At 37.9% G+C, this 72,089-nt stretch overlaps 3 protein-coding genes and 1 pseudogene across 3 annotated transcripts; all 4 read left to right on the top strand.

Annotated features, from left to right (window-relative positions):
* Nucleotides 1-23,917: 23,917 nt before the first annotated feature.
* On the top strand, nt 23,918-24,844 carry LOC132533353 (olfactory receptor 4N2-like). Its single transcript, XM_060174146.1, has one exon. The coding sequence runs from the start codon at nt 23,918-23,920 to the stop codon at nt 24,842-24,844; it is 927 nt and encodes a 308-aa protein (XP_060030129.1).
* Nucleotides 24,845-36,738: 11,894 nt separating this feature from the next.
* On the top strand, nt 36,739-37,686 carry LOC103127965 (olfactory receptor 4K13-like; annotated as a pseudogene).
* A 4,571-nt stretch (nt 37,687-42,257) lies between these two features.
* On the top strand, nt 42,258-43,184 carry LOC103127963 (olfactory receptor 4N5). The gene has a single exon (XM_007538843.2). The coding sequence runs from the start codon at nt 42,258-42,260 to the stop codon at nt 43,182-43,184; it is 927 nt and encodes a 308-aa protein (XP_007538905.2).
* A 15,984-nt stretch (nt 43,185-59,168) lies between these two features.
* LOC103127966 (olfactory receptor 4K13-like) lies at nt 59,169-61,824 on the top strand. The gene is made up of 2 exons (XM_060174190.1): nt 59,169-59,185; nt 60,903-61,824. Exons 1-2 carry the CDS (start codon nt 59,169-59,171, stop codon nt 61,822-61,824), a joined length of 939 nt encoding a protein of 312 aa, XP_060030173.1.
* The last annotated feature ends 10,265 nt before the right edge of the window (nt 61,825-72,089 follow it).

Raw genomic sequence — 72,089 nt, 5'->3', positions numbered from 1 at the left:
AACCCCACTTGGTCATGATGGACAATCTTTTTGATATACTGCTGTATCCGGTTGGCTAGAATTTTGTTCAATATTTTTGCATCTATGTTCATCAGAGATATTGGTCTGTAGTTTTCTTTTTTGGTTGTGTCCCTGTCTGCTTTTGGTATCAGAGTGATGTTGGCTTCATAGAAGCTGGCAGGGAGTATTCCAGTGTCTTCAATCTTCTGGAAGACTTTTAAAAGTAGAGGTATTAGTTCTTCTTTGAAAGTTTTGTAGAATTCATTTGTAAAACCATCTGGTCCAGGACTTTTATTTTTGGGAAGATTTTTGATAACTGTTTCAATTTCATTAGCTGTGATGGGCCTGTTCATGTTATCCACTTCCTCTTTACTTAGTTTTGGAAGTTGGTAGGTATCTAGGAAATCGTCCATTTCTTCCAGGTTCTCTAGCTTGGTGGCATATAGTTGTTCATAGAAGCCTCGCATGATATGTTGAATTTCTGCAGTGTCTGTTGTGATATCTCCTCTTTCATTTACTATCCGATTTATTTGGGTCTTCTCCCTGTTTTGTTTTGTGAGTCTGGCTAAAGGTTTGTCGATTTTGTTTACTCTTTCGAAGAACCAACATTTACTTTCGTTGATCTTTTGTATGGTTTTCCTATTCTCAATGTTATTTATTTCTGCCCTAACTTTAGTGATTTCTGTCCTTCTGGTTGCTTTAGGATTCCTTTGTTGTTCTTCTTCTAGGTCTTTAAGATGTGCAATCAGGCTGTTTATTTGTGCCTTTTCTTGTTTCCTAATGTGTGCTTGTATATGAACTTCCCTCTTAGGACTGCTTTAGCTGTGTCCCAAATATTTTGATAGCTTGTGTCTTCATTTTCATTGAACTCTCAAAACATTTTGATTTCTTCCTTGATTTCCTCTTTGACCCAGAAGTTGTTAAGAAGTGTACTGTTGAGCTTCCACATTTTGGGACTGTTACTAATCTTTTGTTGATTGTTAAGTGTTAGTTTCATTCCACTGTGGTCTGAGAAGATGCTTGGGATGATTTCAGTGCTCTTGAATTCGCTGATGCTGTCTTTGTGGCCTAACATATGGTCTATCCTTGAGAATGACCCATGTGGATTTGAGTAAAATGTGTATTCCAGTTTCTTGGGATGAATGACTCTGAAAATGTCCAATAGTTATAGTTTATCTATCTCTTCATTTAGCTCCCTTATGTCTTTACTGATTTTCTTCCTGGATGATCTGTCAAGTTGAGAGAGTGGGGTGTTGAAGTCCCCTACTATGATTGTGTTACTGTTAATATATTGCTGTAGCTCTTTCAGTAGAAGTTTGATGTATTTAGATGGCTTCTCATTGGGTGCATAGATATTAATAATTGTTAAGTCCTCTTGATTGACTGATCCTCTGAGCATTAAGTAGTGTCCATTCCTATCTTTTTAAATCTTATCTATTTTAAAGTCTATCATGTCAGATATGAGAATAGCTGTTCCTGCCCTTTTTTGTGGGCCATTGGCTTGTATGATAGTTTTCCATCCTTTCACTTTAAGTCTGTGTTTGTCTTGTTGAGTTAGGTGAGTTTCCCGTAGACAACATATTGTTGGATTGTGTTTTCTGATCCATCTTCCTACTCTGTGTCTTTTAATAGGTGAATTCAGGCCATTGACATTTATTGATATCAAAGATTGAAGATATTTTAACGCCATTCTTGAAGAGTTTTAGAGTGTTTTGATATATGTCCTATTTGTGGTGGTCTGGTTGTTTATAGGAGACCTTTCAGAAGTTCTTTCAGGGCAGGCTTGGTGATGGTTGCTTCCTTCAACTGTTGCTTGTCTGAGAAGGTTTTGATGCTTCCATCTAGTCTGAATGACAGTCTAGCAGGATATAGTATTCTTGGCTGAAAGCCTTTCTCATTGAGCACTTGATAGATATCTTGCCATTCTCTTCTGGCCTGTAGTGTTTGTATGGAGAAGTCTGCTGCTAATCTTATGGGTTTTCCTTTGTAGGTGACTCTTTGTTTTTCTCTTGCAGCCTTGAGGATCCTTTCTTTATCCTTATTCCTTTCCATTCTAAGTATGACATGTCTTGGTGTCTTTAGGTCTGGGTTAATTCTGTTTGGGACCCTCTGGGCTTCTTGAATCTTTATGTCTTTGGTGTTGTCTAGACTAGAGAAATTTTCAGCTATTATGGCCTGGAGAATGCTTTCTTCCTCTCCTTCTCTTTCTTCCTCTGGTAAGCCAACAATGCGTATATTGTTTCTTTTGAAGTCATCCCATAGGACTCTGTTGTTGTTTTCAGCATCTCTTAATCTCTTTTTGAGATCTCTTACTTCTTTTTTAGTTGTCTCTAATTTATCCTCAATCTTGTTAATTCTGTCTTCAGCCTCATAGATTCTATTCTCTCTGCCCTCTACTGCTTTCTGGAGTTCATCTATTTTGTTGCCCTGCTCTGATACTGTTTTAGCTTGTTCATCTAGTTGCCTTCTTAGCTCAGCGATTTCAGCTTTCAGCTCTCTAATAACCATGAGATAATTAGAATTTTCTTCCATATTCTCATTTGTTGTTCCTGCATTTCTGATTACAATTTTTTTAAATTCTTTACTCACTCCTGTTATTATTTCCTTAGCTAATGTTTGGATGTTGAACTCGTTGTTTTGTGCTTCACCCTCTGGAGGACTTTTAGCTAGACTCTTGTCCTGGTTCGAGTCTCCAATATTTTTTCTTGTTGTTTTAACCATTTTATATATTATGTTATGAGTTCCCTTTATCAGTACTTTTCAAATTATTGATCACTATTGCCTGGATTGACTTGTGTCTAAGTAATTTAATTAAAGGGTTTACCATGGTGGAAGTTAACAGTTTTTTCAATCCCTGAATTGGAGCTCAGTGGTGTAAAAGCCTCTTTTTTTTTTCTTCCCTGTAGGCTATGGGAGCCTGAGGGCTTTTAAACTATCAATAGGCTTCTTAGCTTAATCACTGACTCCTGACCAAGAGATAAATCAGGGTGTGGCAGAGATAATCCAGTGGTTATGCAAAGAGACTTTCACAGCCCCTCAGCTATGCCACCGAGGCATAGGTCTTCTCCTGAGTTTCCCGGTTAGATCTCTGTCCCCTGGTGTCCCTCCCTGTTGCTGCTCCAGATTCTGAGGGTAGTAGCAATGGAGACTCAGAGTTGCACTTGGTGAGTCTCTGGGGAGTCCTTTCCTCCCTTCAGCTGTCCCCTTGTTGGTGGAGCAGACTGGAGGTGGTGTTTCCACTGATAAACTGTTAAACTGTTAGCAGTCACTTAATCTCTCCTTAGGCCCCTCTCTCCCCTCTGTCACCAGCCACGTGTGTTTGTACTCACGGGTGATTTACTGGGTTCCTGTGGTCATTCTAGTCCTGTCTTGTTTCGGTCCGGGTGGTCTCCTTTGGTATTCCTAGTTGATCGGGGAGAGGAGAGGAGCGGAGAGGAGAGGAGAGAAAGCGATCTGCTGCTTGTAGCTCCGCCTCTGGAAGTCGAAATATAATTTCTTTTTATTATTATTATTAGTTTGATTTGTTTTTTTAAAATTTATTTATTTATAAAATGGGAACACTGACAAGACCATAGGATAAGAGGGTTACAATTTCCACCACCAGAGCTCTGTATCCCATTCCCTCCGGTAATAGCTTTCTTATTCTTTAACCTCGTGGGAGTGTGGACCCAGGGTCATTATGGGGTGTACAAGATGGAAGGTCTGGCTTCTGTAATTGCTTCCCTGTTGAACATAGGCATTGACAGGTTGATCCATACTCCCAGCCTGTCTCTCTCTTTCCCTAGTGGGGCAAGGCTCTGAGCAAGCAGAGCTCCAGGACATATTGGTGTGGTCATATGCCCAGAGAAGTCAGGTTGGTATCATGGTAGCATCTGGAACCTGGTGGCTGAAAAAGAGTTAACATATAAAGCCATATAAATTGTTGATTAGTAATGAACCTAAAGGCTAGACTATTGCAGATGAACATTTGGGGTCTCCATTTTTGTAGGTCTATTTTATGTATATTCCAAAGGGTCCATGGCTTTATTAGTTTTTTTCCTGAGCCTGACATTTGATATGCAGGTGGACCCAAGTTATTATATGGCTGGAAAAAGGGCCAGAAAGCTGGATCAGGGAAGAGAGTAGCTCCCAAATGTGGGAAAAGTGAATTAATATTGTTGACTGTAAACCCCATTGATTTGATCTGGGGCCCATATTCAGCATATGTAACCTCTACATCCTTGTAGGTCCAAACTTGCATTCTGTGGTCATGAGTAGGAACATTCTGAGTTGCACCAGTTTCAGGACTCATCTTCTTCAGATAGATAGAGTATGTTATCCAACCCCCTCTTCGGAGGATGGAACATTCTCTACCATTGTTGATCCACATTGAGGGCAAGGTCATATGTGGGCCCCCAAAAGAGTCCATTATGTTGTTCCTGATGGAGTGTGTCATAATTTCTAAATGGATTGAGTTCTCTTTATCTTGAAATGTTAAAACAATAGATTTCTTCATAGGATTAAGCATCTATTTAATTAAAAATAAGAAATTTCAACTGATCTAGCTGAACTTTCTGCCAGAGTAGCTGAATATGATTGAGGGCATGATAATTGAGATATTAATAGCAATAGAGTATCAGGCTATAAAAGCTGAATTGAAAGTCAGAGACACTGAGAACAGAAACATTACTTCTGAGTTAATGAGCAGACTGGAGGGACTAGAAAGCAGAACTATAGAGGTGGAAAACAGCATCAGCAAAACAGAGGATGAAGTAGGAGACATGAAGAAAATAGTAAATGACCTAGAAAAGAGATCAAAAGATAATGAAATTAGTATCAATGATACCTGAGATGAGCTCAGAAGGAATAACATTCAAATAATAGGAATACCAACAGGAAATGTGGCATATACAGGAGAAGAACACAGTGAATGACAATAGCAGAAAACTTCTAACTAGGGGCATATAGATATCTGAGAATCATAAAGAATCTCACATAGAATTCATTCAGACCTATGCACACCAAGACACCAAATTTTTAAACTGGTAGAAACTAAAGACAAAGAAATGATCCTGAAAGTAGCAAGGGAAAGACAAAGGGTCAGGTACAGAGGAAAACCCATAAGACTATGTGAAGACTTCTTAGTAGAAACTACAAAGGCAAGAAGAAAATGGCAAGACATTTATGGAGTTTTAAATAAGAAAGGCTTTCAACCTAGAATTCTCTATCCTGCCAGACTCTTATTCAGAATGAATGGAGCCTTAAAGACCTTTTAAGACAAAGAACATCAGAAAGAAAATATTATTACTAAGCCTGTGCTACAAGTTCTTGATGCTGTCTTTGTGCCCAATATGTGGTTGGTGCATGAGAACTTTCCACATGGACTTGAGAAGAATGCCTACTCTACTTTCTTGGGGTCCAGAACTCTAAAGATGTCCTATAGTTTTAACATGTTCAATTCTTAATTTAATTCTCTTGTTTATTAATTTTATGTCTGGTTGATCTGTCCACTTGGGAGATTAGAGTGTTAAAATTTCCAAGTATCAATTCATTGTTATCAATGTAATTTCTCAATTTTCTCAATAACTTTCATATGGTGTATAAATGGTGATTATTATTTCTTTTTGGTTGACTGATCCCTTGAGCATTAAATAATATCCATTACCATCTTCTATCAATATTTAAAAAAAAGAGGAAAATGGTATATATAACTCCAATCATGCCATGTCAATTCTTGGAGATGACTTACACAATAAAGTATATAGTCTTTAGTGTGCAGGGCTCTAGGTTCTAGCTCTGGTACCATATAGATGCCTCATGGATGATGTAATGATGCATTAAGTAATATCCATTCCCATCTTTTATTAATATTAATGCTCAAGGGATCAAACAACCAAAAGGGAATAACAATAATCACTATCTATGCATCAACCACGTATTAGGCCACAAAGGCAGCATAAATAAAATTAAAAATATTGAAATTATTCTTAGCATCCTCTCTGACCACAGTAGAGTTAAACACTAAATAGAAAGCTAGAAAAAAAAAAACCCTAAATATGGAGACTTAACAGTGCTCTGCTTAATAAATACTGGGTCAAAGAGGAAATTAAAATGTTCCTATAAATAAATGAAAATTAAGATACGAGGTACTAGAATATTTGGGACACTGCAAAAGCAGTGATAAGAAGGAAACTTATAGCTATACATGTGCATGTTAGGAAACAAGAAAAAGCTCAAATTAACAATCTTACTGTATACCTTAAGGAATTGGAAAAAAGAAGAATGAAGGACATCCAGAGCCAGTAGGATTGAAATAATAATTAGTCCAGAAATAAAAGATATATATACATATATATGTAAATATATATATATATATAAATTTAAAGCAAAAACAATACACAAGATTAATGAATCTAAGAACTGGTTCTTTGAAAGTGTTAATAAAATTGATAAACCCTTAGACTGATAAAAAAACAAACAAATGAAAAAAAATGAAGACTCTCATTAGATGTTGGGGCTATGTGTAAGCTTGATAGAGCTTAGGGAGAACTACCCCCATCCTTGGATGGAGGTCTGAGAAGATACCCTCTTGGTGAGTCTCTCTCAACCGAGGTGAGCAAAGGGGGGAAACTCAGACTTAGTTCTTTCCTTCTTGACTCTCAGGCCCACAGAAACCCCAATACTTCTCCCCATTAACTGCAGGCCACATGGCCACCTACTTTAAGATTCATTCACTCAAAGTTCACACATTCTACCTCACCTTTTGATCACAAAGGAGGAGCACATCCTGTCACACACTCCTAACACTGGACAAGTGAGAAGCCCCCAAGACCTTATTTCCTGTAGCCCTTTTGATGTCTTTGAAGCCTTGTTCTTCCTTCTCTATATCACCCCTATTCTTCTCTCAAATGCCTTTGGATAATTAAATGCCTGCAACAGGAGACTAATTGTATTGATCTTTATGTATCAACTCTTGTCATACCAACCCCTAAAATAGGGGCATGCTGAACTTTAAGAAACCTGTGAATTCTGACATATGTGAAAACTGTTCTTCGTCTAGCCTTCTATATCAACCCAACCCTCCCCCCAATAAACAAGTGTGTTTGTACCAGAATCCTCCCCGAGTTTCTTTCTTTTCATGCAGTCTCTTGAACTGGTGATGGAAATTCGGTAGTTTACCTTTCTAGCTGAGAGACCACCCACGCAAGCTCCAAAAAATGAAGACTCTCATTACTCAAATAACAAATGAGAAAGATCACAAAGATACCACAGAAATCACAGAACTTACCAGAACATCAGATACCACAGAACATTACGCAAAGTTTTTATGAACAACTATATGCCACAAAGCTAGAGAACCTGTGAAAGACAGATAAGTTTCTTTAAGCAATCTCCAATACCTAGAAAACATGAATAGATCAATTATTACCAAAGAAATCGATGCATGCATCAAAAGCCTTCCCAACAACAAAAGTCCGTGCCCAGATGGCTTCACAAGTGAATTCTACAAAACCTTCAAGAAAGAGCTAACATCTTGAGTTTACAAGTTCTTCCAAAATAAAGAAGACATATGAACACTTCTTTCCACCTTCTATGAAGCCAACATCACCCAGATACCAAAAGCAGACAGAAATCCAACCAAAAAAGACAATAACAGTCCAACTCCCCTGATTAACATAGATGACGAGATCCTAAAATATCCTATCAGTCTAACTATAGCAGTCCATCAAAAAACATACACCATGACTGAGTGGGATTTATCCCCAAGATGTAAGGCTGTTTAAACATTCATAAGTAAATAAAGGTGATTCACTACATCAACAAAATAAAATCTAAAAACCATCTGATTATCTCAATAGATGCAAAGAAAGCTAACATCCCTTCATAATCAAAACATTAAAAAGAATGTAGATGGAAAATTCATCAAACTAGCAGAATCTATATATATAGCAGTTCAACAGCCGACATCACACTCAGTGGAGAGAAACTGAAAGCTTTCCCTCTAAAGTTAGGTACAAGGTAGGGTTGTCCACTGACTCCATTAATATTCAACAGTCTTGCAAGTCCTAGCTATAGAAATCTGAAAAGTGAAAGAGATTAAAGAGCTAAAGATTGTGATCTACTCAAATAAATCCCTCTCTCCATTGTTACCAGTTATCTCTATCAGGAACAACAAAATAGACCCCTTTGTGGGCTCCCCCATAGGACATTTCCCTCAACTTGAATCAACAATGGTAGAGAATGTTAATCCTCTGAAGGGAGGATGGGACAACATACTCTATGCTACACCTGAGGAAGATGGGTTGATATTGGGGTAGCTTGGAATGTTCCTACTCATGACCACAAAATGTGAGCTCAGATCTACAGGAATACAGAGGTCACATAGGCTCCTAAGCTGAATATGGGCCCCAGATCACATCAAATCAATGGGGTTTACAGTCAACAATATTTATACCCCTTTACCATATTAGGGAGCTACTGTCTTCACTGATCCAGCTTTCTGGTCTCTTTTCTAGCCATAACATCATCTCCTCAGACAATAACTTGGATCCACCTGCATATCAGATTTCAGGCTCAGGGGAAAAAAAAAGAAAAAAAAAAACTAGTATAGACACAGGTCCTTTGGAATATAACTAAAATATGCCTACTAGCTATCTACAAAATGGAGGACCACCCAACACTTCATCTGCACTATTCCAGCCTTTAGGTTCATGATTGGTCAACAATTTGTTTGGCTTTGTATGTTAACTCTCTTTTCAGCCAACAGGTTCTAGATGCTAGCATGATGCCAATCAGACTTCCCTGGACAGACAACCCTGTGGGACTATGTGAAAGCTTGGTAGAGCTTAGGGGAGCTCTCCCATCCTTGGATGGAGGTCTGGAAAGACACCCTACTTGTTAGCCTCTCTACTTATAGAGATGAGCCAAGAGGAAAAGTCTCCCAGACTCAATTTCTCCTTGTTAGTTTCTCAAGCTCACAGAATGCCTACTGCCTCTCATACTTAGTTCATTCTCTTGCTAGCAGACTAAGTGGTTGCTTGCTTCAAAGTTCATTCAAAGTTCACACATTCACTATAACTTCAACTTTTGATCATATAGGAGAACACACTCTATCATACACTCCTGCCAGTACCCGGCAGTGAGACCCCATATTCTATATACTTGTGCCCTTTAATATCTGTGATTTACACCAAGCTTTGTTTTCATTCTTCTCTACCTCACTTTACTGGTTTAACCCCTATGCTCTTCTCAAATACCTTTGGATAATTAACTTGCCTGCATCATAGAAACTAATTTCTTGACCTTTATGTATCTCATTAATTCTTGTCATACCAATCCCCTATCATTGGGCAAGCTGACCTTTAAGAAACCTGTAATTTCTGACACATGTGAAAAATTTTCTTTGTCTAACTCAGTATAAAAGCCTGTACCCATCTCCAAATAAACGGATGTTCATATTTCCTGATGTCTCTTTCTAATTTACACAGTCTAGAGCTGTTGAGGGAGGGTCAGAGGCTTACCCTCCCCCCCCACCGGTTGGAGCCACTCCACATGAGCACCAGCACAACTCCACCAATGTGTCCTGGAGCTCTGCTTCCCCAGAGACCTAGCCTAATAGGGAAAGAGAGAGTCAGGCTGGTTCGACCAGTCAATGCCCATGTTCAGTGAGGAAGCAATTACAGAAGCCAGACCTCCCACCTTCTGCACCCCATAATGACCTTGGGTCCATACTCCCAGAGGGTTAAAGAATAGGGAAGCTATCAGGGGAGAGGATGGGATACAGAGTTCTTGTGGTGGGAATTCTGTGGAGTTGTACCCCTCTTATCCTATGGTTTTGTCAATGTTTCCTTTTTATTAAAAAAAAAAAAAAAGATTGTGGTCTGGGACACAGTGAATAAAGGATTGAACTCTCAAGCATGAGATCCTGAGTTCCATCCCCAGCACCACATGTACCAGAGTGATGTCTTGTCCTTTCTCTTTCCCCCTATCTTTCAAATAAATAAATAAATCAATATTTTAAAAGAGCTAAAGATTGGAATAGAGGAAGACAAACTGTCACTTTGCAGATGATATGATAGTATACACAGAAAATCCAAAAGAATACAGTAGAAAACTCCTGGAAAATTATCAAACAATATAGTAATATTAATATGTTGAGTAGAAAGTCAACATATGAGGTGGGGCTATGCAGCTGCAGTAGCTGTGTTTCTCTCCTCTCCTCTCCTCTCCCGGGTCAACTAGGAATACCTAAGGATATCACCTGGGATTGCCACAAGGTAGAACTAGAATGACTTCAGGAACCCACTGAATCACTGGTAAGTGAAAACACGTCTGGCTCATGGACAACGAGGAGCCTCTGGAGAGATTGAGTGGCTGGTAAAAGTCTGGCAATTTACTAGTTGAGGCATCACCTCCAGTCTACTTTACCAACAAAAAGACTGCTGAAGGGATGAGAGGACTCCCCTAAGACTCACCAGATGCAACTGTGAGTCTCCATTGCTACTGCCCTCAGAGGCTGAAGTAGCAGGGGGGGAGACCCTGTACTGACACCAGGGGACAGAAAACTGACCAGGAAACTCAGGAGAAGATCTACACCTCGGTGGTCTAGCAGTGGGGCTGTATAGTGGGAGCCTTTCCACATTGTTCTCCTGATGAGAACATGGTGAATAATTGCCTCAGAACCAATGGACTATAAATGGGACTTCTTTAGAAATGCACGGGGCCCAGCAGTGCTGCCTGGCTTGACGGAGAAGCTGAATTGAGCCAGGAGATTTGGATCCTCGGGTGTGAGAGTCTTTTTGCATAACCACTGTACTATCTCTCCCCCACACTGCTTTATGTGGTCAGGAGTGAGAGATTAAGCTAAGAAGCCTACTTAAGTTTAAAAGCCCTCAGGCTCCTCCCATAGCCTACAGGGAAGAAAAAGAAAAAGTCTTTAACAGCCACAGTGCTCCAAACTCAAGGATTGAAATAACATTAAAACAACTGTTAATTTCCACAACTGTGAATGCTTTGAGTACTTACTTAGACACAAGTCAATCCAGGCAAGGGTGATAAGTAATTTGAAAAATACTGAGAGAAGGAGCTCATAATTTACTATATAGAATGGTTAAACCAACAAGAAGAAATATTGGAGAAATGAACCAAGACAAGAGTCCAGCAAAAAGCCCCCCAAAGGTTGAACCACAAAATAGTGAGGTCAACATCCAAACACTAGTTAAGGAAATAGTCACGGGAGTGAGTAAAGAGTTTGAAAAATTGTCATCAGAAATGCAGAAACAACATATGAGACTCTGGGAGAAAACACTAATTACCTCAGTGTTATTAGAAAACTGAAAGCTGAAATAGCTGAGCTAAGAACACAATTAGCTGAACAAGCTAAAACAGTATCAGAACAGAGTAACAAAATAGATGAACTCCAGAAAACAGTAGAGAAGAGAGAGTAGAATAAATGAGGCTGAAGACAAAATTAGCAAGATCGAGGATGAATTAGAGACAACTAAAAAAGAAGTAAGGGATCTCAAAAAGAGATTAAAAGATACTGAAAACAATAACAGAGACCTATGGGATGACTTCAAAAGAAATAATATGTACATTATTGGCTTACCAGAGGAAGAGAGGGATGGAAAGAAAACATTCTTCAGGACATAATAGCTGAGAACTTCTTTAGTCTAGACAACATCAAAGACATAAAGTTTCAAGGAGCCCAGAGGGTCCCACACAGAATTAACCCAGACTTAAAGACACCAAGACACATCATATTTAGAATGGAAAGGAATAAGGATAAAGAAAGGATCCTGAAGGCTGCAAGAGAAAAACAGTCACCTACAGAGGAAAATCCATAAGATTATCAGCAGACTTCTCCACACAAACACTACAGGCCAGAAGAGAATGGTAAGATATCTATCGAGTGCTCAATGAGAAAGGCTTTCAACCAACACTACTGTATGCTGCTAGATTGTCATTCAGAATAGATGGAGGCATAAAAACCTTCTCAGACAAGCACAATTGAAAGAATCAACTGTCACCAAGCCTGCCCTGAAAGAAGTTCTGAAAGGTCTCCTATAAACAGTCAGACCACCATAAATATGCCATATATAAGAACACTCTAAATGCTACAAATGTTTATCTGGAACCAGGAAATACCTAGAATTGCCAATACAATCTTGAGAAGAGTAACAACAATAATAACTACAACAATAAAATTAAGGGCAACAAAAGGGAATATAAATAAATATGTAAAAAAATTAATAAAAATCTTTAGAAGAAAGAACAGAACTGGAGGCATCACACTCCCAGATCTCAAATTGTATTTTAGGGCATTGTCATCAAAACTGCTTGGTACTAGAATATGAATAGACACACTGACAAGTGGAATAGAATTTAGATCCCAGAAGTAAGCCCCCACACCTATGGACATCTAATCTTTGATAAAGGTGCTCAGACCACTAAATAGGGGAAAGCAGAGTCTCTTTTCAACAAATGGTGTTGAAAAAAATCGGTTGAAAAACGCAGAAGAATGAACCACAATATTTCACCAAATAAAAAAGTAAATTCCAAGTGTATCAAGGACTTGGATGTTAGAACAGAAACTATCAGATAGAGGAAAATAGAGGAGTCCTGCCAAGAACTCTTTTCCGCATAATTTTTTAAAAAATTTCTTTACTGGGGAATTAATGTTTTACATTCGACAGTAAATACAATAGTTTGTACATGCATAACATTCCCCAGTTTCCCATATAACAATACAACCCCCACCAGGTCCTCTGTCATCCTTCTTGGACCTGTATTCTCTCAACCCACCCACCCATACATTTTAAAGGCCTCTTCAATGAAACAAATCCAATTACAAAGAAGACTAAGGCAAGTATAAACCTATGGGACTACATCAAAACTGCACAGTATCAAAAAACCACTACCCAAACTAAGAGACCCCTCACAGAATGGGAGAAGATCTTTACATGCCATACATTAGACAAGAGGCTAATAACCAAAAGATATAAAGAGCTTGACAAACTCAACAACAAGAAAACAAATGACCCCATCCAAAAATGCGGAGAGGACATGGACAGAATATTCACCATAGAAGAGATCCAAAAGGCTGAGAAACACATGAAAAAATGCTCCAAATCTTTGATTGTCAGAGAAATGCAAATAAACACAACAATGAATTACCACTTCACTCCTGTGAGAATGTCATACATCAGAAAAGGTAGCAGCAACAAATGCTGTAGAGGTTGTGGGGTCAAAGGAACCCTCCTGCACTGCTGGTGGGAATGTCAATTGGTCCAACCTCTGTGAAGAGCAGTCTGGAGAACTCTCCGAAGGCTAGAAATGGACCTGCCCTATGATCCTGCAATTCCTCTCCTGGGGATATATCCTAAGGAACCCAACACACCTACCCAAAAAGATTTGCATATACCTATGTTCACAGCAGCACAATTTGTAGTAGCCAAAACCTGGAAGCAACCCAGGTGTCCAACAAAAGATGAGTGGCTGAGCAAGTTGTGGTCTATACACACAATGGAATACTACTCAGCTATTAAAAGCGGTGACTTCACCGTTTTCAGCCGATCTTGGACGGAGCTTGAAAAATATCGTGTTGGGTGAAATAAGTCAGAAACAGAAGGATTAATATGGGCTGGTCTCACTCTCAGGCAGAAGTTGAAAAACAAGATCAGAAGAGAAAACACAAGTAGAACCTGAACTGGAGTTGGTGTATTGCACCAAAGTAAAAGACTCTGGGATGGGTGGCGGGGAGAGTAGAGGTCCAAAAAGAAAGACAGAGGACCTAGTGGGGGTTGTATTCTTATGTGGAAAACTGAGAAGTGTTATGCATGTACAAACTATCGTATTTACTGTCAAATGTAAAACATTAATCCCCCAATAAAGAAATTAAAAAAGTCAACTTATAAAACTCAGCATCATATATATATATTACTACTCATCTGAGGTGGTGTTTGTCATTAGCTGGTACATACTTTGGGAGAGATATGACATTATATCCTTGCAACAATGGTCTTTTTTTTTTTTTTTTTATTTAAGAAAGGATTAATTAACAAAACCATAGGGTAGGAGGGGTACAACTCCACACAATTCCCACCGCCCAATCTCCATATCCCACCCCCTCCCCCGATAGCTTTCCCATTCTCTAGCCCTCTGGGAGCATGGACCCAGGGTCATTGAGGGTTGCAGAAGGTAGAAGGTCTGGCTTCTGTAATTGCTTCCTCGCTGAACATGGGCATTGACTGGTCGGTCCATACTCCCAGTCTGCCTCTCTCTTTCCCTAGTAGGATGGGTCTCTGGGGAAGCTGAGCTCCAGGACACATTGGTGGTGTTTTCAATCCAGGGAAGTCTGGCTGGCATCCTGATGACACCTGGAACCTGGTGACTGAAAAGAGAGTTAACATACAAAGCCAAACAAATTGTTGAGCAATCATGGACCCAAAGCTTGGAAAAGTGGAGAGGAAGTATTAGGGAGGTACTCACTGCAAACTCTAGTATACTTCTGCTTTCTTACTTTGGTGCCATACTCCAAACTCAGTCAATTTCTGCTTTGCGTTTCTACTTCTTTTTTTTTTTTTTACATGCATAACATTCCCCAGATTCCCATTTAGCAATACAACCCCCACTATTTCATTCATCATTTTTCATGGACCTGTATTCTCCCCACCCACCCACCCACCCCAGAGTCTTTTACTTTGGTGTAATACTCCAATTCCAATTGTTGTTTCAGCAACAATGGTCTTATAAAACATCTCCTCAATAATTTTTAAAAAGTGATCTTTGAGTAAGGAATAAATCAGTGTAGATGCAGGATTATTTGTTAATATTTCAGAAATACTTAAGCCAGTTTCTAGTAGAATATATTTCCTAGACAACAGAATTTCTGAGTCTTACTGGTTTTGTCCTACATTAGACAGATATATTTAAATTAGAAAAAAATATTCTCGGGAGTTGGGAGGTAGCCTAGCAGGTTAAGTGCATGTGGCATGAAGTGCCACACCTGGCTCCCCACCTGCAGGGGGGTCACTTCACAGGCGGTGAAGCAGGTCTACAGGTGTCTATCTTTCTCCCTCTCTGTCTTCCCCTCCTTTCTCCATTTCTCTCTGTCCTATCTAACAACAACAATATCAATAACAATAATAATAACTACAACAACAATCAAAAGCAACAGGAGCAACAAAAGGGAAAATAAATAAATAAATATTAAAAAAAGAAAAAATATTCTCAAGAAAATGAATGTAGATCTTAAAGCACGAAGTAACCCCCCAAATGGCTCTCAAGTATTGCATAAAGACTTTAGGAGAATTATTGTAGCCATACAATAATTGGACTAAAAACAAAAGAGAGTATAGACTGAAGAATTCTAGTTGGTAAAAATTCTAATTGGTAAAAAGCTTGATTTGGCAGTACACAGAAGATAACCAAATAGTCAGTAAACATTTGAAAAACTTCACATTAATTTCAAATCAAGAATGCAAATCAAAACTACAATAAGATGCCACTACACACTAAGTAGACTCACTAAATTAATTTTATTTATTTATATTTTTATCACTACTGGGATTATTGCTGGGGCTCAGTGCCAGTGTGCCAGCATTTCAAATCCACTGCTCCCAGTGGCCATTTTTCATTTTCTCCTTCTTCTTTCTCCTTCTTCCTTCTTCCTTCTTCCTTCTTCTTCTTCTTCTTCTTCTTCTTCTTCTTCTTCTTCTTCTTCTTCTTCTTCTTCTTCTTCTTCTTCTTCTCCTTCTCCTTCTCCTTCTCCTTCTCCTTCTCCTTCTCCTTCTCCTTCTCCTTCTCCTTCTCCTTCTCCTCCTCCTCCTCCTCTCCTTCTCCTCCTCCTCCTTCTTCTCCTCCTCCTCCTTCTCCTTCTCCTTCTCCTCCTCCTTCTTCTCCTTCTCCTCCTCCTTCTCCTTCTCCTCCTTCTCCTCCTCCTCATCCTCCTCCTCCTTCTTCTTCCTCTTCTTCTTCTCCTTCTCCTCCTCCTCCTTCTCTTCCTCCTCCTCCTATTTTTTTATTAGTTAGGACAGAGAAAAATTGTGAAAGGCTAGGGAGATAAGGAGAGAAAGACACCTGCAGGTGGGGAGGGGAGTGGGGGTTAGAACTTGTGTCCTTGCTCTTGGTAATATGTGTACTTAAGTGGGTGGGCCACTGCCCGATCCCCCGGTAGCACTATGTAAACCAGAATAACCTCATTAAAACAAATATTTACTGATATTTTCCAAATGTTGATATATTTAATACATAACTTCCTATTGAATGTCAATGACTCTCTTTACCTATGTGATTTAAGTTATAAAATCTCCTTTTATTGGGATATGGAACTCTGGTGGTGGAAACTGTAATGGAATTGTACCTCCCTTATTCCACAATCTTGTTTATCATTATTCAATTATTAATAAAAAAGTCTCCTCCTCTGATTTACTTGTTTGTATGACAGAGAATCATTGTAGTTATGCAATGAAAATGCCAAATTCAAAATTCTAATGTGACTTAGTGGGCACTTAACGGGAATATATTTTAAATAATAATTCTTAAAATGTTCCTACCTTTTTCTAGTTTTAGTTGGCTTTCTAATAATTCCCACTGGGAAGCTCTATGCAGGTGAAAGGTCACTGTAAACCCTCAGAGCACATTATCTATTGCATCACAAATTAGTAGTGAAGATTCCTGAAGCCATGTTGTTCCACCATAAAAGCATATATTTAAGGGGGGAAAAAAACCTAGAATGGTTAGCTCATCTTCTTTTCATCAAGAGAAAGAAGATAGTAATTTGTCTAAGAGAATAACTGGAATCTTAGTGAGGTAAAAATTTTGGTCCTTCTTCACATTAAAAGAAATTGAGGGGAGTCGGGCGGGTTAAGCGCATGTGGCGCTAAGCTCAAGGACCAGCGGAAGAATCCCGATTCGAGCCCCTGGCTCCCCACTTGCAGGGGAGTCGCTTCACAGGCGGTGAAGCAGGTCTGCGGGTGTCTGTCTTTCTCTCCCCCTCTCTGTCTTCCCCTCCTCTCTCCATTTCTTTCTGTCCTAGCCAACAATGATGACATCAAGAACAACAATAATAACTACAACGATAAAACAACTAGGGCAACAAAAGGGAAAATAAATATAAAAAAGAAATTGAGAGGAGGAATTAATTTTTGAAAAGTATACTATTCATTTGGGATATCCACTGCCTTATACAGCATGATAATTGAATGATCTAGCAGATGTAGTGGAAGGGTGAGCTCTAAACTCAGTCACAGACCTACCTCTCAAGTAAGCTTCTGCTATGGTATATACTTTATCTACTTAAAAGGGGTCAATAGCTTTAATAGGTTATTACAAAGAAGTAAAAATGCTTTGGGAAATCCATCATCATTATTTAAATTTGGGTACCACAAAAATGACAGTTTTTTCCATTTTAAATCATAGATAACTGGGAGAAGAAATCAGAAATCACATCTCAGAAAGCATAGGCTGGGTACCAGAGAGAAACTACAATTTTTCCAATCCTCTTGCTTCTTTCATTCAACTGTCATGAAGTTTTTTTTCTCTCTTGCATGTTGTCCTATCATACACCAATATAAAGCTCATAGTTTGGGATCTCAAAATAATAAAGTCGGTTTGACAAACTGTTTGCATTAGTTAAGAAACAATTTATTCTTCCCTCAACGTCCTGTACAAGTCTTTACCTTGATTTAAGAAGCCAGCATCTCTGTTGGAATTAATTCTAGGTATGACAAAGATCTACTGATACAGTATCTGTTTATCATGTTTTACTAGCAATTGTTGAATCACTCAGAGTTTTCTATTTAAAATTAAAAAATATTTTTATTTATTTATTGGATAGAGGCAGTCAGAGATCGAGGGAGTAGGAAGTGATAGAGAAGGAGAAAAACAGAGACACCTGCAGCACTGCTTTGCCACTTGCAAAACTTTTTCTCTATGTGAGAGGACCAGGGGCTCAAACCTGGATCCTTGCTTATTGTAACATACACCCAATCAGATGTGCTACTAACCAGCCTCTTCTTTTGAATTCAATTTAAGTGGAAGTGAATTGATTGCTAATCTCATTTGCTACATCTACTATTTCTGTGGAATAAAAAAGCTAACATGCAGGTGGTCTAAAAGAAGATGGTGTCAGAGTTGGGAGTGGGACTAGAAAACTGGATCAGGGCAGAGAGTAGCTCCCAAATATGGGGAAAGTATATAAATTTTGTTAACAGTAAACCCCATTGATCTGACTTATGGTCCATATCTATTCATATATAGCACAGAAGCCTGTGTAACCTCTGCATCTATGTTGGTGTGAGCTCACATTCCATGGTCACAGCTAGGAACATTCAGGTCTCTTTTTTTACCTGCTGGTCTACAATACTTTTTTTTGTGTGTTTATACACACCTGAGTACATATTTGTTTTTTGTAAAATATTTTTATCTATTTATTATTGGATAGAGACAGAAAAATTGAGAGATAAAGAGACAGAGAGACACCTGCAACCCTGCTTCACCACTCGTGAAGCTTTCCCCTTGCAGGTGGGGACCAGGGGCTTGAACCAGGGTCCTTGTGCACTGCGATGTGTGCACTTTACCAGGTGCGCCACCACCTGGCCTCAAGTACATATTTCTATGTATCTATATGTGTTATAAATTCCTTTTCTCTTCTATTCTTTTCTTTTTCTTTTAAATATTTATTTATTCCCTTTTGTTGCCCTTGTTATTTTATTGTTGTAGTTATTATTATTATTGATGTCGTCCTTGTTGGATAGGACAGAAAGAAATGGAGAGAGGAGGGGAAGTCAGAGGGGGAGAGAAAGATAGACACCTGCAGACCTGATTCACAGCCTGTGAAGCAACTCCCCTGCAGGTGGGGAACCGGGGGATCCTTATGCCGGTCCTTGCGCTTTGTGCCACGTGCACTTAACTCGCCTCGCCGCACTACCACCTGACTCCCATAAATTCCTTTTCAATAACATTTGACTTCTGACTATATGTACTACTAAACTGAGTAAATAATCTGTTTTGTTATAGTTGTTCCCTAAAAGACCAGTGCTTGCCTAGATTCCTCATGAGTTCTCTTTATGCACTTCTTTTTTTAATAGAGGGCAAGAGACATAGACTGGGAGAGAGAGATAGAACAGACACCTGCAGCACTTTTATTGAAACTCCTCCCTTCAGGTAGGGACTGGGGGCTTGAATCCTTGGTTTTTATTAATGGTATCATGTGTATTATACTGGGTGAACTACACCTTCTCCATATTTATGAATTTTATGATTTTATTTTTTTTTTGGACTGGCAAAATATCTCTCTTGGACATGCATATATGACCTAGGTTTGAGCCCAGCAACCACTCCCCCAAATATTGAAGGAAACTTTGATGATGTGGTCTCTTCAGTTTCTATTTATGCCTCTCTTTCTCTGTGTTTATATAAAAAGTCTAAAAAATATTTGATATTTTCATTACTTATCTCTTGTCTCTTCTTCCTAAAATACTACTGAAAATTTCTGTCATATTTTTGTTTTGAATTTTCCCTGTACCACTTTTACCTACCAACCACATTCAATAGGACTTACATTTTTTATTGGGGTGTTGTTAATTGCAGGAGTCCAGCTCTGCAAGGGTTCGAAGGAGGGGAGGGAAATGAAAACACTCAGAGGCAAGGGAACTTGGAATCGTTCATGGAATAGCATGGAACGGAACACTGAACACATTTATTGGGGCATATCTATACAGAAATTTTGGGCAAACTTCCTCATGAATCTGGATCCTTTACCCAACTATATAATTATTTGTCTTATTGGTCTGAGACAGTTTATTTCTATAACCTAGTTTGGAAGAAGGTCAGGAGCAGCTAATGGCAGCCTTTACTGCATGTGACTTCAGAAAACCACGTTTTTCAGCATGTATTCACCACAGTGGTCTTCCTCTGAAAGCTGTTTTAGGAGGTTTTCCACCATTTCTCTCCTGACCTGGTCCCCTACAGTTAATGGCTTACACTTTATATACAGTTGTTAGTCTATGTGTAAAGGTTTTCAGTTTTCTGATCCAACATTCAAGTTCCAAGGATCCAATTAGAGTTTACTTTTGTGTTTGGTGAAATTTACTGTTTCAGATTTATTCTTCTGCATATTTCAGCCCACTTTTCCCAACACTATTTGTTGGTGGAGACTTTCTTTTCTCCGTTTAGTAGTTTGGGACCCTTTGACAGAAATTAGACATCCATAGGTGTGGGGACCTACTTCTGGGCTCTCAGTTGTATTCCACTGTCAGGTCAGTGTGTCTATTTTTGTTCTAGCACCACACACTTTTGTTTACAATGGGTTTGTAATATAGTATGAGATTATCGTGGCAATTCTAGTTTTTTTTTTCTGGTTCTAGATAAAAATTTGTAGTTTTTGTTCTATTCTGTTTAAAAATTTGGTGGGACCTTGATGGGGATTACATTAAAATTTGTATGTGACTCTGGGTAGAATATTCATTCTGATGCTGTTAATTCTTCCAATTCACAAACATGGGGTATTTTCTCACTTCTTTGTGTCTTTCTCTTTTTCCTTGAATAGTGACTCATAATTTTTCAGTGTACAAGTCTTCTACTTCTTTTGTTAGATTTATTCTTAGATATTTTATTGTTTTTGCTACTATAGTGAATGGGACCAGTTTCTGAATTTCTTCTTCTTCTGATTTAGTGTTTGCATAAAGGAATGCCATTGACTTTTGTATGTTAATTTTTTTGGTAAGATTTAAAAAAAAATTTATTTTCCCTTTTGTTGCCCTTGTTGCTTGTTGTTATAGTTATTAATGTCGTCATTGTTAGAGAGGACAGAGAGAAATGGAGAGAGGAGGGGAAGACAGAGAGGGGAAGAGGAAGATAGACACCCAGAGACCTGCTTCACTGCCTGTGAAGCGACTCTCCTGCAGGTGGGGAGCCGGGGGCTCGTTGTATGTTAATTTTGGAGCTTGACACCTTACTATATTGCCTGGTAATTTCCAGGAGCTTTATGTTGGATTCTTTAGGGTTTTCTAGGTATACTATCATATCATCTGCAAATGGTGACAGTTTTGAGTTCTCTTCCAATTGGTATCACTTTAATTCCTCCATGTTTTTGAGTTTAGCCTTAGTATTTAACACAGTGTCTGAAAGACTCTGTTTCGAGTAAGCTATTTGAGCATTCCTCAAATATAACTGAGTTATCAGGCTATAGTATGAAGTTAGCGAAAGATCCTGGACATTTAATCTTAACTTTTGTTATGGAAGAGGACACCAGTAAGCTAACTGATAAAATGCAGTCATATGCTGAGTTTAAACCTGTTATCTTTAGATTCAGTTGTCACATCCTGTGTTTTGAGTAGTAGTTTTAATCATTTTGTGCTCTGCTTCCCACTGAAACCTATCATGGTGTATCTGAAGTTCCTGATGTTTTTTAAACCTTGTTAAAAAAGGACCATGGTCGCTTCACAAGTGGTGAAGCAGGTCTGCATCTTTCTCTCCCCCTCTCTGTCTTTCTGTCCTCTCTTAATTTCTCTGTCCTATCCAACAACAACAGCAAATGACAACAGTAATAATAATGATAAACAACAAGGGCAACAAAAGGGAGAAAAAAAAAAAAAAGGACCATGGCTTCAAAGAAAGGGCTTTTTGCCCAGATCACACTTTCTCCTACAGTGGTGCAGGCTGGAAAAGTCACCTCTAAGGTCTCAGCTTGATGCAGAACTCTTGTCTCTGAGTAATATTTTGGGTATCCTGCATCTCTGGCCCTGACAACAAGACATTTATGTAATTATAGCAATATAGAATTAGAAACTCTCACTAATATAGGTATTCTAAAAAGCATAATTCATGATGCTATATTGAGAGTACCCCAACATATATTATGCATCCCAATAGATTATTGTGTGCATCCCCTGTGATGATCACAATCCACTTTGGAGACTACTTATATAGACTAAGTCTAAATTCTGGCTGTTTGAAACATAAATGTAATTTAGTTTAGAGTATATTAGAGCCCCAAAAGGGAAAATACACAAGTTACACAAGTTACTATGATGAACTATTTGAGTACTTAAATAAAATAGCAACATTAAGTAGATACACATTAATAAATTACTAATCAGTTTATTTTAAAAAGTTTATAATTTATTTACTCATATATTTATTTATGATAAAGAGATCCATATACTTTGGTATATGTAATTTTAAAGACAGAACTTGGGACCTTGTATTTGTGAATATAGTGCTCTAGCCACTGCACATCATATGACCTTCTCCTAATCAGTTTAAACTGAGGAATAGATATCCTTATTTCTATCACTTACTTCTTGTTTCTACCACTTACTAAGGAGAATGAAGAAAACTCATTGAAAATTTCAGAATCTTAACTGCAATCATTTTCCTTTTCTCTTCTAGCCAATAAATACATTATAAGGTATTTTCTATATGGTGACTTTCAGCTGCTTGACTTAATTTATTAGAGATAGTAAATTATTTTGTATACTATAAGTTTCATATTACATAAAATTTGTGGGGATAAAATTATTTGGATAGTGTCCTGAGATTTAAGGAAAAAGTAAATTATGGGTATGTAATAAATGAGAGTGAATTAGTAATAATTAGATTTTAAAGACAAGGTGTCAGTCAGAGGAAGGATTGGGATCCAAATTAGGTGGGAGCTAAAAGAACAGCTCCATAGGTTGGGTGAAGTTTAGCTTCTTGATTGAGAGTCTCATGATCATTTTAGGGAAAGTGTGCAGAAACACACTGAAACAGAACAATGTCATAGGAATTCACAAAGCACACATACTGAAAACAGGCATATAGTAACTCTCTATTAATTAGGTATTCCTCAGGGGCACATGGAAAGAAGGGCTTTCAAAGCACTTTGTTCTGTGAGAATGCTCATTAACAAATTTAAACATTAGAGATAGTATAGCGTCACCAACACTTAGAGATTTGTAAACCAAAGTTACCCAAAAGAACAAATAAATTCTTTCTTTTTTCAAAATGCTCCCAGTCTTTGGTTGTCAGAGGAATGTAAATAAAGACAACAATGAGATACCATTTCACTCCTGTGAGAATGTCATACATTAGAAAAGGTAGTAGCAACAAATGCTGGAGAGGTTGTGGGATCAAAGGAACCCTCCTGCACTGCTGGTGGGAATGTAAACTGGTCCAGCCTCTGTGAAGACAGTCTGGAGAACTCTCAGAAGGCTAGAAATGGACCTACCCTATGATCCTGCAATTCCTCTCCTGGGGATATATCCTAAGGAACCCAACACACCTACCCAAAAAGATTTGCATATACCTATGCTCACAGCAGCACAATTTGTGATAGCCCAAACCTGGAAGCAACCCAGGTGTCCAACAAAAGATGAGTGGCTGAGCAAGTTGTGGTCTATACACACAATGGAATAATACTCAGCTATTAAAAGCGGCGACTTCACCGTTTTCAGCCCATCTTGGATGGAGCTTGAAAAAATCATGTTAAGTGAAATAAGTCAGAAACAGAAAGATTAATATGGGCTGATCTCACTCTCATGCAGAAGTTGAGAAACAAGATCAGAAGAGAAAACACAAGTAGAACTTGAACTGGAATTGGCATATTGCACTTAATTAAAAGACTGGGGTTGGTGGGGGCGGGGAGAATACAGGTCCAAAAAGGATGACAGAGGACCTAGTGTGGGTTGTATTGTTATATGTAAAACTGGGAAACGTTATGCATGTACAAACTATTGTATTTACTATTGAATGTAAAACATTAATTCCCCAATAAAGAGATTAAAAAAAATTCTGTACGGTATAAAAAAACTTTCTTTTTTTCAAAGAAAACATTCAACTAGGCAAGTATTACATGTGACTAAAATTGTTTCCACCCAGCTATCTATGGAATATATCAAAAGGCAACTATAATAGATGATATTTTGTTCGTTGTTATTCTGCAGACTGAAGTGTGATGGAGAAAGAGAACAGCACTGTGGTGACTGAATTCATCTTCCTTGGTCTCACTCAGTCACATGATGTTGAACTCCTGGTGTTCATGTTAGTTTTAGTATTTTATTTAATAATTCTCCCTGGAAATTTCTTTATCATCTTCACTATCAGGTTAGACCCAGGTCTCTCCGCTCCCCTCTACTTATTTCTGAGCAATTTGGCCTTCATGGATGCATCTTACTCCTTTATTGTATCTCCTAGAATGCTGATGGATTTCCTCTCTGAGCAAAAGGTAATCTCCTACAGAGGCTGTATCACTCAGCTATTTTTCTTGCATTTCCTTGGAGGAGGAGAGATGTTGCTTCTTGCTGTGATGGCCTTTGACCGCTACATTGCCATCTGCAGGCCTTTACACTATTCAATTGTCATGAACTCTAGAGTATGCCACGCCTTACTATTATTACCATGGCTTGGGGGATTTATTCATTCCATTGTGCAAGTGATTCTCATTCTCCGTTTGCCCTTCTGTGGTCCAAACCAATTGGATAACTTCTTCTGTGATGTGCCTCAGGTCATCAAGCTAGCCTGCACAGACACTTTTGTGGTGGAGCTCCTGATGGTCTTCAATAGTGGTCTCCTCACCCTTGTGTGCTTTCTGGGGCTTCTGACTTCTTATGCAGTCATCCTCTTCCGTGTACGTGGGTCTTCCTCTGAAGGGAAGAACAAGGCTCTCTCCACATGCACTACTCATATCATCATTGTATTTCTCATGTTTGGCCCTGCCATCTTCATCTACACACGCCCTTTCAGAAGCTTCCCAGCTGACAAAGTAGTTGCTCTGTTCCACACAGTGATCTTTCCTTTGATGAACCCTGTGATCTATACCCTTCGCAATCAGGAAGTGAAAGCTTCCATGAAAAGATTGTTAAATAGACACATGGTTTGCTGAATGGAACTGAATTATGAGAAAAACAAGAAAGGAGGAAGTCCAGTTGGAATTAATGAAATTACTTAGTCATTAATACAATCATTCAGTTAACAAATACTGTATTAAAAATAAGTACTTATTTTTAGAAACTACTAGGCATAGAATGAAATAAGATTCAAGATCTCCTAGGGTTATATTTAAATTAAATTAAGTAAAAAAAAAAGAAACAGAAGGATGAATATGGGATGATCTCACTCTCAGGCAGAAGTTGAAAAACAATTTAAACTACTAAAAGAAAGATATACATCATATCTGAAAGTGATAGTGCACTGAAGCAAGTTAAAAGTGATGTTGTGATAAGATTTGACCAGGATAGTGGTAGTTTCCTTAATTTTGCTTGTTTTAAGCAAAGTGTTTTTTTGAATAGGCTTAGTTGATACCCACACACAACAATTAGAAAGAAACAGCCTTGCAGTTTTCTCTGGGCAGAAAATTACCAGTATAACTCATACAAGGACACAAATATTTCATGATTTGGATACATTTGAAAATTATAAAGGAGGAGAGAAAGAAGAGGAGAGGGGGACGGAGAGAGAGGAAAACTGTAGCATAGCTAATGAGAATGAAATAACAGGGATGGAGATGGAGAGTTTGGTAGAGGCAAAACATTTGTATTATAGAGGATAAGAAGCTCACGTGATTTAAATCTTAATTAAAGGGCATTAAACGAGACATTAACTACTTAAGGTTTCCTGTACAACTTAAGGGACGATCCTCAAGACATTGAACAAAGGGTCATGAATAGTATAATGTAATCAAGCAGAAAGTAATGTATCCACAGGTATTTTTTTTTTACAATACTTCCCCCCTCCCCCTCCAGGGTTATTGCTTTGGCTCGGTGCCAGCACTATGAATCCACTGCTCCTGGAGGCCATTTTTCCCATTTTGTTGCCCTTGTTGTTGCCCTTGTTGTTGTTTTTATTATTATTGTTGTCATTGCTGTAGTTGTTGTGGGATAGGACATACAGAAACTGAGAGAGGAGAGAAAGACAGAGAGGAGGAGAGAAAGAAAGACACCTGCAGACCTGCTTCACTGCCTGTGAAGCAATGCCCCTGCAGGTGGGGAGCCGTGGGCTCAAACCGGGATCCTTACACCTGTTGTGCTTTGTGCCATGTGTGCTTAACCCGCTGCACTACTGCCTGACCCCCTCACAGGTATTTTTATGAACATTTAAAGACTTGATCTTGCCTAAAGATAAAGAACATAATATGCTTAATATGCTTATAATATGTTGATATGCTTAATAAAAGCTGCTACAAAACAACTTTATACTTTTTGAACAGTATTTAATTTTTAAAGTACTTCATTGAGAGAGAGGGAGACAGAGAGAGAAAAAGAGAGAGAGAGGATGAGAGAGAGAAGAGAGAACCATAATGTCTCTCTGGCACACATACTGGGGATTGAATCTAGGTACTCAGAGTCCAAGGTTTTGTATATATATATATTTAGTAATTTAATGATGATTAACAAGATTGTAAGATAACAAGGGTACAATTTGGGGCGGGGGCTGGGCAAGCACAGCGGATTAAGCCACATGGCGCAAAACGCAAGGACTGAGGTAAGGATCCTGGTGGAGCCCTCAGCACCCCCACCTGCAGGGGTGTTGCTTTGCAAGCGGTGAAGCAGGTCTGCAGATGTCTATCTTCCCCTCCTCTCTCGATTTCTCTCTGTCCTATCCAACAACAACAGCTATAACAACCATGACAAGGGCAGCAAAATGAGAAAAAATGGCCTCCTGGAGCAGTGGACTCATAGTGCTGGCACCCAGCCCCAGCGATAACTCTGGAGGCAAAAACAAAAACAAAAACAAAACAAACAAACAAACAAATAAAAAGACAAGGGTATAATTCCACATGGTACATATTCTTTATCCCTCTGGGAGTATGGGCCAAAATTCTTTATGGGGTACAGAAGGTGGAAGCAAAGTCCAAGGATTTATGCACTGTGCCACCTCCTTGGCCACTAGACATGGTTATCCATAATATACTAGTTATTTAATTATTTATTAATGAGAAAGATAGGAGAAGAGAGAGAAAGAACCAGATATCACTCAGATACATGTGCTGCTGGGAATTGAACTCAGGAACTCATGCTTGAAAAACCAATGCTTTATCCACTGCACCACCACCCAGACCACAATATACTAGTTATTTTTAAAAAAATCTTTGTAAGGAATTTGCATTCACTCAAAAGTGATTTAATTTGAATGTTGTGATGATTTATTTGGCGTGATAGTTCTCTTTTAGTTATAAATTACCCTATTTATTTATTTTCTTAATTTATTGGATAGACACAGCCAGAAATTGAGAGGGTAGGGGGAGATAGAGACACCTACAGCCCTGCTTCACCACTTGTGAAGCTTTCCCCTTGCAGGTGGGGACTGGGAACTTGAACCTGGGTCCTTGTGTACTGTAACATGGGTACTCAGCCAGGTGCGCATTTCTCTGACAAAGACTTGGAGCATTTTTTTGTGTGTTCCTCAGCCTTGTGGATCTCTTCTGTGGTGAATATTCTGTCCATGTCCTCTCCACATTTTTAGATGGGGTTATTTGTTTTCTTGTTGTTGAGTTTGGCAAGCTCTCTCTATATTTTGGTTATTAGCCTCTTGTCTGATGTATGGCATGTAAAGATCTTCCATTCTGTGAGGGGTCTCTTGGTTTGGGTAGTGGTTTCTTTTGCTGTGCAGAAGCTTTTTAATTTGATGTAGTCCCATAGGTTTATGCTTGCCTTAGTCTTCTTTGTAATTGGATTTGTTTCATTGAAGATGTCTTTAAAATTTAAGTCGAAAAAGAGTTCTTCCAATATTTTCCTCTAAGTATTTGATAGTTTCTGGTATAACATCCAAATCCTTGATCCACTTGGAATTTACTTTTTTATTTGGTGAAATAGAGTGGTTCAGTTTCATTCTTCTGCATGCTTCAGCCCTTTTTTTCCAACACCATTTGTTGAAGAGACTCTGTTTTCCCCATTTAATAGTCCGGGCACCTTTATCAAAGATTAGATGTCCATAGGTGTGGGGGATTACTTCTGGGCTCTCAATTCTATTCCACTGGTAAGACGTAGTTTTATGAAGACTGCACATCAGCTTAAGTCCAACAAAGTTTCTGTTTATTTTATGCACTGAAGCGCCATGTGGACGCTTTTCCTGGTGCCACAGAAAGCCAAACACTGTAGTATCAGCATTTACAGGAAACGTAAGACTACTGAATTTTGAACTTAATGGAGGTAGGAACAATGCTACCATCAATCTCCGAGTCCATTTGTCTTAGGAAATAATGAGTTGCTGGGAAAGTCATGGTGAATTTTTGCATGGAAAAACAGATAAAATGTTATGACTATTCTAACGACTCAATATTTATAGAGGTGAAAGGAAGGGCTAGAAACTTCTATATTACATATTTCTCTAAAAGTAGGAGGTGGTATTCAGGATAATAGGGGTGAGGTCTTGAGTTCAGGTAATCTGACTTTATAGATCATAATTATTTTGTGTATTTATTCTCTCCTTGTAAGACGTCTAAGATTCTGCTATTTGACCTTAAGATAAAAGATAACTAGGAAGAGAATGTGGGTGGGTGTTGTTAAAATTCGGAGGTTCTAGCCGGCCGGGTAGCTTCACGGGCGGGTAACAGAGACGCAGAGACAACGGCTGGGCAGGGAAGCTGTATTTCTTTATTCAGGAACAACGATTCATAAACTAAGACAAACTAATCACCAAACAGAACTCTGCTGTCTCTTTGCGGCGGCGCAAGCACTCTCTCTAACTCTCAAACTCAGGAACCCTCTCTTACTCTGGAACTCAGGAACTCTCTCTTACTCTGCAACCCTGGAACTCAGGAACCCTCTCTCGGGGTTCCTTCAGGGCAGGGCCAAGCAGGCCCGCGAAACTAACTGGACTGATCCAATTCTCTTGGCGGGGGAGAACTAGAACCCAATGTAAAGCATACAACAATTCCCCCTTTTCTTTTTAACTAAATGACTATAGTATCAAGGGTGTGAGGTGAACAGAAACCTATATCGTACAGGCATTTTTAAAAAAGAAACTGGCACAAACATGGAGAAACATGTAAGCAAGTAACAAGAACCAGTGTGTTGTCAAGGGAAAGCCTGAGGGGGCCATATCTGCCTCTGTGGGCTAAACTTTATCAGCTTAAAAAAAAACATTTCTTGCGGGGAGGTGAATTCCTTTTCAATGCCTTTTACAAATTCATGTCCCCCCTTTTTTGTAATTTTTATCACTAGTGATATAATGGTGGTTTACAAAATTATAGGATTTCAGGGGTATAGTTTCATAAGTATATGTGTATGTCATTGCACCCACTTTCAAAGTCTTATGCATATCCCTTTTCACTCTGGTAATCATAGTAATTCTCACAAAATCCAGGGACAGCTTGGTTACTATTTATAAATTTCAAATTTGTTTTAACATATACACTATTTTCTGTAAAACAGTGCCTTCAGAACAAATTGTTTAATAATCAGGAATCTAAAGGTATGAATATAGCAGATGAGATTTGGGGTCTCCATTTTGGGAAATGCTAGGAAGTCTATTTTAGGTATATTCCAAGGGGCCCATGACTTTACTAATTCTTGCTTGAGCCCTACAGCTGACATGCAGGTGGGCTAAAGGTATTGTCTGGGGAGATGGTGTCAGAGTTGAGAATAAGAATAGAAGGCTGGATCACGGAAGAGTAGCTCCTGAGTATGGGAAAAGTATGTAAATATGATTAACTATAAAACCCATCAATCTGATCTGGGGCCCATATTCAGCCTGTGTAACCTCTGCATCCCTTTAAATCTGAGCTCATATTCCATGGTCATAGCTAGGAACATTCTAGGCTGCACTCATTATAGGACCAATCTTCCTCAAGTGGTGGAGTATGTATCTTAATGCTTTTCAGTCACCAAGTTGCAGATGCTATCATGATGCCAGCGTGACTTCCCTTGACAGATGACCTCACCAATGTATCCTGGAACCCCACTTCTCCAGAGCTCTTTCCAACTAAGGCAAGATAGAAACAGGCTGCAAGTATGGATCAAACTGTCAGTGCCCGAGTCCAGCGGAGAAGCAATTACAGAAGCCAGATCTCCCAGCTTCTGCATCCCATAATGATCCTGGGCCCATACTCCCAGAGGGATAAAGAACAGGAAATCTACCATGGAGGGGATGGGATGTGGAACTCTGGTGGTGGAAATTGTGTGGAATTGTACCCCTCTTTTCTAACAGACTTTTTCAGAATTAAATCAATAATAATAAAAAATTGAAACAGACTGGGGGAATGGGTCCAACTGCCAACACCCATTTCCAGCAGAGAAGCAAGTATAGAAGACAGACCTTCCACCTTCTGCACTCTATAAAGAATATTGGTCCATACTCCCAGAGGGATAAAGAATAGGGAAACTTCCAATGGAGGGGATGGGACACGGAACTCTGGTGGTGGGAACTATATGGATTGTACCTCTGTGATCTTACAGTCTTGTTAATCATTATTAAATCACTATAAAAATAAAAAATAAAAAAGGAAGGACAGGGAGTTGGGCCCAGTGGGTTAAGCACATGTGGCTGGAAGCACAAGGGCGGGCATAACGATCCGTCCCTGCACTCCCCACCTGCAGGGGAGTTGCTTCACAGGCCTCTAAGCAGGTCTGCAGGTGTATTTCTGTCACCCACTCTGTCTTCCCCTCCTCTCTCCACTTCTCTGTCCTATCTAATGATGACATCAATAACAACAACAATAATAAGTACAACAACAATACAAAAGAAGGGCAATGAAAGGGAATATATCTATATATAATTATAAAAAAATGGAAGGACAGAATTTAGTATACTTTCTGATGATGCCTATGGTTCATAAAGTCATCCTAATGAACAGGAGTTGGAATCTTTGCTTGTGAAACAGCATCTTTTTACTGGCAGAAACCCTACCTGGCCACTCAGAAAGAAAAAGGAAACAAACAAACAACAACAACAACAACAAAAACAATGCTTTAACAGAACCCGGACTGATTTTTACTCCTTTCCATTCCTTGCCAGCTATCATTGAAGTTTTAGCACTCTTTTTTTTCTTTTTATTTTGTGAATTTGTTTTGGCACTTTACATTTTTTTCCTTTTATGCTTTTTTAAAATTTATTTTTATTAGTGACTTAATAATGATTGATAAGATTGTGGGATAAAAGGAGTATAATTCCACACAATTACATCTTTGTACACCTCTTATGTTCCATTTTTTTTTAGACTGGGAGAAAAAAGCCATTACACTTTTTTCCCCCTTTACTGTGGTGTTCATAATGCTAATACTCAAAGTCAAGTTATTTTAAAAGAAACACTCATGACTGTGTTTCTAAACAGCTAAGGAATTTAGAGGAAAACAGCCTCATATAACTTAATAAGGGGGAAAGAATCCATTTAATGAATCTAACTTGTACAAACTGAAAAATTATCAAAGTCCCTAGTTCACCCCTAACCCTAGATCCTGGAGATGGTCATTGTTAGTGTTTAACCAGGATAACTACCCAAGAAAAACTGTGAACTAAAAGAATATAAAATAAAGAAGAGGTTTCATTCTTAAAAAAAAAAAAAAACAAACACAAAAAAACATAATAGAGAGTGACCGGGCATTGGTGCACCCAGTTAAGTGCACACGTTCACACATAGTGCAGACTCAGGTTCAGTGCTCCTGTCCACACTTGCAGAGGGAAAGCTTCATGAGTGGTGAAGCAGTGCCACAGGTGTCTCTGTCTCTCTCCCCATCTCTTCCTCCCTCCCCTCTTGTTTTCTCAGTCTCTATCTGATAAATAAATAATAAATCTTAAAAAAAGATGAAGAGACTTATTTAAAAAAAATACCTTAATTGTGAAGAGTTCACACTGCTAATACATTGGTGAATTCACAATGCACTTAAACAATAAGAAATTAAGTCCTTACTCTGAACTCTAGGGAACTGTAGCATGTTAACTTTAATAATGCCTTCTGGGTATTGATGACCATTCTGCATTATATATATATGTTTCTTGTCTTTTTTTTTTGGCCTGCAAATTATTGTCATGCATGTTTATGGATAAAAATATAAACAATGAATATTCATACTCCCAGTATAGTTGCAGGTCTTGAAGAGGCCATTCCTTAGCCAGAAGTGGTAGGTTTAAGTAACAATACTAAAAAAAAGTACTGCAATTATATGCTTTAATAAAAATAAATTTTACCAAAAGATCTTGTAACTAACTGAAAACTATACTAATTTGATCATGAAGACAACTGTAAGAGATAATTTTGGCTAGCTAGAAGCTGGACAAATATATGTAGTATTGGTCAGAAAATCTAGTCTGTGACTATTAAGTAAATACTGTTCACAATCCTGATCTAAGAGGTGAGCTCTATATTTTGTGTATACATTTTTTTGGAGGGATAAACATGGATTAGTTAAATTCCTTTGGAGTGAAAGACAAAATAATGTAGAATGTTTTAAGGTAATAGAAAAATTAAGCTCTTCAGTTAAGCTTAGAATTTGTGGAGAGCTGGTTATGTGATACAAAAAAAAAACTCAGATAAAGAAAAAGGAGAAATATTGACTTCATTTTGTGTTATTATATTTACTTACTGTGATTATTTATTTCAGTGAGATATTGATTATGTAATATGTGAAATAATAAATCAATTAATGTATTTGTTATATGGAAAAACTGAGAAATGTTATGCATGTACAAACTATTGTATTTACTGGTGACTATAAAACATTAATTCCCAATAAAGGATAAAAAGAAATAATTTAAGCCATTTGTGAAACTATTTCTCATTTGTATACTCTATACTTTTTTTCTTGACTGATGTCAAATAGCCTTTGATATAATTGGTTAATTGTATCACTAATGTTTTTTTTTTGGGGGGTAATTTTAAAATCAAGGGAAAAATTCCCTACTTTTCTGAAACTATCAATATTTTTCTACCTACATTTAAAACATTTATTTCATACTTGAAACTTGATCAGCATGTTCAACATATGAGAACAAAGTCCATCATGCAGTTAAAAATTTATATTTTTTCCTATTAAATGTACACATTTTGGGAATCGGGCGGTAGCGCAGTGGGTTAAGCACAGGTGGCGCAAAGTGCAAGGACCAGCATAAGGATCCCAGTTCGGTCCCCTCAGCTCCCCACCTGCAGGGGAGTCTCTTCACAGGCAGTGAAGCAGATCTGCAGGTGTCTATCTTTCTCTCCCCCTCTCTGTCTTCCCCTCCTCTCTCCATTTCTCTCTGTCCTATTCAAGAATGGTGATGTCAGTAACAACAATAACTACAACAACAAAACAACAAGGGCAATAAAAACAGAGTAAATAAATAAATAAAATAAATATTAAAAAATAAATGTACACATTTTATAGGGGGGTTAGGAAAATAAATCTTGTGGTTATTTTAACAGAAGACCTGATTTTAAAAATATTTCAAGCATTTTTTAATGATAAATGAATAGTACTCATGAGTTTTTTTTCTTCAGAAATGATTTAAAAATTTCTTTAATGAGGGATTAATGGTTTGCAGTCAACAGTAAAATACACTAGTCTGTACATGCATAACATTTCCATATAACAATACAACCCCTACTAGGTCCTCCTCTGCCAGAATGCTTCAAGACCTGAACCCCTGAACCCTTCTTCCCTGCCCCCTACACCAGAGTCTTTTACTTTGGTGCAATACACCACCTCCAGTCCAAGTTCTGCTTAGAGTTTTCCCTTCTGATTTTGTTTTTCAATGTCTACCTATGAGTGAGGTCATCCCATATTCATCTTATTGTTTCTGACTTACCTCACTTAATATGAGATCTCTGTGCTCCATCCAAGATAGGGTGAAGAAGGTGAATTCACCATGAACCTTAGACTTTGGAGCCACCCATGAGTCTTCTAATGCCCTCATGGTTTAACATTTCATGGAGAAGGGCCATTACAAAAGTCAGGGTCAACAGAAACTATAAAGCCCTTATCAAACTTAGTAGTTAGATAACTTCCATGCATCTACTTATGTATTTTTGTGGAAATGGCACTTCTACTGAACATAGAAACAAAACTCGGAAAACCAAGCATTTTTTAAAAAAATATTTATTTTATTTTTTTATTCCTTTTTGTTGCTCTTGTTGTTTTATTGTTGTAGTTATTATTGTTGCTGTCATTGTTGGATAGGACAGAGAGAAATGGAGAGAGGAGGGGAAGACAGAGAGGAGGAGAGAAAGATAGACACCTGCAGACCTGCTTCACCGCCTGTGAAGCGACTCCCCTGCAGGTGGGGAGCCGGGGTTCGAACTGGGATCCTTATGCCAGTCCTTGTGCTTTGCGCCACCTGTGCTTGACCCGCTGCGCTACAGGCCAACTCCCGAAAACCAAGCATTTTTCCCCAAGCAAGTAACAGCTGAAAATAATAAGATAATTTTATAGCTTTAGTTACATGAATGGGACAGAGAAAGCCAGGGTGTTTCAACCCATTCTCAGAGTTCTTGCTAAAGAAAAATGAAATTATTCCTGATGAAGTTTGATCCAATTATATATTCATTCCTTTTCATTTCAATGTCTGTCCAGAGAAGTCCAGTTGGTATCATGTTAGCATCTGGAACCTAGTGGTTGAAAAAAGAGTTAACATACAAAGCCAAACAAATTGTTGACTAATCATGAACCTAAAGGCTGGAATAGTTCAGATGAAGAGTTGGGGCTCTCTGTTTTGTAGATAGTAGGCCTATTTTAGTTATATTTCAAAGAGTTCATGACTATACTATATATTTTTTTTCTGAGACTGATATCTGATATAAAATGCCAACAAGGTTTTATGAGGCAGGACAGTGGTCAAAATTATCTGCACAAAAGGGTGTAATACCAGAAGAAAACATTGGGTACAAAGAAGACAAGCATTTAGAAGTTAAGGAAGCTTAACTAATTGTAGAACCATTTTACACTTGTAAAAGTTTTGGTGATTTTCAGTATATCTGAACACTGAATGATCAGGACATGAGAGAACTGTACCTATTGTTCATGTATTCTATTGTACATGAAAGAACTGTACAATAGATTGATGAAAATTGACAAAATAGCTAGATATAGTCAGGATTTTGTTCAGGAACCAAAGCCCAAGTATAAGGTAAGGAAAACGTCTCAAAAATGAAAGAGAAAAATCCTGGACATACACACACACACACACACACACACACACACACACACACACACACACACACACACACACACACACACGTTCTTGCCAAGAAACTTCCTATTTATTTGGGTGGAGGTAAGAACATTTTTAGATTGTAGCTATTTAGAAAAAAGCAGGAATAAATGAAATTGGTAGTATATTTCACTGGCAATGAAAGTCAGGATGAGAATATGTCAATATTAGTTATAATTGATAGGACACAGTACTCAAGATAATTTTCTGAAATTATAGGTAATTCACTCTCGTGTACTTACTGAATGTTGCAAATCATGGAGGAGAGAATTTTTAAAATTAATTTTTTCGGGACCTGGGCTGTAGCTCAGCAGGTTAAGCGCAGATGGCACAAAATTCAAGCACAAGGACCTTCGTAAGGATCCTGGTTCGAGCCGTGGCTCCCCACCTGCAGGGGGGTCGCTTCACAGGCGGTGAAACAGTTCTGCAGGTGTCTTTCTCTCCCCCTCTGTCTTCCCCTCCTCTCTCCATTTCTCTCTGTCTTATCCAACAACGATGACAATAATAACTATAACAATAAACCAATAAAAGGAAAGAAATAAAACGTTAAAAAGTTAATTTTATTAGTGATTTAATGTTGATTTACAAAATTACATGTCAACAAGGGTATAATTCTACCCCATTTGCACTACCAGAGTTGTGAATCACCAGCCCTTCTATTGTAAGCCACGGCAGTTCTCCCAAAGTTGCAGACGTGGGTTAACTATCTTCTCTACAACTATCTGCCTACATTTGTACATAATTGCCCCTTTTTCCTTCTAAGTCCATTTCATTCTTCCCCTTCAAGCCATTCATGATCCTATTATTATATCCAAATGTTTCTCCATTTTTCTTTTTCTCTCTGTGCATCCTAATTTAGCTGGAGTTCAGAGCCATCTTATCCTCTTCCTCCTATCACTTCTCCCCCACTGGGAGTATGGATCCAAATTGTTTTTGCGGTGCAGAAGATAGGAATTCTGACTTCTATAATTGCCTCTCTGCTGGACTTGGATATTGGCAGGTTGATGAAGGAAATGTTTTTAAGATAGCATTCTAGGTACAAAAAATTTACTTCACTGTATCCCTTTACACTTGAACTAGCTAGTTTTCCTATTAGTCATTTGGCTCTTTTATTAATTGACCCATTGAACTTGTGGCTTATGAAATGATGATAGAACAATAATGAATGTCAAGACACAATATGTTGACAAACAGTATCTACTAGGTTTTACAATAATTTATTCATGTAAATATTTTTGCTTCAATAATACAAGTCAATGTTCTTAAAAAATTTTTTTAGTTATTATCTTTATTTATTTATTGGATAGAGACAGTCAGAAATTGAGAGGAAAGGGAGGGATAGAGAGGGTGACAGACAGAGACACTTGCAGCACTGCTTCACCACTTGTGAAGCTTTCCCCCTGCAGATGGGGCCTAGGGGGCCGAACCTGAGTCCTTGTGTATTGTAACATGTGCGCTCAACCAGGTGTGCCACCACCTGGCCCCATGAATGTTCTTTTAACTCTAATTTATCCTCATAAAATATTCATCTTCTCTCCATTTAAAGGAATCAAATACTGCTTTTAATATTCATACATAAAAAAATAAACACATGTTAAATTATTATTTTTTCTAGATTATCTTTATTGTGAAGACTTCCTGGAAACTCCTACCTGCATGGACTAGAAGGACATGATGAATAACTCAATATCTGAATTTGTGTTGTTAGGACTCAGCAACAATTGGAAACTTGAAATTTTCTTTTTCTTCATATTTCTCTTGGCCTACTCAGCAATTATGGCAGGAAATCTCCTCATTGTGATTATAGTTACTTTTGATTCTCATCTCAACTCTACACCAATGTACTTCCTCCTTGGAAATCTCTCTTTTCTTGATATGTCTCTTTCTACAATCACAACCCCTAAGATGATCACAGATTTTCTCAGGAAGAGGAAGACTATTTCCTTGTGGGGATGCATGGCTCAGATGTTCTTCCTCCACTTCCTAGGAGGGAGTGAGATGACTCTTCTCATAGTCATGGCTGTTGACCGGTACATTGCTATTTGCAGGCCTCTTCACTACACAACCATCATGAACCGGAGGGTGCTCATTGGCTCTGTGCTGCTGTCATGGGCTGTTGGTTTTGTGCACACCATGAGTCAAATGGTTTTTACTATCCCCTTGCCCTTCTGTGGTCCCAATGTAGTAGATAATATTTTCTGTGACCTTCCTCTAGTTCTAAAACTTGCCTGTACTGAGACCTATGTTCTGGAGTTGCTGGTCATTGCTGACAGTGGACTGTTGTCTTTCATCTGCTTCCTACTCTTGCTCATTTCCTACACTGTCATTCTAGTAACTGTAAGACATCGATCCTCTGGTGGACTTTCCAAAGCTTTATCTACACTGTCTGCTCACATTACCGTGGTCACCCTGTTCTTTGGGCCATGTATCTTCATCTATGCTTGGCCGTTTAGTGGCTTTTCAGTGGATAAGTTTCTTTCTGTGTTTTACTCAGTTATCACACCCTTACTGAATCCCATAATTTACACTTTAAGGAATCAGGAGATGAAAACAGCCATGAGTAGATTGAGAACTCAACACATCAGCTCCAGACACAACTTCTAGGCAACAATCATGATGGAGGAGGCTCTCAGTACAAAACCATATACACCATATTTCAGAATCAGTTTTAAAAGAATATTTCTGGGTGGGGGTAGATAACATAATGGTTATACAAAGAGACTCTCATACCTCAGGCTCCAAAGTCCCAGGTTCAATTTCCCACACCACCATAAGCCAGAGCTGAGCAGTGCTCTGGTAAAAAAAACAAACAAATATATATATATATATGTATATATATATATATATCTAGTGTATCACACACATTTATATTTCTTTTTAATATATAAAGACTAAATTAAATGTTTTTTGTACAATAATTATTTTTCCTCTATGTAATTTTATGTTATAGAAACAGAGTGGTCTTAATTTATCTATCTTAGAAAATGAGAAATATACATTCAAAAGAGAACATAAGGACCAGGAAATAGGACAAAACTAACACTGAGGCTCAGAGGTCCTAGTTTCAGTCCTCTCACCACCATTAAGCAGTGCTTTGGTCTCTTTTTCTCTCACTAAAAACTAATTAATTAATTAAAAAGAGTAAGCAACTATGAATACCAAGACCACAATGGAGGAGTTATTATAGAGATCACATTTCTTGAAATTGTTTTATAGATCCCATGAAATGTTCTTTTTATTTAAAATATTTATTTTATTTATTTATTCCCTTTTGTTGCCCTTGCTGTTTTATTGTTGTAGTTATTATTGTTGTTGTCGTTGTTGGATAGGACAGAGAGAAGTGGAGAGAGGAGGGGAAGACCGAGAGGAGGAGAGAAAGATAGACACCTGCAGACCTGCTTCACCGCCTGTGAAGCAACTCCCCTGCAGGTAGGGAGCCGGGGTTCTAACCGGGATCCTTATGCCGGTCCTTGTGCTTTGCGCCACCTGTGCTTAACCCGCTGCGCTACAGCCCGACTCCCGAAATGTTCTTTTAAAAAGAGAAAGATTCTATAAAAATGTTTGAGCATCCTTATGTTTTATTTTTTATTTAGGAAATTGAGAGGCGAGGGGAGATAGACACCTGCAGACATGCTTGATGGTGTGTGAAGCCATCCTCTACCCCTGCAGTTGGGAAGCTGGGGGCTCAAGCCAGGATTGTTCCACGGGTCCTTGGGCTTTGTACTTTGTGTGCTTATCCTGGTGTTCCAACATCTAAGCCCCCATCATTGTTTTATATCTACTTAAGGTTGCGTACCAAAAGTATGCAGACACTAGCATATACTACTGGCTTAAATCTATACTTAACTCCTTATCAGTGTCTTTTCATCATTTATATGCATTATACAGGAAGACTTAAAATAAAATACCCTGGTTTCTTACTTTAACAAGCCTCACATTTCTGCCATTCCCTTTACACTGTCACGAACAATTATCAAATTTAAAATCTTACATCACCCAGTGGGTCTTTAGTTGGCATAGTTTGATTGTTTTGTCTTTATAATGCTGTTGTCTTTTTTCTTCTCTAATTATAGTTGATATCCTAATAATTCCCACTGGAAGTACTTTGCATACTAAAAGTATTTGTAAAACCCAAAATAACATTTTCTATTGCATCACAGATTAGTAGAGAGACGCCAGAATCCAAGGTGCTCTGCTTTGAGGACATAAATCTGAAATTATTAGTTCCTTGCCGTCAGAAGAAAAAGTTAATCATGTATTTGAGAATAGCATTGGAACTCTGATTAAGAGAACTTTTTGATCATTCTTTATAAAAAATTAAGGGAGAAGGAACAGAAAAATAATCATACTCTTTGGGACATATAGTATGATTGAAAATAAAAGGATCCTACAGAAAAAGTAAAAGGGTGAGATCAAAAATTAAAAAAATTTTATTAGTGACTTAACATTGATTTACAAAATTATAAGATAGCAGGAGTATAATTCTGCATGGTTCCCATCACCAGAGTTCTGTATCCCCATTATTTCCACTGGAAGCTACAGTAGTTCTCCCAAGGTTGCAGATATGGGCTGACTATTGTTTCTGTAAATATATATGTATGTATTTTTTCCCTATGGCTCTGCACTCTCTTCCCTTCTAAGTCACACGCACAGCTGTCACTACTTCTGAATGTCCTTTCTCTTTTTCTTTCCTCTCTCTGGGTCCTGATGGAGTTGGAGTTCAGAGCCATCTGGTCATCTTTCCTTTCATTTCTTCACTTCTCTTCCTCTGGGATTATGGACCAAAATTCTTTATGGGGTGCAGAAGGTGGAAAGTCTGGCATCTATAATTTCTTCTCCACTGGACATGGGTACTGGAAGGTACATCCATACCCTCAGCCTGCTTCTATCTTTCCCTAGTGGGATATGGTTCTGGAGACGTGAGGTTCTATGACACATTGGTGAGGTCGTCTGTCCAGGGAAGTCAGGATGGAATCACAATAGCATGTGCATCTTGGTGTCTTAAAGGTGGAGAAATACAAGGCAGGACAAAATGATTAATGAACATGAGCCATAAAGTAGGAATAGAGCAGATGAGAATAGGGATATTAGGGTGGAAAGAAGCTAGGAAGTCTATTTTGGATATGTATCTAGGGTCCATGACTCTGAGAACAATTTGAATAGAAATAGAAGGGAACAGTATTAAAGATATTAGGTGGAATAGAATAACATCTCTTCGTAAGAAATAAGAAGTAGAAGTGAAAGATTAAAAAAATGAAGGCAGAGTGAAAGAGGCTTTACTTCTCAAAGAGTCCCATGTGTCTTAGAATCAGCAACCCAAAGAAGCAGGAAATAACTAAGTGGAATACACAGACCATGAGGCAAGGTAGAGGAAACTATTAGTATGAAAAAATTGCTATAGGCAAAGTGAGGAATGAATTTGGAAGCCAGTAGGTGTCTAAGTGGGTAACAGAGACAGAAGGAAGTTCCTAGTCTAATTTGAAAGTTATCGATGATATTTTGTCAAATTTATTTGAGAATGTTCTCCATACCTATCTTTCCTGAACATTCAATAACACTTAAGAAGTTATTAATTTATAGTCAACATTCATAAATTGTACCACTTATAGTGTACCATTCAATAGTTTAAGGGTACTTACAAAGTTATGTATGAAAATGATATAATTTTAGAATATTTTTTACTAATCTTAAAAGAAACCTTATACTCATTAGCAGCCACAGTGCAATCCCTTGCCTCTACTTCTAGCTGTAGACAACTACAATTCTACTTTGTAGATTTTTTTCCTTATTTGGAAATTTTGCATAGCGTGAAATATTAACCAACATGACATATTTTGTGACTTGCTCTTTCACGTACTGTAAAGCTTTTGAGATTTACTCAGATGATAGCATATATCAGGACTCCATTTTTTGTTACCAAATTACATTTTACTGTATTCATAACATTTAAAAAACAAATAATGCATATTCTTAAAGATCAAGAAAACATTATTAGATGTCAGAATTAGAATAATTTTTATGATCAGTAATCTTTCATTTCTAAATTTACTCATACTAATGAACATGCAGTTATTGCAATGTATTATCTATAAAATATGTTTATATAGTAATAAAGTTAAGGAAAATCAAATATGAGCATTTGAAAAACATCACTTATTAGAGTACCTATATTTCTATTTACTTATATAATATATATTTCTTAATTAGATAACTTTATGACCCAAAAGTAAGCAATGTTTTCAGAAGCATCATAAAGATTAAGTATGTAAATACAATATTAACTGATCAACTACTAGTTAATAATCAGTTTAAGTGTCCTTTCTTTCTACCACTTGCTAATGAGAAAACTAGCTCCAATATTTTTGACAGAGGGAGAGAGAGAGAGAGAGAGAGACCACAGCACCTATGCTTCCTTTAATGAAGTAAGGGCAGTATTCAAACCTGGATCAGACATATGACAAAGCAACAAACTATCAAAGTGAGCTATTTTGCTGACCCAATTCATTCCAAATTTAAGAACCTAAACTGCTATCACTGTTTTTTCGTATTTCAAATGAACATACTAGACTACATGGTCTTTACAGTCAAATCCAGTAATTATATGCTTTTATTATTTGAGATAGTCGAAGTCTTCATATATCTTGAAAAATTTACATTACGTAATATTTTGGGGAATGACATAGTCTGTCTATAATTCTAAATTATGAGGAAATTATAGTTATTGGTAAGTAAGAAAGACTAGACCAATATTAACTAGGATTCATGAACAGAGTATGGAGCAGATAAAGGATAAGTACTCAATGAAATCTGAAGATTAGTGACAATGCAACATCACTAACAAAAGCAATAAGCAAAACCCAAGCCAATAAAAGAAAATATATAAAAATCTCCATAATGTGAAAGTTTTGCTTTGATCAGGAAATTTCTAATGTACCTTGAGCAATGAAACCTAGAGTCCCAGAGGAATATGATTACACAGAAACACTTGGTTGAATGAAACTGAGAGTGTGAGAAAGTGAAAGATAGAAGGATTTCCTAAAAGGAAGGAGATTTCTGGGACAGAGAGAAATGATAGATGTGGTTAGTATATTTTTATCTAGAGAGTAGGGAAAAATGAAAAGATGACTATAACAGATGATATTTTGTTCATTGTTATGATGCAGACTGAGGGGGTGATGGAGAAAGAGAACAACACTTTAGTAACAGAATTCATCCTCCTTGGTCTCACCCAGTCTCAAGATATTCAGCTCCTGGTCTTTGTGCTTGTTTCAGTTTTCTACCTCATCATCCTCCCGGGAAACTTGCTCATCATCCTTACCATCAGGTTAGATCCTGGCCTCTCGGCCCCCCTGTACTTTTTCCTGGGCAACTTGGCTTTCCTAGATGCATCTTACTCCTTTATTGTGGCCCCCAGGATGTTGGTGGACTTCCTCTCTGAGAAGAAAGTAATCTCCTACAGAGGCTGCATCACTCAGCTATTTTTCTTGCACTTCCTTGGTGCAGGAGAAATGTTCCTTCTTGTTGTGATGGCTTTTGACCGCTACATTGCCATTTGCAGGCCTTTATACTATTCAACTATCATGAACCCTAGAATATGCTATGTCTTACTGTTTGCATTGTGGCTTGGGGGGTTTGCTCATTCTATTGTACAAGTGGCCCTTATTCTCCATTTGCCATTCTGTGGTCCAAACCAATTGGATAACTTCTTCTGTGATGTGCCTCAGGTCATCAAGCTAGCCTGCACAGACACTTTTGTGGTGGAGCTCCTGATGGTCTCCAATAGTGGTCTTCTCACCCTTTTGTGCTTTCTGGGGCTTCTGACTTCTTATGCAGTCATCCTCTTCCGTGTACGTGGGTCTTCCTCTGAAGGGAAGAACAAGGCTCTCTCCACATGCACTACTCATATCATCATTGTATTTCTCATGTTTGGCCCTGCCATCTTCATCTACACACGCCCTTTCAGAAGCTTCCCAGCTGACAAAGTAGTTGCTCTGTTCCACACAGTGATCTTTCCTTTGATGAACCCTGTGATCTATACCCTTCGCAATCAGGAAGTGAAAGCTTCCATGAAGAGATTGTTAAATAGACACATGGTTTGCTGAATGGAACTGAATTATGAGAAAAACAAGAAAGGATGAAATCCAGTTGGAATTAATTAATTGCCTGTTTATTCATGCGTGACAAATCAGTAAGTCAGCAAATGCTGAAAAGTTAAAATTTCAATAACTATTAGTTATATGAAGATTCAAAGATTATTATGGATAAAATATTCAAATGGATAAAATATTTTAAGTTATTGAACAAAAGCATAATATTCTTTTAAAAAAGTTTTATTAGTGACAATATTGATATACAAATTACAACAGGAATAAGTATAATTCTTCACCGCTCCCACTACCAGAGTTCTTTATCTCTGTCCCCTGCATTGGAAGCCACAGTAGTTTTTCCAAGATTGCAGCCATGGGTTGACTATTATTCTGTAGCTATCTGTCTATATTTATATATATTTGCCCATTTTTTTCCCTATGGTTCTTCCTTTTCTTCTTTTCTTTTTTTTTAATTTTTTTTTTTAGAGAGAAATGGAGAGAGGAGGGGAAGACAGAGAGAAGGAGAGAAAGAGAGACACCTGCAGACCTGCTTCACCTCCTGTGAAGCGACTCCCTTGCAGGTGAGGAGCAGGGGGCTTGATCCTTACCCCGGTCCTTGCGCTTTGTGCCATGTGCGCTTAACCGGCTGCGCTACCGCCCGACTCCCCCTTTTCTTCCTTTCTAAGTCACACCTACACCTATTACTATTTCAAATGACCCTTCCCTTTTCCTCTTCTCTTTCTGGGTCCTGATGGAGTTGAGGTGCAGATCCCTCTTGCCATCTTCCCCATATCATTTCTCACCTTCTGGAAGTATGAAGAAAAATTCTTTTTGAGGTGTAATTGCTACTCCACTGGACATGGGCATTGGCAGGTCAATTCACACCGCCAGCTTGTTTCTATCTTTCTCTAGTGAGGTAGAGCTCTGGAGAGGTGAGGTTCCAGGACACATTGGTGAGGTCCTCTGTCCAAGGAAGTCAGGATGGAATCATGATAGCATCTGCAACTTGCTGGCAGAAAGGTAGTAAGATAGAAAGCAGGGCAAAATGATTAGTTGCCCTTTTTTTTTTTATTGTTGTAGTTATTATTGCTGTTATCACTGATGTTGTCATTGTTAGATAGGACAGAGAGACATGGAGAGAGAAGGGGAAGACAGAGAGGGGGAGAGAAAGACAGACACCTGCAGACCTGCTTCACTGCCTGTGAAGGGACTCCCTTGCAGGTGGGGAGCTTGGGGCTTGAACTGGGATCCTTACCCCGGTCCTTGTGGTTCTCGCCACATGTGCTTAATCCACTGCATTACCACCCGACTCCCAGGGCAAAATAATTAGTGAACAGGAACCAAAAAGTAGGAGATGACAAGGGATATTAGGGTGGAAAAAAGTTAGGAAGTCTATTTTAGGTATGTTCCTAAGTACTCATGACTTCCATAACTTTTGATTGAGTTTGATAACTAACATAGAGGTGGACCAAAATATTGTTTGGGAAGATGATGCCAGAGTTGATAATAGTACTAGACACAAACAAACAAACAAACAAACAAAAAAGAAAGCTAGATTAGAGCAGTGAGTAGTTCCCAAACTTGAAAAAAAATCTATGAATAAAATTAACAATTTATCCTATCAACCTGACCCAGGGCCTATATATTAAAATTAAGTACAGGAGTCTGTGTAACCTCTCAGTTTTTGCCAGTCTGAGTTCACAGTTCATGGTCACAGCTGAGAACATTCTAAGCTACCCTCATTTAGGACCATTTTCCTTAAGTGGTGGGGTAGGCTGACTCAGCCTCCCTTCAGAGAGTGGGGCAGTCCCCACTATTGCTCCTTTATAGGGAGGATAAGTTTCTGGGGGAAAACACACAATATTAAAAATAGACACTCCACTGAAGCAATTAAAAAATAACATTTAACAGTTTGACTAGAAAGGTGATAATTACTTAAGTCTTGGTTATTAAGCAATTTTATTTTATTTATTTAAAAATTTTTTTAAAATTATCTTTATTTAAGGTAGAGACAGCCAGAAATTGAGAGGAGGGGAGATAGAGAGGGAGAGAGACAGAGAGACACCTGCAGACCTGCTTCACCACTTACTCGCAAAGCTTTCCCCCTGCAGGTGGGGACCAGGGGCTCAAACCCAGGTCCTTGTGCACTGCAATATGTGCGCTCACCCAGGTGCGCCACCACCTGGCCCCAACAATTTTATTTTTGATGCCAATAATCATTTATTGAGAAAATGTTGATCTACGGGATTGTTATTGCAAAACAAGGGTTAAGTTCTACATTTCCCCAGGAAAGACATAAATACATTTCACCCTCAACCAAACTATCATCTTGCTCTACTATAGAGACTTAGGTTCCCAACCTCCCTTTAGTATCCTTCCCTCTCTGAGTTCCCAAATCGATTGCAATATAAAATACTGCATTGAATATAGGCTGTGTAATTGATATGCAGACTCTCTCAAAAGCCTAGACCAAGTAGATCAGAAGCAACCAATAGCACAGCTATATACAAGATACTGGGTACTGTACAGCAAACCATAACAAAAGGACTTTTCAAAGTTAACCCAATTACCAAACAATGTGATGATAACATTAACTATCCATTGTCTTTTTGAACCCTAAGACAGCAGGAACCTCACATCTCCACTATAGAGCCTCTACTTCCCCCAGTCCTGGAACCCTTGGATAGGGCCCACTTTCCCGTATGCCTCTCCCAATCCATATCAAATAATATTGCATCTGCCGATCACAACCTAACCAACACAACGATTGCCACCTCAACATGCTTCAGCTCACACTGTGTCCAGAGACTTCACGTGTGGAATGACAACCCTTCAGCTTCATTACTCAGGTGAGACCTTTCCTTTCATAGTACACTCTAATTTCATCTCAGGTGGTTCACTTTCTAACAAAGTCCCAAAACCTAGATATACACCAGTTTCTGAGAGAGAGAGCATATGTTCACACGTATCCGTAAACTACTGCAAAATATATGCCTGAAAGCAGAAGTGCACTAGAGTTTGCAGTGAGTACCCCCCTAACATTTCCTCTCCACTATTCCAAGCTTTGGTTCCACGATTGCTCAACAATATGTTTGGCTTCGTATGTTAACTCTCTTTTCAGTCACCAGGTTCCAGATGTCATCAGGATGCCGGGCAGGCTTCCCTAGACTGAAGACCCCACCAATGTGTCCTGGAGCTCTGCTTCCCCAGAGACTTACCCTACTAGGGAAAGAGAGAGGCAGACTGGGAGTATGGACAGACCAGTCAACACCCATGTTCAGCGGGGAAGCAATTACAGAAGCCAGACCTTCTACCTTCTGCAACCCACAATGACCCTGGGTCCATGCTCCCAGAGGGATAGAGAATGGGAAAGCTATCAGGGGAGGGGGTGGGAAATGGAGATTGGGTGGTGGGAATTGTATGGAATTGTACCCCTCCTACCCCATGGTTTTGTTAATTAATCCTTTCTTAAATAAAAAATAAAAAAAATAAAAAAGCCATTACATTAATGATCCTCAAATATATTCTCATTTAAAAGTAAAAAAAAAAAATACTGCATTGAGGATTTAACCTGTATTGTGTTTTTGACTTTGTTTATTAAATTACATCTGTGAGTGAGATCATTTGTTATTCTTTCTTTTCCTTTTGGCTTATTTTGCTCAATATTATTTGCTTTAGTTCCATCCATGTGGATAGTACTTCTGATAGTTGTGTAGTAGTCGGTTGTGTATGTCACAACTACTTTGACCTGCTGTTGGACACTGGGCTTGCTTCCATATGTCAACTGTTATAATAGCACTGCAGTAAACATGAGTGTGGTAGAAGTTTCTAGATAGGTGTTTTCATGTGCTCTGTGTATATGCCTAAAAGAAAAGTCACTGGGTAATATAGTAGATTGTTTTTTATGTTTTCAGGAATCTCTGAACCGTTATCCACAAGGGATGCACTAATTTGCATTCTCACTAACAGTTTAGAACGGCTCTTCTTAGATTCTCCTCTTCAGCACTTGTGGGCCATTATCAATGGGGTGAAGTGGTAGCTCAATGTTGTCTTGGTTTTCATTTTTCTTATAATCAGTGATTTTAAGCATTTCTTTTATGTGCCTATTGGTAATCTTGTTTTTTTAAATATTTATTTGTTTATTCCCTTTTGTTGCCCTCGTTTTTTTGTTGTGGTTATTATTATTGTTGTCATCGTTGTTGGATAGGACAGAGAGAAATGGAGAAAGGAGGGGAAGACAGAGAGGGGGAGTGAAAGATAGACACCTGCAGACCTGCTTCACCACCTGATAGTGCAAAATTGAACAAATATTTACACTTATATAGCACTATCACTGAAACAGTTAGATTAAAATTAGCTTTCTTTCCAGTGCCTTGTATTTTTCCAAGTTTTCTGCTTTCCTTTAGATTCATTGAAAAAAAAAATGAATATGAGTCTCTCTAAAGTCTTCAAAAAGGAACACAACTCACTAGTATTATATCTATGAGTTTGGTTTGGTGAGATGTGAATCAGATCTGATTTAAAAATTTAAGATAATATTTTTTGTTATTTAAAGTAACTTATGGTAATTATCATATATCTAGCAATAATAAATGAATACAAAATAGTTTTTTAAATAGTAACATGTTAATATATATTCTTTTTCCATCTTTTTTTTTTTTTTTTGTCTCTGGGGTTATTGCTGGGACTCAGTGCCTGCGTCATGAATGCATTGCTCCTGGAGGCTATTTTTTTCCCTTTTGTTGCCCTTGTTGTTTTATCATTGTTGTGCTTTTTATTATTTTTTATTATTGTTATTATTGTTATTATTGATGTCGTTGTTGGATAGGACAGAGAAATGGAGAAAGGCAGGGAAGACAGAGAGGGGGAGAGAAAGACAGACACCTGCAGGCCTGCTTCACCACCTGTGAAGCAACCTCCCTGAAGGTGAGGAGCTGGGGGCTCAAACCGGGATCTTCACGCCAGTCCTTGCTTCACGCCATGTGCGCTTAACCTGCTGTGCTACTGCTCTACCCCCTTATGTATCTTTAGATCCATTAATCTAAATGGAATGTTTACTTTCACTTTTTTTAAAAATTATCACTGGTACTTTGGTTTTTTTTTTTTTTTTTTTCGAGATAGAGACAAAGAAAAAGGGATACAGCATAGTACCAAAGTTTCCCTCATTGCTGTAAGACTCCCATGCGTTGTACTGGGAACTTGAAACTGGCTTGCCTTCATGGCAGAACAAGTACTCTCTCAGGTGAACAACATCACTACCCCCAAGAATCTTTATTTTTAATATTGGTTTCTTACTTGTACCAAATATAAAATACTGGATCTGCATTAAATCAAGTTATTAAACTGTGAATATTAATCACCAATAATCATATGGTTTGGCCCAATCTGACAATCTGTTTTGTAATTAGTTTGTTTTTTTCCAACTTTATCCTTAGAGACATGGTTACTATGTTATAACATTCAGTGATGTAAATTTATTATTATATTGACTTCTTATTTATATATTGTTTTCTGTTTTTTAATTTAGTTATAAGCACATTAATACATTTTAACTTATCACTTTTACTTTAGTGTTATGTATTTCCAAGTACTAGATAAGGAAGTTATAACATAGTAACCAGGTCTCTAAGGATAAAGCTGGAAAAAAACAAAATAATTACAAAACAGATTGTCAGATTGTCAGTCATCCATTAACTTCCTTTCAGATTTTGTGTTGTGATGTTATGTATGTAACATCTATAACTATATTGGAATAATAAATGCACAATAAAATGGCATTATTTCTTCTTTTGCATAATTATTTACCTATTAAAATAATTTGTATAATAAAAAATTAAAATTTTCTTTGTGTTTCAAATTATATATTTCTATCTCCTTGTCTTCAGTTTCACTAATATTTTGTTTTGTAGTAGTATCTATGGAAAAGTAACTCTACTTTTCCATTATGGAAAAGTAACTCTACTGACCTCTTAAGTTTGTGGAAGAATTTGTGTCCACACTGGGGACTCTGTAAAAAGATGAGTGGAACTATGCAGCTATCAAGAACAATGAACCCACCTTCTCTGACCCATCTTGGACAGAGCTAGAAGGAATTATGTTAAGTGAGCTAAGTCAGAAAGATAAAGATGAGTATGGGGTGATCCAACTCATCAACAGAAGTTGAGTAAGAAGACCTGAAAGGGAAACTAAAAGCAGGACCTGACTAAATTGTAAGTAGGGCACCAAAGTAATAACCCTGTGTTGAGGGGTAGACATGCAGCTTCCTGGGCCAGTGGGGGGCGGGAGTGGGTGGGAGTGATGGGTCACAGTCTTTTGGTGGTGGGAATGGTGTTTATGTACACTCCTAGTAAAGTGTAGTTATATAAATCACTAGTTAATTCATATGAGAGGGCGAAAATTAATTGTATGTCTAGAAGTTTTTAAAACACAGACTGAGTCTTTTTATTATATAGGCTGTGTATTTGATATGGGGACTCTCTCAAAAGCCTAGACCAAGTAGATCAGAAGCAACCAATGGCACAGCTATATACAAGATACTGGGTACTGTACAGCAAACCATAACAAAAGGACTTTTTAAAGTTAACCCAATTACCAAACAATGTGATGATAACATTAACTATCCATTGTCTTTTTGAACCCTAAGACAGCAGGAACCTCACATCTCCACTATAGAGCCTCTACTTCCCCCAGTCCTGGAACCCTTGGATAGGGCCCACTTTCCCGTATGCCTCTCCCAATCCATATCAAATAATATTGCATCTGCCGATCACAACCTAACCAACACAACGATTGCCACCTCAACATGCTTCAGCTCACACTGTGTCCAGAGACTTCAGGTGTGGAAAGACAACCCTTCAGCTTCACTACTGGGGTGAGACCTTTCCTTTCATAGTATTCCCTAATTACATCCCAGGTGGTTCACTTTCTTTTTTTTTTTAATTTTTTATTTAAGAAAGGATTAATGAACAAAAAAATAAGGTAGGAGGGGTACAACTCCACACAATTCCCACCACCCAATCCCCATAACCCACCCCCTCCCATGATAGCTTTCCCATTCTCTAGCCCTCTGGGAGCATGGACCCAGGGTCGTTGAGGGTTGCAGAAGGTAGAAGGTCTGGCTTCTGTAATTGCTTCCCTGCTGAACATGGGCGTTGACTGGTCGGTCCATACTCCCAGTCTGCCTCTCTCTTTCCCTAGTAGGGTAAGTCTCTGGGGAAGCTGAGCTCCAGGACACATTGGTGGGGTCTTCAATCCAGGGAAGCCTGGCCAGCATCCTGGTGGCATCTGGAACCTGGTGATTGAAAAGAGAGTTAACATATGAAGCCAAACAATTTGTTGAGCAATCATGGATCCCAAGCTTGGAATAGTGGAGAGGAAGTGTTAGGGAGGTACTCACTGCAAACTCTAGTGTACTTCTGCTTTCAGGTATATATTTTGCAGTAGTTTATGGATACGTGTGCACATAAGCTCTCTCTCACAGAAACTGGTGTATATCTAGGTTATGGGACTTTGTTAGAAAGTGAACTACCTGAGATGAAATTAGAGTGTACTATAAAAGGAAAGGTCTCACCCGAGTAATGAAGCTGAAGGGTTGTCATTCCACATGTGATGTCTCTGGATACAGTCTGAGGTGAAGCATCTTGAGGTGGCAATCGTTGCTTTGGTTAGGTTGTGATCGGCGGAAGCAATATTATTTGGTTTGGATTGGGAGATGCATACGGGAAAGTGGGTCCTATCCAAGGGTTTCAGGACTGGGGAGGTAGGGGCTCTATAGTGGAGATGTGAGGATCCTGCTGTCTTAGGGTTCAAAAAGACAATCGATAGTTAATATTATCATCACATTATTTGTTAATTGGGTTAACTTTGAAAAGTCCCTTTGTTATGGTTTGCTGTACAGTATCCAGTATCTTGTATATAGCTGTGCTATTGGATGCTTCTAATCTACTTGGTCTAGGCTTTTGAGAGAGTCCGCATATCAAATACATAGCCTATATATTAAAAAGATTCAGTTTGTCTTTTGAGAAACTTTGAGACATACAATTGATTTTCCTCCTCTCATATTAATTAACTAAACGCAGGACCTGATCAAATTGTAAGTAGGGCACCAAAGTAAAAACCCAGTGGTGAGGGGTAGACATGCAGCTTCCTGGGCCAATGGGGGCTGGGAGTGGGCGGGAGGGATGGGTCACAATCCTTTGGTGGTGGGAATGGTGTTTATGTACACTGCTAGCAAAATGTAGACATATAAATCGGTGGTTCACTTTCTAACAAAGTCCCAAAACCTAGATATACACCAGTTTCTGTGAGAGAGAGCATATGTTCACAAGTATGCATAAACTACAGCAAAATATATACCTGAAAGCAGAAGTACACTAGAGTTTGCAGTGAGTACCCCCCTAACACTTCCTCTCCACTAGTCCAAGCTTTGGGTCCATGATTGCTCAACAATTTGCTTGGCTTTGTATGTTAACTCTTTTTTGAGTCACCAGGTTCCAGATGCCATCAGGATGCTGGCCAGGCTTCCCTGGACTAAAGACCCCACCAATGTGTCCTGGAGCTCAGCTTCCCCAGAGACACACCCTACTAGGGAAAGAGAGAGGCAGACTGGGAGTATGGACCGACCAGTCAACGCCCATGTTCAGCGGGGAAGCAATTACAGAAGCCAGACCTTCCACCTTCTGCAACCCACAACGACCTTGGGTCCATGCTCCCAGAGGGCTAGAGAATGGGAAAGCTATCAGGGGAGGGGATGGGATATGGAGATTGGGCGGTGGGAATTGTGTGGAGTTGTAACCCTCCTACCCTATGGGTTTGTTAATTTATCCTTTCTTTTTTTTGTTTTTTAATTTTTAATTTATTATTATTATATTCGCCCCCATTTTGTTGCCCTTGTTGTTGTCGCCATCGCTGTCACTGTTGTTGGACAGGACAGAGAGAAATCGAAAGAGGAGGGGAAGACAGAGAGGGGAAGAGAAAGATAGACAGACACCTGCAGACCTGTTTCACCGCCTGTGAAGCGACTCCCCTGCAGGTGGGGAGCTGGGGGCTGGAACCAGGATCCTTGTGCTGGTCCTCGCACTTTGCGCCACGTGTGCTTAACCCGCTGCTCCACTGCCCAACTCCCAATTTATCCTTTCTTAAATAAATAAATAAATAAATAAATAAATAAAAAGATGAGTGGAGGCTGGAACCACCTAACCAGAATTTGTGCCTTGCAAGCAGTAAGCAAAGAGATATCATATTGGTTCAATATGTCTCTCTTCCTCCTACAACAACTCCTAAACAAAGTAGAAATCCAGAACTATAGCCATAGTTGTTATATGGTCAATAACAGAAGACTTTCTATATGTAAACAGAGAAAAATGCAAAGCTCTTAATTCTAGGGACATTTCTAGAGCAAGTGAGTTCTCAATAGAAATCTACAAAGTTATAAAACTGGTGGAATTTTTAGATAAGGAATTTAGAAAAATCATCATGAGGAGACTCACAGAAACAAACTTTCAACCTTCAGATGTAGGTTCAAGATAAAAATAAAGTGTATAATTTTTTTACCAAAGAGACTGAGAGCTTGAAGCAAAGCTTCAGAGTTATAGAGTACATTTTGAATGGAATGCAGACTTAATTTGAAAACCTTAAAAACAGACTCTATTTTGCTGAGTAGAGAATTTCAGAATTAGAGAGTGAAATGATTATAATTTCTAAAATAGAAGAACATATAGGGAAAAAAGGTTAGGAAAAATGAAGGAGCGCTCCAAGAAATATCAAACATAAAAGTAAAATTAAATATAAGAATAAAGGGATATCCAGAAGGATAAGAAAGTGATCAGGGGCCAGAGACCATATTCAAAGAAGCAATCTTGGAAAAATATCCAAATTACCCAGATACTGAAAATTTGTAAAAGAAAAAACACCCAAATTCTTTTTTTTTTTTTTTTTCTTGGTTCACGATGTCTTTTTGCTCCGCCCCCTCTCATAGTCACCCTGATTTGCACCAGTCTCTTTTCGCTCCACCCTCTCCTGTTTCCACCCTCCTTGGCGAGTATATATATATAAGGACAAGATTGTGATTATAGATAGTTTAGGTAGCTTAGATTGTGATGCGTTCCACATGAATAAAGAGATACTGCTTCCCAGCTCAGCCGTGAGTTCCCTGGTCGTCTGTCTCCAGTCCGAGAAGCTAGCCAGCCCGGCAACCTTTCCTTTTCTTTTTTTTTTCTTTTTTTTGACACCTGCAGACTTGCTTCACTGCCTGTGAAGCGACTCCCCTGCAGGTGGGGAGCCAGGGGCTCAAACCCGGATCCTTATGCCTGTCCTTGTGCTTTGCGCTACATGCGCTTAACCGCTGCGCTACTCCATGACTCCCATACCTTTCCTTTCTAATGTCAAATAATATCTGATTACATGTATGCACCATATTTTCTTTCTCCATAGACCCAGTGATGGGCACTTGGTTGTTTCCACTTATTGTAAAGGATGTGACAATGAGCACAGGTATGCGAATCTCTCTTTCTCTCTCTCCCTCTCTTTGATACTCTGCCTTAAGTCCCTCTAGTGACCGTATGGTGACTTTATTTTCAAGCAGAATGTATATGCTTCCACTGGAATTCTATCATTCTCCATTCATACCAGCAATGCACAAGAATTTTGATTTTCCCACATCCCCACCAACATTCATTTTCTCTTCTCATTTATAGCGGCTACTCTAATTGCTGTGAAGTGTTCTATCATTATGCTATTTATTTGCATTTCCATAATGAATAAGAATGTTGAGTATCATTTTCTATTCCTGTTTGTTAATTATATATCTTCCCTGGACAAACATTTGTGGAATCTTTTGTTCAAGTCAAGCTTGTCTTTCTCCATTGTTGGATTATAAGAGTCCTTTATATATTCTTAATTATTATCCTTATCAGATATATGATTTGCAAATATTTTCTCCTACTCTGTGGGCTTTGCTTCTATGGATGGTGTCCTTTGAAGCAGTAAAAAACACCCAAATTCTTAAATCCAAAATGATCTACTCTAATACACATCATTATAAAATTATTAGAAGTTGAGGACAAAGAAAAATTATTAGAAGCTACTAGAGAAAAATATTTAATATAAATATTTAATATTTAAAGTGGTATGATCAGAGTCTCATCAGACTTATTAGTAAAAACTCTGTAGTTCAGGAGTGGAATGACATATTCAAGGTGCTAAAAGACTTGAATTGCCAGTCATATATATTTTTATCCTACAAAATGACATTCAAGTATAAGAGAAAAATGAAGACTTTCTCAGACATATAAAAGACTATGGAGAACACTTTTCAAAACTTAAACATGGGACTTCCAGGGTGGAGCTGTAGTGACTTAATCTCAGGAATTTGGCTCTTCCCCAGAAAACAAATATATTGAAATGACTCAATCAATTTTATCAGAGTACAACTAGGATTTATGGTAAAGCATAAAACATCACTATCTGAAGGTTAGTGTTTGCATGTGGACAACAGGAACAGGAAGACAACTGAAGCAGACTGAAGCAGAAAACTGGCAAGATATTGCTGGTGAGTGCCATAATTCCAATGGCTTCAAATCCTCCTGAGGGATTTAAAGAGTCTGCATGGAACCACTCAGCAACAGAATGATTTTGAAAAAGAACGATGGGACTGCTTTTTAGAATTGCAGAAATCACAGGTTCTTGGGTTAATCCCAAGGAACCATTTGGAGGAACCAGGAAATTGAATTATTCTTGTAACAGCAGGGAAGTCAACCAAACTCTAAGGTATCCCAAAACCCATAGAGATCCTGGTGAATGGGATCAGATTATTCTGCAGTTGGAAAAGTGATTTAAACCTCACAGGAGAGTTCTACTTAAAGGTTTAAAGTTCTACAGGAAATAGTCTGGAAAAGAAGAAGGAGATGTAGGAACCTGTCTCCCATCCTTAGACAGGGTTCTGTTAATGGACATCAGGAGCCATAATACTATGTCTTCAAAACTCCTTTTCTGTCTCTGAAACTCACATACAAAACAGAATCCAGCACCACCACTATCAACAGGGACTGAAGTAGGTGGGTAAAACTAGAAAAACATTGGCTGTAGAAAATTATTACTAGGCACTTAATGATACAGATTCAGAAGATCTGTCAGAGAAAGAATTTAGGAAATATTTTGTCACGAGAATTTGAAGAAATACAAAACTCTCAAGTTAAAATGGAGAAATGAATTAAGAAAGAATTACATAATTTCAAAGACTCACTGGATAGGAAAATGGAGGACATGAAATCAGAGCTCAAGGGTATAAATGACATTTTGAGTATATTTCAGGCTTAAATAGAAAGTCAGAAAAATAAACTTACCATATAAAAGAGAACATCTGGAATAGAAAACAAAATCACCACACTCTTTCACTTAAAAGTATAAAGAGAAAAAGGGTTAGGAACAATGAGGCAACTTTTCAAAACATTGAAGACTCTATTAGAAAAGCAGATGTCAGAATTATAAGGGTTTTAGAAAGAGATGAGAAAAAAAGGAAACTGAAGCCACATTAAAAAAATAATAGTAGAAAAATTCAATTATAGAGGATGTGGTTAGGATATATATGTTCAGTAAACAGAGAGAAATCCCAAACTGCTAAACTTAAATAGACCAAGACACATCATTGTGAAACTATCAAAAGTCAAGACAAATGAACAAAAAAAACTTGCAAGCTTCCAGGAAAAAGAAGAATGTGACTTATAAAGGCAGCACAGTCAGATTTGCCTGAGACTTTTCAGCAGAGACCATGGAGTCTAGCAGAGAGTAAATAGCTTATTCAGGTTGTTAAAAGGCAACAACTGACAGCTACACATACTTTAGATTGCAAAACCATAGATAAAACATGAAGGATCAATCAAATCAATACTAGACAGACAAAAACTAAAGGAGTTTGCCATTATCAGACCTGCCTTGCAAGAGTTACTAAAAAGAATGCCACAGAAAATGAAACAGGAAGCATTTAACTATCAATGAGTAAAATAGACCTAGAAACACAAGCTATAGAAATATAAATAACTTTAAAATGTGAAAAGGGAGAAGAAAAAGATAGATACTGTTCAAGGAAAGATTGATGAGACAAGAACAGTTTTTTTTTAAATTGAGGGATTAATGTTTTACAGTTGACAGTAAATGCAATAGTTTGTATATGAATAACATTTCTCAGTTTTCCACATAACAATACAATCCCCACTAGGTCCTCTGTCATCCTTTTTGGACCTATACTCTCCTCCCCACCATCCTAGAGTCTTTTACTTTGGTGTAATACACCAACTCCAGTTCAAGTTCTACTTGTGTTTTCTCTTCTGATACAAGAACAGTTTTTAATAGATTATGTTGATGTATTTATATAGAATACACTTATCTTTAAAATGCCACCAATTTGACTGGTTAAAAATGATATCTCTTTTTCAGCAATATCATATATTAATTTAAACTGCTTTAATTACTTTTTCATTGTCTCTAAGGAATTTCTTAACAGTAAAGTGAGTTTTCTTCTTTAAGCTTCCCACCAAGGGATCATTTATATACTGTGATCTTTTGAAGCTCAAAGCAGAAAATAAATCACTGGGTGGTGAAGGCTGAGCACCTAGGATTTCATGTTGATACAATTCAACTACTAATTGGTAGGTTATAATCCTGGTATGTTATTTTACCTAAATGCCACATTTGTCATACTTTTTAAAAAATATTTTTAAATTATTTATTATTCATTTTCTCTTTTTGTTGCCTTTTTATTGTTGTAGTTGTTGTTGTTGTTGGATAGAGCAGAGAGAAATGGAGAGATGAGGGGGAGACAGAGAGAGGGAGAGAAAGATAGACACCTGTAGACCTGCTTCACGGCTTGTGAAGCGACCCCCCCTGCAGGTGGGGATCTGGGAGCTGGAACTGGGATCCTTAGGCCAGGTCCTTGTGCTTTGCGCCACGTGCACTTAACCTGCTGCGCTACTGCCAGGCTCCCTTGTCATATATTTCTATCATCTATTGCTTTCTTTAATAATACTAATGTGCTCATAAATGACAGAGTACAAATGCTGAGAGGAGAACATGAACCTGGAGCATGCATGATTTTGCTGCAAGTGAAACAAAGTATGAAAATCACTATTCCAAGATAATCCGACAAAACAAGCCAAATATGCCACTCTTAGTGAAAAGAATCTAAGTGTATTTAGATTATTTGGTTATAATGACCAGATTGAATGATTTTATTCTTTGAAATACTGCATAATATAATTATGCAGTATTAGTTGTTATTAGGTATGCAATTATCTTTAAAGATATATAATCAATACTACTGCAAGAATAAAATACCCAATTCATGTTAGAAAAATGTAGAATGTCATCACTGAGAAAATACTGACATTTTTGTGAAGAGAATCATAAAAGGATATTTTATTTTCTTGTGAGTGAAGTCTGAAAAAGACCAGTTTTTAGTGAATTTATTCTAAACTGTAAACCATTGAGTGAAATCTCCTTGTCTAGAACTCTAAATTTGCCATGTTCTTGAGTACATCCAAATTGACTTAGCTGCATATTTCACAAAATCACATATTTTAGAAAAAGTTGGGGTTATAGTTAAGAGCAAAGTATGATCTGAAGGCAATGGTCTGGAGCACAATAAAGTTAAGATTCATATAAATAAATAAGAACTATTAAAGATTTGCATTTTATTTTCTTGTGAAACAAAGAGATTTTTAAAAATTTTTTGATGCTGTCAAATACAATTGTTAGATTTTTGGACCACTTATGATAAAAGACAAGTGTTACTGACAGTAGTAATACATAGTGAAAGACATGTAATTAAAAGCCATCCTAATTAACTATTTGTATTGTTTAAATTTAAGTTTTAATGTGTGTAATGAGAAGTTAAAATATTCACCTCAAAATTACATATATTTCGTTTTCCTTTCAATAAAAATTGGTCTGAATTTAAGCGCCAGTAAAATTTTCACAAAGGACCAGAGAACAGCAATCCTAGAACAAACCTAAAAATGCAATTATAAAATGAGCTGAATGGAGAGATCTGGAATAAGCAGACACTTATAGGTTACTCACTAACCTATTCCCTTTAAATGTGTGCAGTTTTTAACTTCATTTAAGTTAGGCCAGTCTATCTCAGTCAGTATCACAATGTCTTTGACTTAATTTTTTAATTTCTTTCTTTCTAGTTTCTTTTTCTTTTTGAATTTTTATTTATAAAATGGAAATATTGACAAGACTTTAAGATAAGGGGGGTACATTTCCACACAGTGCCCACCCCCCAGAACTCCATATCCAATCTTCTCCCTTGACAGCTTCCCTATTCTTTATCTCTCTGGGAGTATGGACCCAGGATCATTGTGGGGTGCAGAAGGTGGGAGGTCTGGCTTCTGTAATTGCTTCCCTGTTAAACATGGGCACTGACAGTTCCATCCATACTTCCAGCCTGACTCTTTCTATCCCTAGTGGGGCAAGGTTCTGGGGAGGTGGGGCTCCAGGACACATTTGTGGAGGCCCAGGAAGTCCATTTGGCATCATGGTAGCATCAGAAACTTGGTGGCTGAAAAAGAGTTAAGGTATAAAGCAGAACATGTTGTTGACTAATCCTGAACCTAAAGGCGAATATTGCAGATGAAGATTTGTGGTCCCCATTTTGGAAAAAGCTAGTAGGTCTATTTTAGGTATATTCCAAGGGGCCCATGACTTTACTAGTTTTTGCCTGTGCCTGACATATAAATGCAGGTGGACTCAGGTTATTGTCTGGGGGAGATGGTGTCATAGTTGGGAAAAGGACTAGAAAGCTGGGTCAGGGAAGAGAGTAGCTCCTAAATATGGGAAAAGTATATAAATATATATATATTTAATTTATTTTTTATTTAAGAAAGGATAAATTAACAAAACCATAGGGTAGGAGGGGTACAACTCCACACAATTCCCACCAACCAATCCCCATATCCAATCCCCTCCCCTGATAGCTTTCCCATTCTCTATCCCTCTGGGAGCATGGACCCAGGGTCGTTGTGGGTTGCAGAGGGTGGAAGGTCTGGCTTCTGTAATTGCTTCCTCGCTGAACATGGACATTGACTGGTCGGTCCATACTCCCAGTCTGCCTCTCTCTTTCCCTAGTAGGGTGTGTCTCTGGGGAAGCAGAGCTCCAGGACACATTGATGGGGTCTTCAGTCCAGGGAAGCCTGGCTGGCATCCTGATGGCATCTGGAACTTGGTGGCTGAAAAAAGAGTTAACATACAAAGCCAAACATATTGTTGAGCAATCATGGACCCAAAGCTTGGACTAGTGGAGAGGAAGTGTTAGGGGGGGTACTCACTGCAAACTCTAGTGTACTTTTGCTTTCGGGTATATATTTTGCACTAGTTTATGGGTATGTGTGAACATATGCTCTCTCTCACAGAACCTGGTCTATATCTAGGACTTTGTTAGAAAGTGAACCACCTGGGATGGAATTAGAGAATACTATTTAACTGTAAACCCCATCGATTTGATCTGGGGCCCATATTCAGCAGTGTTCTTTTAAATTTCTTTACTGGGGGATTAATGATTTACAGTTGACACTAAAATACAATATTTTGTACATGTATGATGTTTCCACATAACAATACTACCCCAATTAGATCCTCTTTCTGCCATCATGATCCAGGATTAGATTTAATTTCATTGTGAAAAAATTCAAGGTTATATGAACCTTAGAGAAAAAATATTGCAAATAAACTTAGGTCACTGGGGGTCAAGTAGCTCTAAAATGAAAGACAATATAACTGTTAAAACAGGACATTATGTTTTTTTTTCTTCAGTGTAGATTTGTAGGCTAATAATTCACCTACTTTTTGATCCTCTTTCAGGGAGAAGTTGAGCAAAACTACTGTGGCAACCTTCACTAGTTTGTAGTCTTCCAATTTTTCAGCATTTCTATGTACTCATTATATGTGAAAATATATGCATCAAAAAGAAAAATAAATATTGTAATTTAATCCAGTTTCAACAACTGTATAATAAATAATACACCCAGGGATGCACTTATTCGTCTGACCACATAACTACAACTTTAGGCAATATGTGAAAAAAGCATCTACAATTTTGCATTATTTAGGGATAAAACCTTAATCCTTAGAAATTGGTTTTGGTCTCAGTGAATTATATTGCTATGTCAGGTTCAAACTTATGGGTCCAATAAACTACCATATATAACTAGTTTTTTTCCAGGAAGCATAATGAACACTAACTAATTTGGGTAAGTTTTTAATAATTTTAAATGACAGATATGTTTTTTAAAAATTTTTTTGACATATGTTTTTATGCACATTGGGGAGGGTGATAAAATGTCTTTATATGTATCCCAAGACCTGCAAAACTAAAAATCTATTTCACTGATGTTTTTCCAAGCTCTCTTGTCATTCTGATAAAATATTTATGTACAGTCTGACAAGGAGTTGTATAGGAAGGCAAATAAGTTTTCTCGGTGTCTAAATGAATTTGTTCCTACTAACCACGATACAATTTTATTTAGTTGCCTCCATTCCCAGTAGACTTGTGACTCTGTGAAGCATCTCCAATAGTAAAATGGTGAGATCATCTATGTGATAGTACTGTTTCTCTGAATAAGAAGTAATTTGCTTTAAAAATGGCTGGCTTTACTATCTATATAACTTCCTGTATTTCCCTCTTTTAGATACTTTCTGAATAACTCATGTGAAATAATGAATGGATTTCCTGAATAACAGATCAACTATTTCAGAATTCATCTTGCTGGGGCTTTCCAGTTCTCGAGAAATTCAAATATTCTTTTTTGTGATTTTCTTTCTTGTCTATGTAGCCATTGTAGTAGGAAACTTTCTCATTGTGATATCTGTGATATTTGATAACCGTCTTCATTCCCCTATGTATTTCTTTCTGGCAAATTTATCATTTTTTGACTTATGTCTTTCCTCTGTGGCAACACCCAAAGTAATTGCAGATTTCCTGAGAAAACACAAGACTATCTCTTGGTGGGGCTGCATGGCCCAGATGTTTTTTATGCACTTCTTTGGGGGTGCAGAGATGTCTCTTCTGATAGCTATGGCGGTGGACAGGTATTTTGCCATATGCAGACCTTTGCACTACAAGACCATTATGAGTCGCAGGGTGCTCATTGTGTTCCTACTACTTGCATGGACAATTGGCTTACTACACACTACAAGCCAGATGATTTTCACAGTGGGTTTACCTTTCTGTGGCCCCAATGTTGTAGACAGCATTTTCTGTGACCTACCCCTGGTCATCAAGCTTGCCTGCACTGAGACCTATAGTCTAGAGCTCTTGGTGATTGCAAACAGTGGACTTCTGTCCCTGATCTGTTTCCTTCTCTTGCTTATGTCCTATGTTGTCATGCTGGTCACTATCTGGAAGCACTCCTCCAGTGCATCTTCGAAGGCTGTGTCCACATTATCTGCTCATATTACAGTGGTAACTCTCTTCTTCGGCCCAGCTACTTTCATCTATGCTTTCCCATTTAGTAGTTACTCTGTAGATAAGTTTCTTTCTGTGTTTTACTCGGTAATCACTCCCCTTCTTAACCCAATTATTTATACTCTGAGGAACCAAGAAATGAAGTCAGCTATTAAAAGACTGTTCAACCAGCGTATTGGATCCTGGATGTCCACCTAATATTGTTTAGACTAATTACTTTGCTTTTCTGTTATTTGATGGCTGTGTTTAATATTTACTCAAATAGCTAGAATCATGTTAAATAATATCATAGTTTTCACTTAAAATTCATGGAACTACTAAGACATTGTCAAAATTGTGGTGCAAAGAATTTATGGTACAGACTTATCTTATAAATAACAATGTATTTATTTTATAATAGCTAGTCCTAGAATTTGGAAAGAAAATCATGATGAATATTTAAACATAAACATATGTCTTCTACAAATACTTTAATGTTCTAATAAATAAAAACAAAATAATAAGCAGTAAAATAGTATATCAGATGATTGTATTATATTTTTATTTCTAAAATTATGTGTATTGACAGTAAGTAAATAGGTATTAGAATATTTATATTTATATGTCACCCATAGAAAGATTTCTCAGAATAATTATGATTTCAGTGAGGATTGAAAGAATGTTTATCACCTCAGGAACTCAGTGGACTAGTCATTTTCAGTATATTATTAAGACAAACCAAGGAAAAATGTTTCCAACATCTCTTTGATAATCCAGTTTATTTTAAGATCAATATCAACTGAAGTGATTAAAATTAAAACTATAAAATACTTTATCCTTTTTAACTGTTACATGATACAGTTGGGTACTCAATGCCCTTTTAACTGAATATAGTTATCCATGAAACTTTTTTTTTTTTGGTAAAAGACTACTAGAGGAATCAGTGAGATAGCAAAGTAATTATTTAAAAGAACTTCATGCTAGAGATTCTAGGTTCAGTTCTATAAGCAAGATCTGAGAAATGTTATGGCTAAAAATAAGAAATGTTTCCCTTTCTGTTCTTCTTTCTCAACTTTTGTTGATGAGTGGGATCATCCCATACTCATCTTAATCTTTCTGACTTAGCTCACTTAACATAATTCCTTCTAGCTCCATCCAAGATGGGTCAGAGAAGGTGGGTTCATTGTTCTTAATAGCTACATAGTATTCCTTTGTGTATATATACCACAGCTTTCTCAGCCACTCATCTTTTGTTGGGCACCTCAGTTGCTTCCAGGTGTTAGCTATTATGAATTGTGCTGCTATGAACATAGATGTACAAATATCTTTTTGGTTGGATGTTATGGAATCCTTGGGGTATATCCCCAAGAGAGGAATTACTGGGTCATATGGAAGGTCCATGTCTACCCTTGTGAGAGTTCTCCAGACTTCTCTTCACAGAGGCTGAACCAATTTACATTCCCACCAGCAGTGCAGAAAGGTTCCTCTGTCCTCTCCAACAATTGTTGCTGCTGTCCTTTTTGATGTATGCCATTCTTACAGGAGTGAGGTGGTATCTCAATGTTATCTTTATTTGAATTTCTCTGACAATCAATGACCTGGAGCAATTTTTCATGTGTTTGCTAGCCTTTTGGATCTCTTCTGTAGTGAATGACCTGTTCATATCCTCTGCCCATTTTTGGATGGGGTCATTTGCTTTTTTGTTGCTAAATTTGCTGAGCTCTTTGTATATTTTGGTGATTAGTCTCTTGTCTGATGTATGATATGTGAAGATCTTTTCCCTTCTGTGAGGGGTCTCTTTGTTTGTGTGATAGTTTCTTTGGCTGTGCAGAAGCTTTTCAATTTGATGTAGTCCCATTGATTTGTTTCTACTTTAGTCTTCCTTGAAATTGGGTTTGTTTTATCAAAGATGTTCTTGAGATTTAGGTGGGAAAGTGTTCCACCAATGTTTTCCTCTAAGTATTTTATGGTTTCTGGTCTAACATCCAGGTCCTTGATCCACTTGGAGTTGATTTTTTTTCTGGTGAGATAAGGTGGCTCAGTTTAAAAAATACTAGTATAGTTACAGGCCCTTTGAAATATAACTAAAATATGCCTACTAGCTATCTACAAAATGGAGGACCCCCCAACACTTCATCTGCACTATTCCAGCCTTTAGGTCCATGATTGTTCAACAATTTGTTTGGCTTTGTATGTTAACTCTCTTTTCAGCTACCAGGTTCCAGATGCTAGCATGATGCTGACCAGACTTCCCTGGATAGACGACCCGACCAATGTGTCCTGGAGCTCTGCTTCCCCAGAACCCCATGCCACTAGGGAAAGAGAGAGGCAGACTGGGAGTATGGATCGACCAGTCAACACCCATGTTCAGTGGGGAAGCAATTACAGAAGCCAGACTTTCAACCTTCTGCATCCCACAATGACCTTGGGTCCTTACTCCCAGAAGGTTAAACAATAGGAAAGCTATCAGGGGAGGAGATTGGATATGGAGATCTGGTGGTGGGAATTGTGTGGAGTTGTACCCCTCTTATCCTATGGTTTTGTTAATGTCTCTTTTTTAAATAAATAAAAAAATAAAAAAGAAATGTAAGCACATTTCTTTTATATGTTATAGTTATTAGACTGCATACTGTCTAAGAAATATGGGTATTACTTGGTTTCTGACCTGGACAGTGTTCTGCAAAGAATAACAAAGGGGAAAAGTCTATGTTAGTGAACCTCTGAGAAGAGGAGATTTTTCTAAGGAAGCAAAAGAATGGACATTCTATATGACAAAAGGCATCCCAAGGCATATATAATACTACAAAGTGAAAAAGATCTTAATAAGGTAGGTCTATATTAATGAGGTCGGTGAGTAAATGTTACAAAGATCTTTTGACGTGACATAGAAAAATAAAGACCAACATATTCAAGCCTTCTAGGTCTTTTTTTCTATTAGCAATGCAAATCTGTCAAAAGATTATGGGATTGAGAGGGATAGGATTTCTTGTACATTTCAAAACTGGTATACTTTTATCCTTTTAGGTGAAGAAAATAGTGTAGCAAATGTGACAGAAAGAGGGGCAGTCCTGGTGCCCCTGGGGGTCCTGGTGCTTTATAATGGAAAAGGACCTAGATTGGGAGGACCAGAGAGACAAGAAATTATACCCATGTGTACTGTAAACAATTATCACCCCAATAAAAGAATAAAAAATTCAATAAAATGGTGCAAACTTAGCCCAAAGCATGGCATACAGTGATCACTCAATTTATATATCAGTATAGCATTTATTTATTCATTTTATTAGTTATTTCATAGTGATAAGATAATAGGGGTATAACTCCATACCATTCCCATCATCTGCATTTTGTGCCCTTATCCCCTCCAGTAGAAGCTGCCATAGTTCTCCCAAGTTCAGAGATATTTTTTTTGTTGTTCATTTTATTATTTTTTATGAATTTTTAAAAATTTCTTTATTGGGGAATAAACGAACATTGTTGTTCATTTTAATTCACTTCTACAGTCCTGCTTTTCCTTCTTTCTAAGTTATACATACACCTGCTGCTACTACCTATTGTCCTTTCTTTTTCCTCTTTTCTCTCAGATAAGAGAAATAGTACATGATTTTCTCTGATGTTTTCCAGATTCTCTTCCCTTTCAGTGATGACAAAATACCAAAGATTTTTGGTGACAAACATTCTGGGTCCTGGTTGAACTGAGGTTCAGAGCTCTCGGTCATTGCCCCCTAACACTTCTCCCCTCTGGGAGTATAGACAAAAATTATTTTTGGGGTGTAGAAGGAAGAAGTCCTGGTTTCTGTAATATCTTCTCTGATGAACCCAGCCTGGTTCTATCTTTCCCTAGTGAGGTAGGATTCTGGAGAGATAAGGTTCCGGGACACCTTGGTGTGATCATCTGCTTATGGAGTTCAAAATGGAACTGTAGTAGCATCTGTAACTCAGTGGCTGAAAGGGAGTAAGATATAAAACAGGGCAAAATTGTTTAATATACACGACCAAAAAGTAGGAACACAGCAAATGAAAATAGGAATCCTAATGTGGAAAGAAGCTAGAATGCTTGTTTTAGGTATGTTCCTAGGAGCCCAAGACTTTAGTAATCTTTTTACGTAGAGTAATCTTTGCTTACATAGCTTACATAGAGATGAACTAGAAATATTATATGGGAGGATGGTGTCAGAATACAGAATAGAACTTAAAAACAGAGCTAGGGTAGAGAGTGGTTCCCAAACTTGAAATAAGCAAATATAATTAACTTTACCGCATCAATATGACCTAGTATACTCATATTTAGCATGTGAGCCTGTTTAACCTCCAAGTCCCTGGCAGTATGAGCTCACAGCCCATGGACACATCTGGGAATATTTAGGCTGCACTCATTAGACAAGTTTTCCTTGAGTGGTAAAGTAGGATGACCCAGCCTTGCTTCAGAGAGTGGGGCAGTCCTTACCACTGCAAGTTTACATTGAGGGTAAGGCCCTGGAGCGGCCCACAAAAGGGCTTATGATGACATTCCTGATGGAAATAACCAGTGACGGTAAAAAGGGATCACACTAATGTTGATGACCTGTCAGAAGAGATTAAAAGATGGAAGAGTAAATCTTATTATCTCTTGTAAAGTTAGCTGAATAGTTAGAGTAAATGAGGGAATTGAAGAAGTGGTAAGAGATGAGGATTTCTAGGACCAAGTAATAAATACTTGATTAAAGAATTAAAAAAATTATTGGGAAGCTTAATGGTTTTACAGTAAGTAGCAAATAAAGCTGTTAGTACATGTATACATTTCTCACATTTTTGCAAAACACTCTGACCTACCCCCTGCACCTAGGTCTTGTACCATCGTTCACCAGGACCTGAAAGCCAATGCCCCCATCCCTCTAGAGTGCGTTACTTTGGTGCAGTACACCAAACCTAGTCCAGGTTCTGCTATATCCACATAACCCCACTCAGTTATTTTTTTTATCAACTTAGGTCTATGAGTGGGATCATCCCATATATATTTTTTCTGAATTATCTCACTTACCATGATGCCTTCCAAAGGGATAGAAAGCTCATTGTGTTTTTTTTTTAATCAAACCTGAGACTTAGTTTTGTTGGTTTTTGCTAGTATGTTTGTTTTAGTTGTTTATATGTCACATGAGAGGAAATTATCTAGTAACTGTCTTCCACTATTTATTTCACTTAATATTATCACTGCAAATTTCATCCATTACAAAATATTTATCTCTCATTGTAGTTCTGACTGAGGTAGGTGGTTTCATGAGGTAGTGTTTTTGTTTCAATGTGTCTCAGAAAGAGCAATTGCTTTATTATCAGTTCTTGTAGGTTTAGAAAATTATTCTACCACCTCAGTTGTAGTGTATTTTGGGGAAATATGATATTACATATGTTAATATATATATAGAACATAACAGATTAGTGTTGAAAGAAGTTGTGATACATACACAAATACTAATCAACCCTAAGAAATGACATTTTCACTTTTTCTATAACTAGGTTGGAACTTAATATGATGTTAAGTAAAAGAAGTCAGAAGGAGAAGGATGACTATCACACCATCTCACTCAAGGGTATGACAAGAAACAAAGGAAAAAAATGCAAGTTGAAAATTTAATTAAATATATGATATTGCAGTAGATACAAGAACTCTAAAAGGAAAAAGCAGGAGAAGTTTGCAAAGGGTGGGTGTAAATCCAGTGTCCTAAACTGGAGAAAGAAGACACATTGGTGGAGGGTGTATGTTGACACCTTTTATAGGGAGATATGGAACTATATAAATTAGACATAAGCTTAGTAAATCAATATTGCTTTAAACCTACCTAAAACTTCTGTATACCATATACTTTATAAAATAATTAAATAAAGAAGAATAGATAAACTTGAGACAGTCTTGTGTGTCAGAAAATTTAAATCATAAAGCAAACATTACAAATATTATGGAGTATTTACTTAAAGTCATACAAATTATTTTCATATTATTTACCAATAAATTTCAGTCAGATTAGTTTATCAACAAAAATGTCAATAATTCGAACTATATTAGAGTTTCCATATACTGAGGAAAGGTTATCAGCAGAACTATATTAGAGTTTCCATATACTGAGGAAAGGTTATCAGCAGATCTGTCAACAGAAATTCTAAATCCAGAAGGGAATGGCAAGATGTATACAGAGTAGGCAATCAGAAAGATTTCATCCAAGAGTATTCTGCCTTGCCAGACCATCATTCAGACTAGATGGAGAGATAAAAAACCTTCTACATATACTTATCTTCATTGCATCACAGTTTGTGATTGCCCAAACTTGGAAGGAGCCAAGATACCCAACAACAGATGGGTAGCTGAGAAAGTTGTGGTATATATACACAATGGAATATTACTTTGCTGTAAGAAATTATGAATGCAGTTCCTTTTCTGTATCTTAGGTGGAACTTGAAGGAATCATATTAAGTGAAATGAGCCAGAAGCAGATTAATGAATACCAGATGATCTTACTTACAGGTGGTACTAAAGAAGCAAGGGAAGAAAAGATAAACACAGGGTGAAACTTGGGGGAGGAATATTGTAGCAAAGCAAACAACTCTAGACCTATTTAAGTGGGGATGGGAAGAGGGTGTTGGCTACCCAGGACATGATGATGAAGACAAATTTGGATTGATCGTGGAGGTAGTTTTCTGATACCTAGGGAGGTAAGAAGCAATAGTTATGTGTCAACAACTGTCAATTAAACCATCATTTCCCCAATAAAGACTTAAAAATAGTGTTATGCAAATTATGTTTATATAATTTATTAATAAATTCCAGGGAGATTTAAAGCTTGCATGAAGAAAAAAATCATGTTGAATGAAATTCAGACTTAAAGTAAAATATTTATATTTTCTTAATTATAACAATTATAAATGTTTATTATACAGAACAACCCACAACAAAAATTTAAAATCATATAATTCATCTCATTGTTAACATTGCATACCCTCACGAGTATAGTATGTTGTCTAAAGCATTTTCAACTTTATCAACAAGAAAAGTCATCTAATTTTCTATAATTTCAAAGGTCTATTTTAACAATTCCAATTAATTTTTCACTGTCTGTCTCTAAGGAATCTAATAATAATCCAGTGATTTTTCCTTCTTTATGATGCCTATCAAGGGATGCATTTATATACTGTTGTCTTTTGAAGTTCAAAGTAGGAAATAAATCACTGGGTGGTAAAGACTACACACCTAGGTTTTCACATTATTGTTACTCTAGAAGTCTAAAAGTAAATTGATAGGTTATGTAATTCTGATATGTTATCTCTATCACATCAATTTTATTTATAGTGGTTTATGTATCCATAGTGGTAAATTTTAAATGCTGAGGTAATAACTGAAAGTAGGTCTGCAAAATTAATCTGGAACATGTATTTTTTTTTTTACAAGAGGAATAAACATTACTATAAGTAGGTGAATTGGAGATAAAGGTAACACAGCAAATAAGACAAACACCTTGTTCTTAGAGAAAAGGGGTCTAGGTAAGTTTAAACACTTTGGTTATGCTGATTAAATTTCATTATTCACTTCTTTGAAATATTGTATGATACAGAGAAAATTTCTTTTAAAAAAATATTTATTTATTTATTCCCTTTTGTTGTCCTAGTTGTTTTATTGTTGTAGTTATTATTGTTGTTGATGTCGTCGATGTTGGATAGGACAGAAATAAATGGAGAAAGGAGGGGAAGACAGAGAGGGGGAGAGAAAGATAGACACCTACAGACCTGCTTCACCGCCTGTGAAGCGACTCCCCTGCAGGTGGGGAGCCAGGGGCTCTAACCGGGATCCTTATGCCCTTCCCTGCGCTTTGCACCACATGCGCTTAACCCACCGCGCCACCGGCCGACCCCCCCATTGGACAGCTCTTTACTAAGTCAGCTGTTGTCTGCACTGAGGTGTATATCCTAGAGGTTTTGCTGATTGCAAACAGTGAACACTTGTCCCTGGCCTGCTTTCTTCTCTTATTCATGTTCTACATGGTCGGGCTGGTCACCCACTCCAGTGAGTGCATCGTGCAAAGTTGTGTCCATATTATCTGTTCACATTACTATGCTCACTCATCTTTGGGCCAGCTACTTTTATCTATGCTTTTCCATTCAGCAGTTACAATTTTGCTGATAAATTTCCATGTTTTATTCTGTAATAACTCCTCTTCTTAATATAATTATTTGTGCTCTTAGGAACTAGGTAATGAAGATAATGGTCAGCCAGTGTATTGGATCCTGGTTAACCTCAAAGTGTCTGTGACAACTGATTGCTTTGCTTTTCTGCTCTGTGATGGCTTTAATTTTAAGATTTATTCAAATAACTAAAATGAAAAAGCTAAATAATTCTGATTTTAAAATATTTTCTGAAGAGAGGGTGAGAGAGACAGACTCAGAAAGAGGGTGGGGGGAGGAGAGAGAGATACCAGAGCACTGATGTGATCTGGCATACTGTGGTGCCAAGAATTGAACTTGGAATGTCTGTGGTCTCAAATATATAAGTTTGGTGTACTACCACTGTGCTGTCTCCAGACCCATACAATATTAATTATTCTTTCAGAATTCATAGGATTATCATCTTAAACTTTGTTTATTTTTTTAATTTAAAAATTAAAAAAATTATTTTCTCTTTTGTTGCCCTTGTTGCTTTTTATTGTTGTTGTAGTTATTATTGTTGCTGTTATTATTGATGTCGTCGTCGTTAGGACAGACAGAAATGGAGAGAGGAGGGGAAGACGGGGAGAGAAAGACACCTGCAGACCTGCTTCACCACCTGTGAAGCAGCTCCCCTGCGGGTGGGCAGCCGGGGGCTCCAACCCGGATCCTTACTCCGGTCCTTGCGCTTTGCGCCACCTGCACTTAATCTGCTGCGCGCCCAACTCTTTATTTATGCCAGCATTACGAATTTACCGCTCCCAGCAACTATTTTTCCTTTTCCCTCCCTTTCTATTTTTACTTGATAGGACAGAGAGAAATGGAGAGGGGAAGGAGAAACAGAAAGGGAGAAAGATGATACTTGCAGACCTACTTCACCACTCATGAAACTTCCTCCTTGCAGGTGGGGAGCAGGGCCTTGAACCCAGGTGGTGGCAGATGGTAACATTCTTTCAACCTAGAGTGCTCAATCCATTGCTCCACTGCTTGTCCCTTTCTCCCCTGCCCTCCCTCGCTTCTTATTTAAAAAGTCTTAATTCTAATGGAAAATGTTTACAGCAATGAATGAATACACAAATAAACTTTACTCCTGATCTTGGAATTCATGGAAACAAACATGATAAATGCCTAAAATATATTGGGAAATTGACTTCTTATAAACATATTATAAAATTTCAAATTATGGATTCCAGGCAGTGGCACGCCCAGCTAAACAGTCATGTTATCATGCTTACAGACTGGAGTTTGGGGCCCGTATGGTGGTGCACCTGGCTGAGTGCACACGTGACAATGCCCAAGGATCCTGGTTCAAGCCTCCAGTCTCCACCTGCAGGTGGAAGGCTTCACTAGTGGTGAAGCAAATCAGAAAGTTCCCTCTCTCTCTCTCTCTCTTTCTCTCTCTCTCCTCCCTGTTTCCTCCTACCCATGTGCAGATTATTATATCTCCCTACACTAGACAATATTAGTAATCATTGTTCTTTCGTTAGAATTCAGTTATGAACATTAAAAATATTTCTAAGTATTTTAGAGTGGCCCAAGAATTTGGATACTATTATTTATTTATTATTTTAAAGTACAATAGAGAGAGTAGCGGTGGGTTGTTTCAGAGAGTAAGTCTGAGTTTATTAAATGTAACTAACAGTGTTTTTTTTAATTAAAAAACTTTTAAAAATATTTATTTATTCTCTTTTGTTGCCCTTGTTGTTTTGTTATAGTTATTACTGTTGTTGTTATTGATGTCGTCATTGTTGGATAGGACAGAGAGAAATGGAGAGAGGAGGGGAAGACAGAGAGGGGGAGAGAAAGATAGACACCGGCAGACCTGCTTCACCACCTGTGAAAGGATTAAAAAAAACACTGTTAGCAGTGTTTTTTTTTTAATTAAAAAACTTTTAAAAATATTTATTTATTCCCTTTTGTTGCCCTTGTTGTTTTGTTATAGTTATTACTGTTGTTGTTATTGATGTCGTCGTTGTTGTATAGGACAGAAAGAAATGGAGAGAGGAGGGGAAGACAGAGAGGGGGAGAGAAAGAGAGACACCTGCAGACCTGCTTCACCACCTGTGAAAGGATTCCCCTGCAGGTGGGGAGCCGGGGGCCGGAACCGGGATCCTTACTCTGGTCCTTGCGCTTTGAGCCACCTGCGCTTACACCGCTGCGCTACTGCTACCGCCGGACTCCCACTAACAGTGTTTTATGGAAACATTGCAAAGAGGCCTTCTAAAGGAAAATATGAACTAGTGCTTCCTAGCACTTACTAGAGAAAATTCACACGAATGATAAACTTATTGAATCTACAATCTACTTAAATAATGAGA

Source organism: Erinaceus europaeus, chromosome 16 (assembly GCF_950295315.1).
Source record: "Erinaceus europaeus chromosome 16, mEriEur2.1, whole genome shotgun sequence".
Classification (NCBI taxonomy): Eukaryota; Metazoa; Chordata; class Mammalia; order Eulipotyphla; family Erinaceidae; genus Erinaceus; species Erinaceus europaeus.
The sequence above is the reverse complement of the archived record's forward strand: the minus strand, read 5'-3'. Positions and strand labels throughout refer to the sequence as shown.

Coding starts and splice junctions, on each gene's coding strand:
- LOC132533353 (XM_060174146.1), top strand. CDS start 23,918: ATGGAGAAAGAGAACAGCACTGTGGTGACTGAATTCATCTTCCTTGGT.
- LOC103127963 (XM_007538843.2), top strand. CDS start 42,258: ATGGAGAAAGAGAACAACACTTTAGTAACAGAATTCATCCTCCTTGGT.